This window comes from Camellia sinensis, chromosome 1 (assembly GCF_055761805.1).
Source record: "Camellia sinensis isolate YWXY chromosome 1, ASM5576180v1, whole genome shotgun sequence".
Lineage (NCBI taxonomy): Eukaryota > Viridiplantae > Streptophyta > Magnoliopsida > Ericales > Theaceae > Camellia > Camellia sinensis.
Genome location: NC_138961.1, coordinates 222,925,428 through 222,997,516, shown reverse-complemented (window position 1 = coordinate 222,997,516; position 72,089 = coordinate 222,925,428). Strand labels below are relative to the sequence as shown.

Genomic DNA, 72,089 nt, shown 5'->3' with positions numbered 1-72,089 from the left:
AATTTTCTGATTTTTAAAATAAAATTGGATTTTATTTTAGTGAACTTTCTAAAATTTTGATTCATTTAAAAGAAATTAGGCTTTGTAATAATAATAATAATAACAATAATAATAATAATAATAATAATATCAGCTTGCTTGTTTTCATTTTTCAGAAAACACTTTTCAGAAAATTCTACTTTCTTATTTTTCATTTTTTTTTGTTTTTATTGAATTTTTTAAATATTTTAAGCAATTTTTTTACTTTTTAGACACACCTAACATAAATACACCTAAAAAATAAAAAAATTGTAAAAAAAATCTTTTAAAAATTCACTAAATACCAAAAATACAAAAAAAAAATACAAGAATTAAGTACATTTTTTGTATTTTTATGTATTTATTAATTTTTTAAAATATTTTTTCACAAATTTTTTACTTTTTAGATACATCTAACTAAGGTGCATCTAAAAAAGTAAAAAAAATGTTTAAAATTTTAAAAATATTCACTATAAATAAAAGAATACGAAAACTAAAAAACTCAATTTTTAAAAAACTTAATCCAAAAAACGCAAACCAAACACACTGGCTGAGTTAACCCAAAAAAACCAAACTTAAAAAATGACTTTAACCAAAAAAAAAAAAAAGGATGATGTTTGGATGACAAACTGGCTGAGTTATTTGACAAGTAATATTGTGATAATCAAATTTTATATTAAGTTACTTGTTAAATGGTAGGTCATGATTGCATTAGTGGGATAATTTCACTTTTTTTATACAAAAATGCTAAGAAAAATGTTAGGAATATCAACAAAATTATTAAAAAATTTATCAAATTACTCACATGGGTGCATGCCCTTCTCAATCAATGCTTGAGCATTCCTGCACCTTGTGTAGTGTCTCCCAATCCCACATGTGGGTCCCACACTCATGTGAGTGATTTGGTAGATTTCTTGTTAAAATATTTAGTATCTCTAGCATTGTTTAAATGTTAAAGGTCACAAATGTTTTATCAAAATTTCTATTAAATCATTCGCATGGGTGTGGGTCCCACGCTCAAGTGAGCCACACACTCGTGTAAGTGTTTTGTAAAAATTTTGATAACGCATTTGAGGTCCTAAAGGCATTCAAATCAGCCAAAACAAATTTTGAGTTAAATTATAACTAAAAAAATTAGTTTTCTATTTTAGTTAATATTTTTTGTATGTACACTACATCAGACTCTCTATTTTAAAATTAATTTTATAAAATATTCATTTTGTATTGTTAAAAAGCAGCCAAAATAGGAGAAGTTAATTTTGTGTTATTATATTCAAAAAAAAAAAAAAAAATTTGTGCCCAACGATGTCAGGTCACTCTTAAAAATAAATGATAAAATATTATCTAACTTGTTAGTAGTGTATCGCTACATGCAACGACGTACTGTAGCAAAATTAACCAAAAGCTAGATTAGAAATAATTTGTTGAGGTTGATTAAGCAATAATTTTATAATTTGTTAGTTATATTTAACTAAAATTTACATTAGTGGAATATACAAAAATGCTAAGAAAATTGTTAGAAATATCAACAAAATTACTAAAAAATTTATCAAATATATCACTCACATAGGTGTGGGGCATTTAATCAATGCTCGAGCATTCCATACATCACCATTGAACTGGCATTCCTGCACCTTGCGTGGCGTCTCCCAACCCCACATGTAGGCCTCACACCTATGCGAGTGATTTGATAAAAAATTTGATATCCAGCAGTGTTGAAATGCTAAAGGCTTCAAATATTTTATCAAAATTTCTATCAAATTACTCACATGATCCCACACCCAAGTGGGCCCCTCATTTATATGAGTATTTTATAGAAATTTTGATAAAACATTTAAGGTCCTAACATTACTCTTTTCTATATTGTCTCAATAAGTGATTTTGTTTGGTATGACTTATTGAAAATTTTATTTTATTTTATTTTTTTGGAAATTTGTGTCAAAGTGTTGTATATAAGTTTTAACTTTCGTTTGTTTATGAAACAAAATCAACTTAAATACATTTAAAAAAAATTATCTAAACCAAACCAAGCCTTATGTCCCATCAAATGGGGTCGGCTACATGAATCCTTATTCTCCATGCGGCCTTATCAAAGGCCATTTCGTTAGTTAAATTAAGTAGATTCATATCTCTATTTACAATGCTAATCAACGTTAATCTAAGCCTATCCCGTCCCCTAACACTTCCATCTTCCTTTACAGCATTGCATTTCTTCACTACTGCCTCTGTTGGTCTCCGTTGAATATGACCAAACAATCTCAATTGATTCTCTCTCTGTCATGACCCGAACCCGTCCCCAAGGGTTAAGGACATAACCGTCCAGTAATCATGAGATTACCTACGGCCTCAAACCAAACCAAGCATACCTCATCAGAGTAAAGGGGGGCTAAAGAGAAGCAAAATTTAAATCTTTGTCTATAGAGCTGTGCTTACATGGCACATCATAACAAACCATACATAGACATATTAATATCTCACAACAGAAAACACAGTAACATAAAGTTCTGTACAAACAGGATCATTTAAGTCTAAGTCAACCCATGAAACTATGTACAACAGATTCAAAGTCTTCGCCAACATGACAAAATATAAATACATAACAAAAGAGCGAAGACGAGTCTCGTGCGTGAGACGCAAGGGCTGACTCTTCAAAACCTTGGTTGTTCCACACAGACTTCACTGAGGCTGGGTCTGGACCTCTCTTAGCTCACCTACAAACACATGAATGAGCGTGAGCGAAAGCTCAGTGAATAATATCAATTAAAGAAGATGCATTGGAACAATATACATCGGACGGCCTTAGGCCCAATTCATATTTCTATCTAGTACACAAATAGATATGGATAAAGTAATTTCGGTTCCAAACGCTTCGGACGGCCTCGGGCCCAATCCATTCATGTCAAACTAGCCTTTGGCCCATTTGTCTTTCATTCATGTTAAACTGGCCTCTGGTCCATTCATTCTTTCATTCAAATCATACTAGCCTCTGGCCCATTCATTCATTTATTCATGTCAAACTGGCCTTTGGCCCATTCATTCTTTCATGTCAAACTGGCCTTTGGCCCATTCATACTTTCATTCAAATCATACTGGCCTTTGGCTCATTTATTTGGCACAGCAAACATTGTCCACAAATCAATTTAACAAACTTACAAACTTATATAGAAGTAAGCAATTGGACAACAACATATTTCAGATATCTTTGTCAAGATATTACTCACAGTGATCGGTTGGTTGGCTTGCCCCAGAGCTTGACCCTACACATCACATAATACATACGGGTCACAAATGATTCAATCTGTTCTTTAATTCACATATTCCTCTTTAGGCTTTATTCTTATCCCTTTAATTCAATTACAATGCTCAATGTATGCCTAAGAGTACTTAGAAGTGAAAGAGAACAGAAAACGAAACACGGAACGCCTTTTTAAAATTTTCAGAAATAGGGTCCCTGCTCGAGCGGACCCATGAGGTTTGCAAAAGTACTGGAAGCATCAAAATTACGCTCAAGCGTGAAGTCGGGCGCTCGAGCTGAAGGTCTGTCTACATACTTCCCCGCTCGAGCGGACACCTTGTCTGCAAAAAAATATACTGGGAGCACGAATTTCACGCTCGAGCGGAGGTTCTCCCGCTCGAGCGGACATCAAATTTTTTGAAAAATCCAAAACATGTTCTTGAGCTTTAACTTGATATTCAAAAGCTCTAATTGCATGCTTTTGGCTCAAACTTCACATATACATGTACTAACATGGTACAAACACCAAATTACAACATTATGAAGCTTAATTCCTTAAATTAGTTACATGCATGACTCAAATTATCCCAAGCTCATCATCAACATGCTAAATTCAAACATTCAAGACTCATACCTCCATGAATTGTACTTGCATGTGGGATATACTCATTATTTTCAACTTAGTTGGTGAAGAGATGATTAAATACATGGACTTCAACCAAAATTCAACATGGATTACACACTTTATGCTCAAACATGGAAATTCATAGCAATATCCTACATGCATGCATCTATTGACTTCCAATCCAACAAAACTAACTCAGTTTCATCATAATCAATTTAATTCATGCTCTTGATCATTATTCAACCTTGAATTCACAAAATTACAAGTTAACATCCATGAATTTACTTACCTAGAGGTTCAATTCTTCACAAATTCTAGTTGAATCTCCAAGTTATTCAAGTTCCTTGCTCAAATCTCCAATTGCTTCCCTCTCTCTCTCTCTAGCCAACCATCTCTCTCTTCTTAGAGTTGAAATCAACCAAATATTGAACGAAAGAGAAGGATTGAACATATAATGGCCTTTATCAAGCTCCCTTTCAAATACATTATTTTTATGTTAAATAATTGAGCACTTACCCATTAATTTAATCTGATTAATTTGATCCGAATCAATTTTCAATTAAATTTCACCGTAGGCTCTAAAAATTAAGCCAATCACAATGGCGTAATCAATTTCGGGTTTCATGGCCGATAAGGCCTTCAATTTAAATTCCAAGGCAGATAATCAAACAGATATTCCTACGGTGAATAGATAGAAATTCAAAACCACATATTTTCATATAATGGCACGCAAAATCATATCAAACACATAATCATATTCATATTAAGGACCAATTAGCATACTACGGAACAGGGATATCACAATCTTCCCCCCTTTAGGAAGTTTGGTCCTCCAAACTTAATTTACCTTCGTCGAGAAATAAATGTGGGTAACGTAGTCACATTTCATCCTCTTTTTCTCACGTGGCATCCGTCCCATAGTGTTCTTTCCATTCCACTTTCACCATTGGGATGGACTTGCTTCTCAATTGTTTCACTTGCCGGTCAACGATTCGTTCCGGCAATTCGGCGTATTCCATATTTTCATCAATAGCTACCCGGTGATAATCAATCACATGAAACGGGTCTCGGTGGTAACTCCTCAACATTGACACATGAAACACATTATGGATTTGTTCAAATCCCGGTGGCAAAGCAACTTTATAGGCAACTGGGCCAAGCCTTTCCAGAATCTGAAATGGCCCAATGTAACGGGGCGACAGCTTGCCCTTCTTTCCAAACCTAACTTGGCCCTTCATCGGACACACATGGATGAACACATGGTCACCAACCTCATACTCAAGAGGTCTTCTCCGAACATCTGCATAATTCTTTTGTCGGTCCTGAGTCGTTTTGAGCCTTTGCCGAATAGTTTTGATTTTTTCAGAAGTGTCTTGCACAATTTCAGGCCTAAATAAAGCTCTATCCCCGACTTCTGTCTAATAAATCGGTGATCCACACCTTCTACCATACAAAGCCTCGTATGGTGCCATACCAATGCTGGAGTGGAAGCTGTTATTGTATGCAAATTCTACAAGTGATAGATAGTCTTCCCAACTCCCCTGAAAATCCAAAGCACACATCCGAAGCATATCTTCCAAAGTCTGTATTGTTCATTCTGATTGCCCATCTGTCTGTGGGTGGAATGCAGTACTGAACCTTAGTTCTATTCCCATAGCTTCCTGCAAACTCTTCCACAATCTAAATACAAATTTCGGATCTCTATCCGACACAATAGATACTGGAACTCCGTGTAAACGAACAATCTCATCAACATATATGGTAGCCAGTCTATAAGCATTAAATGTAGTTTTAACCGGTAGAAAATGTGCAGACTTAGTCAATCTATCAACTACAACCCAAATAGAATTCATACCTCGAGAAGTCCGAGGTAGGCCAACAACGAAATCCATAGTCACATGCTCCCACTTCCATTCAAGAATAGGGAGAGGTTGAAGTAGACCGCTTGGTTTCTAATGTTCAGCTTTAACTTGCTAACATTGAAGACACTTGGACACATATTCTGCAATTTGTTTCTTCATTTTAGGATACCAATAGCTTTGTTTCAAGTCCCGATACATTTTATTGTTACTTGGATGCATAACAAACACTGATTTATGGGCTTCATCTAAAACCCTCTTCTTTAATTCCGGAATATCTGGGATACTGTCGCGACCCAAACCCGCCCCTATAGGTTTAGCACTGTAACCGGCCAGTAATCCGTGGATTACCAAAGGCCTCTGAACAGATTAGCAAATAATAAGGGGCTAAGGAAGCAATAATACAAAATAGACAAGGTCCAATGAGCTGTGATAACGTACATGGGACAGAACATTTCAAAACTTATTTATATAAACACAAACATGCCAGTCCAGATACACAATATTTACAAGGTATTTACAAAATGTACTTCCCAAGACGTAACTTTACAAAGCATACACAAGACTAGCATGAATACAAAAAAAACAGCCATGGCATAAGGCTTCGTTCGGAACCTCCTCGGGAGGCACAACAGTTGGCTGACAAAAACAGGACAGAAGGCCGTCAACTCTGGCCCTAGTCATGTGCCGGCTCACCTACATACATAATATAAACTGTGAGCGAAAGCCCAGTGAATAATAATAGAGTAAAGAGTTTCAATGAATGAGTTCGTACATATTCAAAAATCATAATTCAGTTTCATATCAAAATCATAGTTTATCCAGATCATATACAGACAGAAATCATAAGTCATGATTAAGTTTACGAGATATATCCATTAGCATTAACAAAACAGAACAGAACATAACGTATACACATGGGGTTATGAATAACCAGTTCCATAAAGGAACCTCTAGATCTGGGTAACAAAATAGAACAGAAGCTGAGCCCCCGTGATAGGTCCTCCGGTATGGGTAACAGAGTGCAGACGGAAATAATTTCCATAAAGGAACCTCCGATACCGGGTAACAGCTAACAGATATCACATGATGCTAAGGATGTCACAAATACATATCAGAAATTGAACAATCAATCATTGTACAGAACATATCGTTTCGGAAAACAATCTTGTTTTATCACACAGAAAATAGATACAGTTGAACATAACTTTACTAAATTATTACTCACAGTTGGCCTTGAAATAGACAAATGGAGCAGATTGATCACACGACACACGGCACGTGACCTACATAACACATAACGGACACACACTTGAAACACACATTCTAATTGCACAAAACTTACGCCGTTGGTTCTTAGTGTGTTTCTAACCTTAAATCCTCACTATAGAGTCTTAAACATGACCTAGGAATGCCTATGATGGAATGAGGATGCAAAGATGTCTTGGAAAACATTTTTCAAAACTTGCTGAAAACAAGGGTCTCGCTCGAGCGTGACTTTCTTCGCTCGAGCGAGCTTGTCAAAACAGAGGGGTCGCTCAAGCGTAGACTCCTTCGCTCGAGCGGTCTGTAAAAATGCAAAAGTATTGGTTGTTGAAATTTTACGCTCGATACCCGCTCAATGCTCGCTCGAGCGTGAGACATAGCCCTTCGCTCGAACGTAGGTCTTGTCACTCGAGCGTGCGTCTGCGTGCACCAAAAACCTGAGAGCTTGCAATTTACGCTCGAGCCACCATTCCTTCGCTCGAGCGGAGCTCTGAACAAACGATGGTCGCTCAAGCGTGGAATCCTTCGCTCAAGCGAGGAAGCCAAATTCTGGAATTTCCAGATTTGCCTCCCAAGCTCAAACCAAGCATTCAACACCTCAAAAATCGACCTCTTGGCCCATTTTCTGGAAAACACTTGTAAAATCATAGTATAAGATGTTTCAAAGATCAATTTGTAAAATCAAAGCCCAAGAGTGAGTCAATTGAACACAATTTCAAATAAAACTTCAAGAATAAAATAAGAGCTTAACATGTAAGTGTTCATTTTAAATCCAATGCTCTAAAACATGACCAAATGTAAGATTGAGCTCAAAATCATGATGAATTCATGGACTAAGGCTAGAATATGGACTTGCATGCAAGAACTACCATGAAAACACTTCAAAATGCTAAGATATGAACATGCATGCATGATGTAAGCCTCAATTCAACATTTTCAACCAATTCTTGACTTTAATCTCTAATCTTCCATGAACCATGCAAGAATTAATCTTAAATTCACAATTGAAAGGGAAATCTCCTACCTTAAACCTTGAATTCCAAGTCTAGGAGCTCAAATTTGCAAAGCCTCTTCAATTCTCCTAAGCTCCAAGCCAAATCTCTGGATGAATCATATTTCTCCTAGCTCTCTCTCTCTAGTCGGTTTTGACAAGAAAAATGGCTGAGGAGATATGTTTCTAAGTGTAATAAGGTTGGTCTCAAATTAAGCCACTAAGTGGCATAATGGTAAATAAGTCCAACTAATGTAATTTAGCTTATTTAATCCAATTTAATCATACCAAATCAAATTTCAACTAAATTTACCATAAAATCACATTAATTCTAATTAGTCTAAAACACTAGTCAATTTCGGATTCGCCGCCGATAAGGCCTTCAATTTGCAGTTTAAAACATAAAACATGAACAGATCGTTTTAGGGCAAACAGATAAAAACACTAAGATAATGCAACACATATGCAATTTAATTCCGGATTCCTTCTAAATTACTGTTAGGCATAAATGATCATGGTTGCATTAATCGGAGGTCGCGGTTATTACAGATACACATTCGGTTTCAGAATCTCAATATTTCGCCTTCAATGCTGAACTCTGCTTTCGGACTCGTCTCAAATTCATCAATCACTTTCTTGAGGAATTCATCCTCTTTCTGTTTCTGTTTAATTTCATCAATAATTGCTGGTTCAGCTGAAATAGCGGCTATCAATCCGCCCTGTTCACACAACACCACTTCAATTTCAGACTTCTCAAAATCTAGCAAGATTTTTTTTCTGTTCAGTGAGCAGGTAAGCCATACTCCCCGTCGATTTTCTGCTCAAGGCATCAACAACTGTATTAGCTTTCCCGGGGTGATACTGAATCTCAAGATCATAGTCTTTTATCAGTTCCAGCCATCTCCTCTGTCGCATATTCAACTCCTTCTGTGTAAAGAAGTATTTCAAACTTTTGTGATCCGTGTAGACTTCACACTTTGCCCCATACAGATAGTGCCGCCAGATTTTCAAAGAAAAAACAACTGCGATTAACTCTAAATCATGTGTTGGGTAGTTCTTCTCGTGTGGTCTCAATTGTCGGGAGGCGTAAGCAATAACCTTTCCGTTTTGCATTAATACACAACCCAAACCTTTATAAGATGCATCACTGAAAATTACAAAATTTTTCGTACCTGTGGGCAATGTTAGTACTGGTGCAGTGGTCAGCCTTGTTTTCAATTCATGAAAGGCAGATTCTCTTTCGTCATTCCATTCAAATGATTGCCCCTTGCGTGTCAGTTGGGTAAGAGGTACAGCTATTTTTGAGAAATCCTTCACAAATCTCCTGTAGTACCCAGCTAAGCCCATGAAGCTGCGGACTTTTGTCACATTAGTCGGTGTAGGCCAATTCACAATTGCCTCTATTTTCTGTGGGTCCATTGAAATTCCTTCCTTGTTGATCACATGCCCTAAGAAAATAACTTCATCCAACCAAAACTCACATTTCTTTAGTTTAGAAAATAATTTCCTTTCCCGAAGTATTTGTAGGACAGTTCTCAAATGATGTTCATGTTCAAGTCTATTCTTAGAGTATATCAGAATGTCATCAATAAAAACCACAACAAATTCATCAAGGTAGGTTTTAAAAATTTAGTTCATTAAGTCCATATATACTGCCGGAGCATTAGTCACCCCAAATGGCATAACAAGAAATTCAAAATGACCATACCTCGTTTTGAATGCGATTTTCTCAACATCTTCTGCCTTTACATTTAGCTGATGATACCCGGATCTCAAATTAATCTTGGAAAACACTTGCGAGCTTTGCAACTGGTCAAACAGGTCATCAATACGAGGTAAGAGATATTTATTCTTTATTGTTACCTTGTTCAATTCTCGATAGTCGATACACAAACGTAGGGTTCTATCCTTCTTCTTCACAAACATACAGGTGCACCCCATGGCAAAGTGCTAGGTCGGATAAACCCTTTGTTAAGCATGTCTTGCAATTGTTCTTTCAATTCTTTCATTTCAGTAGCAACCATTCAGTATGGAGTTTTAGAAATAGGTTGGGTGCCTGGTATAGTCTCAATTGTAAACTCTATCTCCCTGTCCACCAATTCCCCTGGTAGTTCATTTGGAAACACATCTGGGAATTCCCTAACAATAGGGATATTATTCATTTCAACATCTACAGATTGTTCAGACAACACATAACACAAGTAACCTGGCACCCTTTCCTGATCAGTTTACATGCTTTCATTGCAGATATCAAATAAGGTGGAGGCACTATCCTGTTACCCACAAACACGATTTCTTCCTGTTCTGGTAGACTAAACACAACTCGTTTTGTCACATAATCAATGGTGGGACAATATTTAGTTAACCAATCCATGCCCAAAATTACATCAAAGTGCCTAAAGTTCAAGGGTAACAAATCTACATACAAAATAGCATTCCCAACACGCATGTCATAAAAACGATATACAAATTCGCATAATACAGATTCCCCAGATGGAGCAGATACACATGGAAGATATGACAATAATTCTAGAGGTCTACTTAGTCTAGACGCAAATGCACATGTCACAAAAGAGTGTGTTGATCCGGAGTCAATTAACACAAAGGCGTCCTGATTACATATAGAAGTAGTACCTGAGACAACCGTGTTGGCATTCCGCGTATCTCCCGGAACAAGCGCAAAAACTCTTCCTTGCCTCACGGTATCTCCGGTGGTAGTAGATCTCATGGTATTTCCCGGCTTCGGGATCGATGCAGTGGAATTAGCAGCTATCTTCCCACTGTTCTGATTACAATCTCGGGCCATGTGCCCTTGTTTACCACATTTGAAACAGGCTCCTGATACACGGTAACAAATCCTACGGTGCCTTTTACTACAAATGTTGCACATAGGAGATGTGTCTCGGGAAGAATTCGAAGTATCTGAGGAGCCCGTGTTTTGCTTTTTCGAAAATTTTCTCTTTGAGAAGAAGCCTTGCCTTTTCTTGCCTTTCCAGTCAGTTGTTGGTTTAGTTTTTCTAGCTATATTGGCTTCTAATATTATGGCTCGGTCTAGGACCCCAATGTAGGTTTCTAGCTTCAAGACATTCACCCTTTCTAATATGTCGCTTCGAAACCCACCTTCAAAATGCCTTGCCTTCTTATAATCAGTATCAATCACATGTGGTGCAAACCTGGCCAATTCAGTAAATTTGACCTCATACTCGGCTATAATCATACTGTCTTGCCTAAGCTCCATGAACTCTGACACTTTCCTATCCCGAACACACTGTGGGAAGTACTTGTCATCGAAAATCTCCAAAAATTTTACCCAGTCAACATCTTTGTGATTCTCACGCATCAACATCGACCACCTTCTTGTTTCGTCCTCTAGCATAAAAGTGGCTAGAAGTACTTTATGTGTCTCCGAACACGGGAACACTTCAAATAGTTTCTCGATGCCGAGGACCCACGCTTCGGCTTTCAATGGATCTAATCCACCATGGAACTGTGGTGGTTTCATTTTCTTGAACTCTTTGGTGAGAGCTATTATCCGATCATCATTCTGATTGTTTGGCACAGGAGGTGCCGGAGGTGGAGGTGGAGGTGGAGGATGTGGTTGCTACCACTGTTGTTGCCATTCCTGTTGTTGCCTCAATGTTTCTGCCATTTCCTGAATCAATCTCTTCATTCTATATATTCTGGCAGTAGAGGACTCTTCTATCTCATCACCTCTTGTTCTCACCATCTGATTAAACTTACATTGTTCTTTGTACAAAAGATTCACAGGTATGCATATATTAAAGAGCATACATATTCAAATAATTTGCAATGCAAGCAAATCACAAACTCATAACACATACTTGTCCACATTAAAACATTTAGGTGCATTCTCGATGCTATCAAATTCATACTTATCATATGAATGCATCCTAGATCTTTTCTAGACGCTTATTGCTCTTTTGGACAAGTGTGTGAGTTATTAACTCGTGCTCTGATACCACTCTGTCATGACCCGAACCCGCCCCTAAGGGTTAAGGACATAACCAGCCAGTAATCATGAGAATGCCTACGACCTCAAATCAAACCAGACATAACTCATCTGAGTAAAGGGGGGCCAAAGGGAAGCAAAATTTAAATCTTTGTCCATAGAGCTGTGCTTACATGGCACATCATAACAAACCATACATAGACATATTAATAACTCACAACATAAAACACAGTAACATAAAGTTCTGTACAAACAGAATCATTTAAGTCTAAGTCAACCCATGAAACTATGTACAACAGATTCAAAGTCTTCGCCAACATGACAAAATATAAATACATAACAAAAGGGCGAAGACGAGTCTCGTGCGTGAGACGCAAGGGCTGACTCTTCAAAACCTTGGTTGTTCCACACAGATTTCACTGAGGTTGGGTCTGGACCTCTCTTGGCTCACCTACAAACACATAAATGAGCGTGGGCGAAAGCCCAGTGAATAATATCAATTAAAGAAGATGCATTAGAACAATATACATCGGACGGCCTTAGGCCCAATTCATATTTCTATCTAATACATAAATAGATTTGGATCAAGTAACTTCGGTTCCAAACGCTTCGGATGGCCTTGGGCCCAATCCATTCATGTCAAACTGGCCTTTGGCCCATTTGTCTTTCATTCATATCAGACTGGCCTCTGGCTCATTCATTTTACCATTCAAATCATACTGGCCTCTGGCCTATTCATTCATTTATTCATGTCAAACTGGCCTTTGGCCCATTCATTCTTTCATGTCAAATTGGCCTTTGGCCTGTTCATTCTTTCATGCCAAACTAGCCTTTGGCCCATTCATACTTTCATTCAAATCATACTGGCCTCTGGCCCATTCATTTTACCATTCAAATCATACTGGTGTAGACGTCCCCGAACGTCCCGGGAGGAAATTCCCCCCATTTTGTTCATTGGGCTCACTACAGTCTAGGACTCAATTTGTGTCATGGTCCTGTATCTAATCTCGCAGAGTGCAATGCAAGACAGATGAAATCATCAAAGAGTCCAAATCCGGCAAATCGTTTTTGAAAACAGATTTTTTTGAAAGAAGTGCCAAACATAGACTGCTTTGCCAGATACAGAGTCGCCACCTAAATATTTTATTTTTGGAAATTTAGGAAACCCTGACTCGTTGCCTAAGGCCACGTGTCCGTCATCACCAAAGTTGCCTCGGCTTGGGAACTTGGGTACGATTAGGGAAGGTCACTTTGTGAGAACCCCCGCTCGCCCGATCAAAGATCGGCCTCTACTAACCATGATATCGGGTTTTGAAAACACTATGCATTCTTATTTCGGTTATTAGCCTAGGTTTACTATGTGATGCGCACAGCATACAAGTATAGACTGGATCGCCTGAATTGGAATAAAACATTTCATGTTTATTTATTTTGAAAATGGTTTGATGGTGCTACCTGCAAGTAGGCTAAAATGTGGATTTGCCACCCTCGGGTGGGCTTAGGAAACATGGTTTTACCACTCTCTAGTGGACTTAAAACTCGCATTTAATGAATTGTTCCAATCCAAATAACCCAACCTTCACCCACAGGCATTCAGGCAGGTATATCATATAAGCAAATAGCCTCATGGTAAGCATGCTATCATGGCAGTCACTCACACGCATGCAAGGATGCTAAAGCATAAAACTTACCGAGTACTCCAAGCCAAAACAGAAGCTCTGTTAGAAATCCATGCATGATCCTAACTATACAGAAATGCCTAATGCAACACATGCAAAATGCAACTAAGATAGGCTCGGCTATTCTAAAGATGGCATATGAAATGCTACAACTAACAAGTATTCAATTTGGAATTGAAATACAAATACAGTTAGTATGGTGCGCCGAGCCCGGTGCATGTAAGATAGATGAATGATGCAAACATGCAAGCATACTGTATGCTAATTGAAACATGCCCTAATCTAACCATCATAAGCTGGTAAATAAAAGGGAGAAAAACGTGGGGTTAGAAGACATACATCACACTCACGCACACTTATTACAACATTGCCCTCGCTCGGAGGGTCCAAAAGAATAATACAGTCCGAATGAATAATATAGTCCGAATAAACAGTACAGTTTGAATAAATACAAAACCCTAATTAATTAACAAATTAATCTAGGAAAGCAGGTAAATTGGCACGCAAATCCATGGACCGCCTCAGCTCTGTTCCAAATGATGAATGATGTATACTCGAGTTGCCTTGCGTAGAAATCCATTACGATGCCCCATTTTGCCTCTGTTTGCAATTGTTCTTGGAATATTGCGCAACGCTCCAGAAGGCCGCTGATTTCTGATCTACTGCAACAGAGAGCAACAAAGGGGCATGGCAAAGTATTTTCACACATGTATGCATGACTACTCTTCAGGAAGTGTAGTCATCGATTCTCGTGCCACCAATCACGCATATCGATGCGTGATGGCCGAGGAGCCGAATTGCACGACTCAATATGAGATGAATGCACATGAAAACACAACAAGACCTAAACTCCATCATGGGTAATCCAGAGTGTCGGCGACAGGGAATTGAGACACGTTCCGTCACTTGGAGTACGAAACGTCCCTCGTTTCCCGTGCTCGGGCTAACTCCTATCCCAAACACAATACAAATGAGATGGCATACGCAATGCGACTAACATACAACCTAGCATACGCAATGCTATGAAATGGCATACACAATGCTCGATGCAACATGGCATACACAAAGCTCTAACAGGCAACCTGGCATACGCAATGCTATGAATTGAAAAGGCATACACAATGCATAATGGACTTACACCAACATGAGTGGACCTCAGCCACACTCACATCAATGGCCATTAGATGAAAATGAGACAACCGAAATGCGTGCACACATGCACACATACCGAGAACCGAACCTAAGGCATCAAATGCCACTCTACCAAAGCATGGCAAGGGTTGAAAGATGGCCTATGAACATGTAATTTTCAGCACTAAAATATGATGCTAAATGATCCCGAAATATGGAAATATGGCACCCGATGCATGGAATAAGCCTCGAAACTCAAAACTAGGCACATGTATTGAACCACAAGTATACAAAGCAAGCATTATTTGATCATGAAGTCAAAAGACAGAGCCAAGACAGTCCCAAAACATGCACATTTCTAGTTTAAAGCATAGCCAAAAGATGCTAACTAAAATAGCATGCAACATTGGCTAGCAAGCATGGTTTACATGGCATGTATATGAAGCAAATAAGAACTCATCAAACCAGCCAAAAACAGTGAATAAAACATGCCAAAATATGCCCAAATAATCACTGAAATGCAGCCAATGCATGCAAAAATGAGGGGCTTCTTTGGAAGATCATTCAAGGGCTTGTTAAGCACATATAAGATAGACACTTAGCATGACCAAAACAACTCTAGAAATGAGTTATGACAGCCTTAAAACTCACAAAATTAGCCCTGAAATCAGTCGAGGAAGCATACAATGAAAGGCCCCTTCAAAAGGCCTTGAATGGAATTGTTCTACACATGCACTATAGACATAAAATATAATCAAAAGGGCCCCGGACAGACCTAAGGCAGACCTTAAAACCCACAAAATTGGGCCCAAAAAGTGACTTCAATGCATGCAAAATAGAGCCCCTTTGGAAAGCCAATGATGCTAGTAAAGAAAATGAGGGGTGAGAGGGTCACCCCTCTATGATTTCAAAGCTCAAAACCTTATCAAAGCCACTGAAAATCCCTTGAATTTCAGTGGCTAAGAGGCCAAAACAAGTCCAATGCAAATGCTCTAATGCATAGCCCTAAATATGAAGGAATGAAGCATGCAAGGAAGGAGATGACTCCAAACAGAAAAGTGACCTCAAGAAATCTTAAAGAGGAGGTCAAAACAAGGCCTTTTCCAATTTATGAAAAATCTCGAAAATGTTCACAAGTAAAGCAAAAGTATGATGCAAAAATAGCCCTAAAAGAGAGATAGAGGGTAAGGGAAAGTATATGACCTCAAACAGAAAAGTGCCCTTAAACAAAGTTGAAGAGGAGCTCAAAATATGACACTTTCTAGTTTATGACAAAGCCCAGAAATACTTGCAAGTGAAGCTAATTAATGTAGCAAAAAAATGCAAGTTTAAGGGAAATAAACACTTACCTTTGAAGAGCCGACCTCCATCAACTTTTGGACCAAGTTGGTGAGCTTTCAACCTCTGCAAATGAATTCCAAGGTGTTGGAATGGATGATGGAGCTGTGGTGCTAAGGGTTGTAGTGCAAATGGACCAAGAAAATTAGGGTTTTGGAGCTTGGAATAGTGACAATGGAGGAGGGAGGTTATATGCCTTAGTAAATTTTGTTCAACCCTATGATATGAAGCCAAGCCTCTCCTTTATAGAGGAGAGGTTCCAAAATATCCAAAAAGGTCCCCAATTATCCTCCATACACGTGTATGGAGGGTACACCAAATGGTCTCTAGCTGACACAGCTGGACTACACTCAGAAAAAGCAAGAAGCAGGCCGGCCAGTTCAAGTAGCTGGCCAGCCACCCCCCCTGGTCGGCCGACCAGGGGTCAAAAGGGTCAACAAAATTTTCTGGCCGGCCACCCCAGAAAGGTGGCCTCCCAAATGAGTGCAATACAGCTATGTAGAGAAAAATCAGAAATGTGACCCAAGAGAGAGAAAAGCTAGCTTTTAAAGGGGGTCAAAAGGGGCAAGAAGAGAAAACTGGTCGGCCTACCATATTGGTGGCCTCCCAGATGAGTAGATCACAATGGTGTGGTGGGAGGCCAGAAATTGTGGCTCAAAAGTGGGAAAAACCAGCTTTCGGTCAGAAAAATCGGCTTTTGGAGAGAGAAAATGAGAAAATTGGTTTTTTAGGAGAAAAGGTGGCCTCCCGCCATCCTACCACCTTCCTAACAATGAAAAAAGGGTCCTTACAAAAAATGGACCAAAACGGATGCAAAACGAAGGTTCGGAGGCCAAAACGCGCGGTTCGGGGCCCCGAAAATAGGCTGTTAGGCACCGGAAGTGGCGTATGACCACGAAGGTGGTCTCCCGGGCCACAGTGTCCCTCTAAAGGGAGGAAATAAGGTGTGTGCCAAAAATTGGAGCAAACGGAGGTAGTCAACCGGTTCCGAACCGAGGCGCACGGTCGACGGCTCCGAAAACCGGAAACTGGGTTCCAAATGGGAAAAAATGGCCTACGACCACGAAACATAGCCTACGGCCACTGAGAGATGGTCTACGAGATCTCTCCCTCCCTTTGGGAATAGAAAACGGAGAAAATAGGACCCGATTCGCAAACCGAGGCAAGGCACAAAAAGAGCCCCGAAGTCTGGAGGCAAGGCTTGCAGCCGAGACTCTGAAACCTCAGAACGAGCACAATATGCAACATCACCGAGCGCTCAACTGGTGACGTCTGAGTCTAAAGGTCGGTCAAAAATGGGGTGTCTACAACTGGCCTCTGGCCCATTCATTTGGCATAGCAAACATTGTCCACCAATCAATTTAACAAACTTACAAACTTACATAGAAGTAAGCAATTGGACAACAACATATTTCAGATATCTTTGTCAAGATATTACTCACAGTGATCGGTTGGTTGGTTTGCCCTGGAGCTTGACCCTACACATCACATAACACATACGGGTCACAAATGATTCAATCTGTTCTTTAATTCACATATTTCTCTTTAGGCTTTATTCTTATCCCTTTAATTCAATTACAATGCTCAATGTATGCCTAAGAGTACTTAGAAGTGAAAGAGAACATAAAATGAAACACAAAATGCCTTTTTAAAATTTTCAGAAATAGGGTCCCCGCTCGAGCCCCGCTCGAGCGTGGACTTCCTCGCTCGAGCGGACCCATGAGGTCTGCAAAAGTACTGGATGCATCAAAATTACACTCGAGCGTGAAGTCGGGCGCTCGAGCTGAAGGTCTGTCTACATAGCTCCCCGCTCGAGCGCGAACTTCCCCGCTCAAGTGGACACCTTGTCTGCAAAAAAATATACTGGGAGCACGAATTTCACGCTCGAGCGGAGGTTCTCACGTTCAAGCGGACATCAAATTTTCTGGAAAATCCAAAACATGTTCTTGAGCTTCAACTTGATATTCAAAGGCTCTAATTGCATGTTTTTGGCTCAAACTTCACATACACATGTACTAACATGGTACAAACACCAAATTACAACATTATGAAGCTCAATTCCTTAAATTAATTACATGCATGACTCAAATTATCCCAAACTCATCACTAACATGCTAAATTCAAACATTCAAGACTCACACCTCCATGAATTGTACTTGCATATGGGATATACTCATTATTCTCAACTTAGTTTGTGAAGAGATGATTAAATACATGGACTTCAACCAAAATTCAACATGGATTACACACTTTATGCTCAAACATGGAAATTCATGGCAATTTCCTACATGCATGCATCTATTGACTTCCAATCCAACAAAACCAACTCAATTTCATCATAATCAATTTAATTCATGCTCTTGATCATTATTCAACCTTGAATTCACAAAATTACAAGTTAACATCCATGAATTTACTTACCTAGAGGTTCAATTCTTCACAAATTCTAGTTGAATCTCCAAGTTATTCAAGTTCTTTGCTCAAATCTCCAATTGCTTCCTTCTCTCTAGCCGACCCTCTCTCTCTTCTTAGAGTTGAAATCAGCCAAATATTGAACAAAAGAGAAGGATTGAACATATAATGGCCTTTATAAAGCTCCCTTTCAAATACATTATTTTAATGTTAAATAATTGAGCACTTACCCATTAATTTAATCTGATTAATTTGATCCGAATCAATTTTCAATTAAATTTCACCGTAGGCTCTAAAAATTAAGCCAATCATAATGGCGTAATCAATTTCGTATTTCATGGCCGATAAGGCCTTCAATTTAAATTCCAAGACAGATAATCAAACAGATATTTCTACGGTGAACAGATAGAAATTCAAAACCACATATTTTCACATAATGGCACACAAAATCATAACAAACACATAACCATATTCATATTAAGGACCAATTAGTATACTACGGAACAGGGATATCACACTCTCAACTTATCTTCTATTGGTGCTTCTCCTACCCATTCTCGAATGCACTCTTTCCTAATTCTGTCTTATCTAGTCTTGCCATACATCCACCTTAGCATTCTCATTTCAGCCACACTTATCTTATCTATATGTTGTTTCTTGGTTGCCCAACACGCTGTCCCATACAACATCGCTGGTCTAACAGCCGTTCTATAGAACTTACCTTTAAGTCTAGTGGGTATTCATTTATCGCACAGTACTCCAGACGCACTTCTTCATTTACCCCATCCCGCCTTAATACTATGGGTCACATCCGCATCAATCTCCCATGTTGTTGTGATAATCGACCCTAAATAACGAAAATGTTCACTCTTGGGTAGTTCTTGGTTCTTCTCCACTGCTTTCATTGTTACTGTTACTAAATTTACACTCGGTGTACTCTGTCTTAGTTCTGCTTACCCGGAATCCTTTAGATTCAAGAGTTTTTCTCCAAATTTCTAACTTTGTATTAAGCCCTTCTCTAGTCTCATCCACTAGCACTATATCCTCTGCAAAAAGCATACATCATGGCACGTCATGTTGAATATTTCTTGTCAACTTATCCATAACTAAAGCAAAAGAGATAAGGACTTAAGGTAGATCCTTGGTGTAACTCTACAGTGATAGAAAATTTATTTGTCTCTCAAGCAGGTGATCTAATAGTGGTCGCCACCCCTTCATACATGTCCCTAATCACATCAATGTAACCTTTCTCTTTTCGCTAACACCCACCATATTATATCGCGAGGCACTCTATCATATGTTTTCTCAAGGTCAATAAAAACATATGAATGTCTCTTTTCTTTTCTCTATACTTTTCTATTACTTTCCTCAAAAGATAGATCGTTTCCATTGTTGACCTGCCAGGCATAAACCCAAATTGATTATCTGACACCTCTGTTATATCTTGCAATCAGTATTCTATCACCCTCTCCCACACTTTTCATTATATGACACATAGCTTGATTCCTCTATAGTTGTTGCAATTCTGGACATCTCCTTTATTCTTATAGATTGCCACTAAAATACTCTTCCTCCACTTATCTGGTATGTTCCTAGCCAACAAAATTTTGCTAAACAACCTAGTTAACCAAGCAACCCCCTTTTTACCCAAACACTTCCAAGCTTCAATAGGGATATCATCTGGTCCTAAAACTTTATTTAATTTCATCTTCTTAAATGTAATCTCCACTTTAAAGTTCCTAATCCTGTGATAGAACCTATAGTCTTGGTTTATCGTATTACTGGCTATTTCTTCCCCTATTGTTGTACCTTCATGTTCCTTATTTAATAGTTCTTCCATCTTTCCTTAATCTCTTCACCCATCACCAATACCTTAGAATCCTCACTCTTAATGCACTTAACTTAATTAAAATCTCTTGTTTTCCTCTCTTGTATCTTAGCAAGTTTGTTTGCCATCTTCTCTCTCTCCTTACTATCTAGTCTAGTGTATAGGTCATCATAAGCTTTTAACTTAGACTCTCTCACTACTTTCTTGACCTCCTTATTAGCCAATCCATAGCTCTTAAGGTTTTATTTAATTCTATCTTTTTGCCACTTTTTAAAGCACTCTTTTTTTACCTTTACTACCGCTTAAACCTCTTCCCTCCACCACCAAGTTTCCCTAGAGTTGGGTGTCGTTCCTTTCGACTCTTCAAGCACTTCCCTCAAGATTCTCCTCATACAATTGGCCATCAAGTTCCACGTAGTGTTAGCATCATTTTCCAAGTTCCAAGTATCTTCCTTATCCATTCTATTCTTAAATATTTCTGATTTATCCCCTTTTAAGTCCCACCATCTCGTCCTATGACGCCCACCATCCTTCCTAGCGTGGTATTGCCCTCTAAAACATAAATCTAGTACCAAAATCCTATGTTGAGAGGTCAGGTTCTCTCCAGGAATCACCTTACAATCATTGTATTTTAGGCAGTCCACCTTTCTTACTAAGAAGTAATCTATTTGGCTCTTAACTGACTCATTCTTAAGGTTATCAAATGCTCTTCCCTCTTCTTATACATAGTATTGGCCACCACCAGATCAGAAGCCAACGCAAAATCTAAGATACTCTCTCCAGCCTCATTTCTGTCACCAAAATCGTATCCATCATGTACTCTTTCATAGCCTAGTTTATCTATGCCTATATGGCCATTAAATCTCAACCTATAATTAGGTTCTCTCCTACGGGTATCTCCTGTAAGATCTTATCCATTTGCTCTCAAAAATCCTTATTAGTCTGATCATCTAGTCCTACTTGAAGGATGTATACACTAATAACGTTCATTATATTCCCTCCAATAACTAGTTTAACTAACATAATCATATCCCATTTCCTAACGACAGCCACTACATTCTCCACAAAACCCTTGACAATTAAGATTCATACCCCATTCCTACATCTATCCTTACCACTATAATATAGTTTAAAACTGATATCTTCAATTTCCCTAACTTTTTCACCCGTCAATTTAGTTTCTTATACGCAAGCTATACTGACTCTCCCCCGAATCATAACATCTACCAACTCCATCGTCTTACCAGTTAAGGTTCCTATATTCCAAGTGGCTACCCTAAACCGATAGTCTTGGACTAGTTTCTTTACCTGCACTCGTCCAGAAAAACGTGGGAACCTTTGCCCATTTTTCATCACACCCAGGCATCGATGCGGCGCCCCTTGTTCACTTCTCAAAACACTCGGAGGCAGGCGCAACGCGTTACTTAAGGGAATCAACCTAGCATTTAAACGATTCATTTTAAAAAAATAATCTAAACGCAAAATATATATATATATATATAATTTTGATTTTTAGTTTTTAATTATATTGATTTACAAGTTGAAAAAAATGACACGAAACATGATATGAATAATGTCACCTCAATAGTAAATTTGGGGAAAAAAAATTAACATTAGTCTCTTTTTTTTTTAAACAATATATCATACCACAATCAACAGTAACATTCACAATCAAAATTAATGCAAATAAATTCTCAAAATGAGATATATATATATATATATATATATATATGAAAAAAAATACAAAAGGAACCAAAATCACACACGGATGTAGAAAAATTCAAATCATTGACATCTGCAACGTTTAAAAAGGCTTCTTAAGAATGGTCATATGAAGAAGTTAATTGTTGGTACTGGGTCACACCATGTGGTGTCCTATGTGTATTTTGATCGGTGAAAATAATAAAATTTATAATTTTGTATTGAATGATTAAAAAATATGTGTGTGTAGAGAGATTTTTAATTGGCCATGAGTATAGTCACGTGATGCCTTTAAGCTAATCAATAATTTTTCCGTCCCATGTGAGTTTCACATGTGTGGGTCCATCTTATTTTCATTTGATAATTTTTTGTACATTTTATGAATGTAACATTGTTGTTAGTCATTATTAAACTCATTTTTTAAAATCATATATTTAAGTGTATAGAGGTCAAACACAAAATTAAATACAAATGTTTAATAAGAAATGGGATCTATATATAACAAATCTTAAATAATCCCTAATTCTTTGTGAAATATTTGTCTCATTCTAATTTTTATACGTAACTTACTATTTTTAGACTGGTGTAGGCAATTTAGAACATAGAACTTTTCCACCAATGCAATTATACGGAAGCATTTTTTAAAATAAAATTTTTGTTTATGCATTTTTAATTATTTTAGTATATATTATTCTTAAAAAAATTTATTAAAATTTTAACCCACACTAAAATTACTTTTTAGACAAATTTCTAAACCCTAATCTCTCATTTCACACCATCATCATCATCATCATCACCACCAGCCACTCCACCAAGTTCTACTATCTCTGGCTGCCATCTCAAACCACCATAATCACGACATCCTCTCCTACTACCATCACAGTCTGGTCTCTACTGCCGGTTATCACTATCACTAAAATCTCCACTGCCATCACCAACAGAGAAAGTGAGATCTGAAAAACCCAGATCTAGAAAATAAGAATAAGAATAAGAATAAGGAGTTAGGTTATGATGGATGTGGTGGCTGTGGAGGTCGATTCCACTAACTTCTCACCTCCGCTTGTTGTCCCTGGGCTATCACAATGACGATGACTTTCCTCTTCGGCCACCATCGTAGCCCTCCATTGTCATCACAACACACATCGTGCGACGAGAGAGAGAGAGGGAGAGAGAGAGAGAGAGAAATTTGAGACGGGGTTGATAGAAGAGATGAGGATGACGACGACGACAGAAGAGAGAGAACCTGAAGGGTGTTAAATATAATAATTATATATTCTATCTGTAATTTGTATGGTATATAATCATACTCACCATGATATAAGTATAATAAAGGGGAAGGCGGCGAGACGACTGGGACAGGGGTGGCGGCATCTAGTAGATATGATATGAGAGTGTTGGAGAAGATGAAGATATTTTGATGTTTTCCAAAAATTGATGGTGTGAAATAAGACAAAAAATTAAATAATTAAAATAATATGTGGTGTGAAAAGGTTTCGTTTGAGAACATGGTATTTTAATAATTTTTTAACGTTTTATAAAAAGATGTGTAGAAAAATTAAAAAAACAACATGATAACTTATAATAATTTTTAATTTTTTAATTGAAACTAAAAATTATCAAACGAAACCTAAGTGATTAATGTGTAGTAAGAGTTGGCGTGGTGTGGATTTAGAATCACCCTTTTAAAAAGTCGAAACTATTTTAATGCTTTATTCAATTTATGCATGAATTATGAATTATTTATTTAATAAAAATTAAATTAAATTAATAATTTTTATTTTTATTTTTATTCATTTTTTCCTTAAAAAAATGCGCATTATTATTACAATCGAACTAATCCATTTTTATGAATATAAAAACAAATAAAATTATATTATTATTAATTATTAATTTTTTTTAAAAAAAATTACAATCAAGTTTAAGTTCTTAAAAAAAAATTTAAATTAATAATAAATTCTATTAATATTAATAATTAAAATCTTAAACCTTTTAATAAATTTATAATTATTTTATAAAAATACTACTAAATTATTTTTTTTTTTTATTTTCTATATAACGCAACAATATTAAAAATAAACCAAATGGTTCATCTGGCCAAGCATTCGACTGGATCATTTCATGAATTACAGGCCTAGTTTGCTGCTGTTCCCCCCCCCCCCCCCCCCAAATAGATATAAGAATAATTATATTATAAGAAATAGTTACATCATTAAACAGATTACTAACTCACATAATTAAAAAAAATTAGCAAATTCATTATGTCAAGTTTAATAATCACTACTAATCCTATACAATTTTCATAATGGTAGTGAAATAAATCAATCTATATATATATATTTATTTATAAGATTGGATATGATTAGATTATTGATAGGATTGTAAAAAATAAATTATGTTATAAAATTAGATGAGAAGAATATCGTGAGATAATAGATGAAAAGATAATTAAATATAATTATTTTTAACAATTGAATACTTTTTTTTGTAAAGTAGTCAAATCATCTTATTTTTGTAATCTTTTTATATTATGATTAAAATTATTTAAAATTTTAGTACCATATAAAGCAAGCAATGGATTAATAATTTTCCATCATTCTCTTATCCTGCAATAAGAAAACAATAATGATGGAGAGTTTTAATTTTAGAACTATAAAGAGAGCTCTACTGATGTGATATGAGAAAAAAATAAAAATATAAATACATACATCACATCACATCACATATAAACACCACTCCTTATCACATTATTAAAAATCTCTTTATAACTTCAAAATTAAAACTCTCGATCTTTATTCATAAGAAAAATATTTGCAACCATTAAAATGTCTTTATAATTTTGTTCATAATAATACGATAGAATATGTGTCAGTGTTATCGACTCAATGATTGTCCATCTATATGTAGCACTGCTTCTTATATATATACATACAAGATAGGGAACATCCATCCACATCGCAGACGCACGATCACCAACAAACAAAAAGATGGAAGCAACCAAACAACAAACACAGACCCATTTCGTCCTGGTACACGGGGCTTGCCATGGAGCTTGGTGTTGGTACAAGCTCAAACCACTGCTGGAATCTCATGGCCACAAGGTCACCGCCCTCGACCTCTCGGCCTCCGGTATCAACATGAAGAAGATAGAAGAGCTTCGCACTCTTTATGACTATACGGAGCCGTTGATGGAGGTCATGGAATCGCTTCCTCCGGGCGAAAAGGTGGTTCTCGTTGGGCACAGTCTTGGTGGCTTGAACTTGGCTCTTGCTATGGACAAGTTCCCCCAAAAAATCTCCGCTGCTGTTTTCCTCACTGCTTTCATGCCCGATACTGTGCACAAACCCTCGTTTGTTATCGAACAGGTACAAGAGTATATAGAAATTCATCGCAGAATCAGATATAAAAATAGTCATACAGTTACAAGGCCCAGCCACTAATGCTAGAGATGCCTAAATCACTCATACACTATACACGTATTTGTGATCTTTTGTTTTCTACTTCCCACTTCAGTTATTGGGTTATTTATTTGGTACAGTTTTTCCTAAGTTAATAATAATTACTATCCCATGTTTGTTTTGACATTTTATTTTAGGATCATCAATCTAATGGATAATTAATCCAACAAATTTGTAGGATTATTAATAATGGAGTAGGGATAGGATTGTGAATACCACACTAATTTGATTAGATTATTAATACCTCACTATTAATCTTGTAAAATCAAACATGACCTTAATACTTAAATAATATTTAATATAAGTGAAAGGACTAAGATTTGACAACCTTGTATTTGGTTAAAAATTTAGTAATAAATTTGGTAAAAAAAAGTGAAAATGTGTATAAAACTAAATAAAATGTGACTATATTTTTTTCACATTTCATTTAAATTTTAAATTTTCAAACCAAACATAGTGTAAGGATCAACTTTTGACTTGTTTTTTATTCACATTTTGCATACTCCTATTAAACGAAAAACTTTTTTTTTCTCAGGAATAAGAAACTTTCCTAGATTAAAGTTCACAAACTTTTTGAGTAGTCTTTTTAAGTTGTCTGTGTCTTGGTTAATTTTCTTTTTGCTACAGTACTTTAAGGGAACAACCCCAGAATCATGGTTGGATACAAAGTTTGAATCCTATGGTACTCCTGAATTGCCCCTAACATCAATGTTCTTTGGCCCCAAATTTCTGGCATCCAAACTCTACCAACTATGCCCCATCCAAGTAAGCCATACTCTCTCATTTTCTCACTCTCTCAAAATTAAACACAGAATCGGGAAAAAAATATTATCATATGATTTCAATATTCAAATCCGTATTTAATTTTTGTGTTTCTAGACATACTACAAGTTAATGTGCTATTTTTACAGGATTTTACACTGGCAACAATATTAGTGAGAACGGGGTCACTATTTTTAGAAGATTTGGCACTGGCAAATAACTTCTCAAATGAAAGTTATGGATCAGTGACGCGGGTTTATGTTGTGTGCAACGAAGATTACGCAATACCAGAGGAATTCCAACAGTGGATGATCGAAAACAACGGGGGAATGAAAGAGGTGAAGGAGATCAAGGGTGCAGATCATATGGCAATGCTTTCAAAGCCTCAAGAACTCTGCTGCTGTCTCTTAGAGATTGCTAATAAGCACACTTAAAAATATGAGATGACAAATAAAACAACCTTAAAAAGACTTCTATGTGCTATGTTTTGATTGTACCATGATATTTTTTTCCCTTTAATTTGTGATAATAAAATTGCTGAGTGATAATAAAATTGTCGTTGTTGCGTTGGTTGTGATCGTTTTCAAACTTTCCACCGAAATGTATCTTTTTTTGCTTTTTATTTCTCTCTTTTTTTTTTTCTTTTTTTAAATTTATCACTTAGGTCGTGTTTAAATTATGCATTTGAGTAAGAATTTAAACAGACAATGATAAAAATAATTAAAATGACAAAATTTATTTTACCCACTCATAGTTTTGGTTCAAAATATTTTATCCCTTTATAGTTCAAATATAGAAAAAGAACCTTATGGTTTTGGATTAATCACTACAAGAAATAACATCTTTGTCGATCAAAAAATTGGTCGCTAAAAGCCCATATTTAGTCGGTGAAAGTTATTCGCGACCAATTTTTTTTGTCGCTACTTTGGTCGCCAATTGAGGGTCGACAAAAGTAATTCGCGACCAAAATTTTTGTTGGTCGGGAAAAGCTGGATTTGCCGACTAAATTTTTGGTCACTAAATATATCATTACTGCAACTAATCTATTTTGTCGCTAAAACAGTTTGGTCGCGAAAAGTGATATTTTCCCGACCAAATATCTTAGTCGCCAATTGTCACATTCCACGACCAAACAGATTAGTCGCCAAAAGTCGAGGAATCGCCGACTGACAATTTAGTCGCCAAAAGGTAAAGAATTGCCGACCAACGATTTTAGTCACAAAAGTATAGAATTTGCCGACCAATTTTTTAGTCGCCAAATCTCTTTCTTTTTTTTTTTTTTTTTTTGTTGTTGTTGAGAACAATCAATTTTTGTTTATAAACATTCAATCCAATATCGAACAAAATTTATTCAACCCAACCACAATTAAGGAACAATAACATTTAAAAAGGAAAAAGCTTAGGAACAATAATTAACAAATTTCCTTTCTTATAACTTCACTAAATCATCAAATAATAATTGAATTCTATTTAAAATAAAGATGAAAATATGTAACCGTAATGCAGCACAGGGCATATTCAAGTCAAATTTAATTTAGTAAGCATGTCTTCTCAAAAGCTATATCCTCTTTGAAGTCCAACATGACACAAAACTTGAAGCCTTTCACCTTCTTTAATGATTTAACATATCAACTTGCTTGGCAGCTAATCCAAACTAACATATCAACTTTATGGATAATTGATCCTCCATCCTTGCATGGCCGAATGAAATAGCCACTTGGAAGCATTTCAGCTCTCACAAACTGAGCAGCAGCAGTTGCATTTGGGCTAGCACCAGAACCTAACAGAGATCTCTCATAGACCTTGAAAGATTGATGACAAAAAAGAACAAAGATCAAATTTTTGCATCACCAACTGTCCCAAAAGCATAAGTTTTAGAAAATAGGCAGAACAATGTATTCAATTGAGTCCAAAAAAATTTAAATAAACAAGGCCACATGACTCACATCATCAAAAAGAGTTAATAGGTCTATCAACACATATATTATCTCCATTTGGAAAGAAGTTTAAATGAATTGTAAAATTCATTCAGAAGAAGTACAAGGAATTTAAAGGAAGTAAATGAGTCCTATATATATATATATATATATACGTGCACACTCGAATTTAAAATATACTCATGAGAAAGATTATGTCTCTTCATCGAGTTTCCTAGTGTTCAAAGTAGTGCTGCTCGAGGCAGCTTTGTTTCAGCCCGCGTTTGTTGTTTTAGCTTTGTTTCACGATATGCATCAATTCATAGCTCGATACACAAATAATTTATATGAATATATATATATATCTGCAACAGTTTTTTGTTGAGAGTAAATTCAATCTCCATTTGGTTTGACAAGCAAAAAATAAATAAATAAATTGATCTCAACTGGACAACTGGAAGGATAGCAACTAAAACAAAAAAAGATACATGATGGAAGCCCAAAGAATAACAAGAAGCAGCACAAGTTTTCCTAAGGATACATGATGTAATGTCCATGTACACACAAAATTATACCTTTCCAGTCTTTCCAATTGTCAGAATGAGTTCAAGTTGTTTTTGCTACTACTCCTACACAAAAGACTCCAATTAACAAATAACAAGTCAGATTGATAATAGCATTTTAGCATCCATCCAGTTCTTCTATGGCTAAAAACCAATCCATGAGTCTAAAAGATATGATATACATGATTCACACTACTAAACTTTTGGACAATTTTTGGTAATATTTCAGACCAACCTCCAAACAATGATATAATATAGATAGTATTTGGCACAGACAGAACTTGACAATAGGGTGAGATTCAAGAAACAATTGTGTTAAGTGCATATGGAGGACAAACTTTTATTTGTTCAAGTTTTGCTTGAGAAAACATGGTCGTCTGATCTAGGCATCCCTAAATGAAGCCTGAGGCAGTTTACTATGGTGCACATATACATCCCAAAAGAAAAACAATAAATCAAGCTTCTATTGCTTGGTACACATGCAAGACTCATATCCTTGATACCAAAAGTGTACACACATGCATGTGCACAAGCACACCAAACCACCAAAGAGAAAAAAGCATAAATAATACAAGATATGAGAGGATGACGACAAATCACACTCTAATTGTTTCGTGTGTGTGCATGAGCCCATATCCTTGTCCAACTTTTGGCTAAAAATGGGAAGTGTTTCTGAGAAACATCAACTAATCCATCTATAGGACCTATAAAAGATACCTGAAAAATAATCATTGACATACTTTTTTCTTAACTCACTGTAATAACCCCGATCCGTAATTAGCTACTAATCCGTAATTAATGATGCTGATGAGAGAATTAAAATTAATTATGGTTTATTATGTAAATTGTACGATAGTTGGCTTTCTACCTGTTACTTGTTGAAATATCTGTTTGGAATTCCGCTTTAATATGTAAATTGAAAGCCTCATCGGCATCCGAAAATCGAAATTGATTACATCAATAGGTTATTTGGAATTTTTAGAATCATATGGCAAGTTTTTTTAAAAATTGATTCGGAACGATTCATTAAGTTGCATTTGGCGAGCCTTATGTTTTAATTAATGTATTTTAGCACCATAGCTATATATTTGAGCCCTAAGCTCATTTTTTAGCTCAATTCTTTTACCTCTTAGTGCCAAAATCTGAGATTCATTTTAGAAAGAGAGAGAGTGCAATTCTAGAGAGAAAGAGAGGAAGGGGTTGAAGAAGAATTGAAGGTTTTGTGTTGAATTCATCAAGATTGTGCTAGAACAAGAGTGATTCAAGACTCTAGGTAAGATTGCAACCTCTAGATTGTGCATCTAAGTCATTTAACATGAGTTTTCTTCAAGATTATGTGTTTAAATTGTGTTCATGAGCTTAGGATGAAGGAATTGTTGCTAAGTTACACATGCATGTATAAATTTGTCAAGAGCTCCCATGTTTGAGCATCATTCATGCCATTAGAGATGAAATTACAAGCTAGAGGTCACATGCATGTTTGAATTATCATGTTTTGAACCTTGTTTCCTGTTTTGGAAAATAATTTCTTACATGCATGGAGTTTATGAGCTCAAATTTGCCAACTTCATGAGTTTTGGAGAAAAGAGTTGTATGTTCTACATGCATGGAAGTTTTGGTTCTAATTTTGGTAAATTCATGGGTTTTGACTAAAAAAGAATTGGTGAAAATCATATATTCATGTTTGTGAATAAGTTTTCTAAGTTTATGAACAAGCTTTGCACGAATTTGCCATTGAAACTGCATTTTGAAGCTCAAAAACTCTGTTTTTGGAAACCCAGAATTTCACAATCCACTTGAGCGAGGAAACCTGCGCTCGAGCGGAGAATACGAGCTCTCAGTATTTTTTTTTTCAGACATGAGCTCTCCGCTCGAGCGACCACTTTGACGCTCGAGCGAACCCTTTGCATGTTGTTGATCCGCTCGAGCGTGGGAGTTGTAGCTCGAGCGTGGATTGTGACCAACCAGTACTTTTCCCAAGTTTACAGGTCGCTTGAGCGAAGGAAGTCACGCTCGAGCGACCCCTCTTATTTTGCAAGTCCGCTCGAGCGAGAAAGTCTACGCTCGAGCGGGGACTTTATTTTCAGAAAATTTGCCTACGTGTTCCAACTCATGTTTTGGCATCCTCATTGCATCCTAGGCATTCCTAAGCCTTAATTAAGCCATAGTAATGAGGTTATAGATTAGAAACACACTAAGAAAAGAATGTACTAAGTTCCGAGACTGCAAGTGTGTGTGTTTCAGGCAATGTGATAAGAATGAATAAGAATCAATGTAGTGAAAGCTAAGCCTTAATGGCCACTTGAATGTGTAATGATAAGACATACTTGTGTTATGTATTTTGTGATTGTAGGTCAAGACTCGAGGATTGATTGACCGCTTACTGGAACCACTGTGAATAACGTTATTGTAAAGATACGTTCATATGAATTATGTTCCAAATGAAATATGATAAGTTCTGATTTCTGAATTGATAGCTGTTTTCGTGAACAAATATTCCAAGTTTAAAATATATTATGGCATCTCTAGATAGTCCCAAGTCATGGGAAACGACATGAAAATGCGGGTCCATGATATACAAGTAATTACAAGATCTCGTTAGCCACTTCATTGTGGTGATATGTGTTTAATCGGTATCCGGAACCGATTACTCTAGTCGGAAGATATTCTGTGATGTGTTCTATGGGATGTACCATTATTATGTTATGATATGAGGATGATTATGCTATGATCTGTTTTCTGCTTATGATATGTTCGGATTTCGTTCACTAACTCCTTTATCTTAATGTTATTCACTGGGTTTTAGCTCACTGTTTGTATATATATCATGGAAACACTTCAAATAACGATGTTGTTTTCCTGATAGCTAACAGTACTTTATTTGCTTCTGAACATGGGAACACTTCAAATAGTTTTTCTGTTTCCAGAACCCAAGCTTCAGCTTTTAACGGTTCAAGGCCTCCCTGAAAGGATGGCGGTTTCATTTTGCTGAACTTATGGGTGAGAGCAATAATATCCCCATCATCCACGTTCACATTAGGTTCCGGCTGTACCGGAGGAGGAGGAGGCGGTTGGTTCTGTTGTTGCTCCAGTCTAGCAGTTATCAGTTCTATCATTCTTTCCATTCTTTCCATTCTTGCCTCAGTAGATGAGGACTCAGGTTCATTTGCATTGTCCATTTCACTATAAGTAGTTATAACAGTTTTAAACATAGGCAGTCATTTGTTTAACGGTTTAACACATTAGCAGATAGTCAGTCATAACATAACCACACACTTAACATGCTCATGAGATGCCCTAATAACTTTTCTAGGACACCCTATAGCTCATTTGGACACGTGTGTGCGGTATAACTCGTGGTAAGTATCGCTCTGATACCACTCTGTCACGACCCAAACCCGGCCCTATGGGTTTAGCACCGTAACCGGCCAGTAATCCGAGATTACCGAAGGCCTGCAGAATAGTAATACAGTAAAACAGAGTACAGGGCCTGGCGGAAGCCAATACAGTAAGTAAATAGTGTCCATTGAGCTGTGACAGTCTGTATGCAAAAAGGCTTTTCATACATTCACACATAAACAATACAGAACAGTATGTACAATATTCACATCCATTCAACTAGGGACTCAACCCTACAGAACAGTACAGAAAACATTCCGTCTGTACAAAACAGTAAAACAGTACAGAAGGGGGAAAAACAAACAAAACACCCCCAAGCCATAGCATGGCAACTCGGAACCTCGCAGTGAGGCACAAAGGCTGGCTTGACAAAACTGGAGTAACCCTGACGCCTCTAGCTGCGGTCTGGTGCCTGAACACCTACATATATATATGAGCAGTGAGCTAAAGCCCAGTGAATAACACAATATGTAAAGGGGTTAAGAATGAATGTCCTTACAGTATGAAAACAGTTCATTTCAATCAGTCATTCAGTTGTTCAGTACAGTAAACAGTCATATGTGGTACATCCATTAGCATAACAGTAACAGTAGGTCTTGAAAGACCGAACAGTAATGATGGCCATCAATCAGTAAACAGTAGTGGTTCCAACAAGGGAACCGACAGAGATCTCTGTAACAGTAACAGTAACAGTAAACCGTAGGTACTAAGGATGCCACAGTACAGTTCAGAAATAAAGGACATACATTCATTCAGTAATACCAGTTCAGTAAACAGTTCAGTTCAGTATTCAAAAGATATCAGTTGAACATATCTTTACACAATTGTTACTCACAGAGTTTGGGCTACAGTATGCTAGAGCGTGTCCCCCAGTCGCCAACCCTACACAGTTCACAGGTTGAACACACACTAAGTTACACAGTTGGGAAATATCATAACTTAATCCCTAATTTGCCTTGGTGTGTTCTACAACGATATCCTCATCTAAATGTCTTAAACTAGGCCTAAGAATGCCTAGGATGGGATGAGGATGCGAAAATGCACATTTAAAAGCATTTTCAGAAAAAAACAGAGTCCCGCTCGAGCGCACGTTTCCCCGCTCGAGCGGTCATGCAACAAAGGTACACGCTCGAGCGTAAACTTCCCCGCTCGAGCGTACTGTAAAAGTACTGGATGGGTGAAATCTCCGCTCGACGCCCGCTCGAGCTTGAGACAAGACTCCGCTCGAGCGCCCAATCCTCAGCTCGAGCGGACTGTAAAACAGTGCAGAGAGATGCTGGATGCTCGGATTCCACGCTCGAGCGCCAAGTTCCCCGCTCGAGCGGGAGTGCGAAATCTGGGAATTCCAGATTGCACCTCCAAGCTCAAACTCAAGCTAAAATGCATCAAAACCGATCCTCTTGGGCTCATTTTCTGGAAAACATTTATAAACACATAGCACAACATGTTTTGAAGCTCAATTTGAGAAATCAAAGCCCAAGGGTGTTTAATTCAAACTCAATTTCAAACCATTTTCAAGAACATGAAGAACATGCAAACATGCATGAATTCAAATCAATTCAAAGCTCCAACTTGATGCTCTAAGGAGCCAATTCTTTTCAAAACATGGTGAAATCATGGATTTAACATAAACATGAACATGCATGCACCAATTACCATGAATTCAACTCCAAACTCATTAATTCCAACATGCATGCATGAGTTACACTCTATAACAACATGTATGCACCAAAACGTGGCCTTGCTCTACAATTGAAGCATGAATTGTGCAAGAATGAGTTCTAAGACAACAACAAGGAGATGGATGTCCTACCTTAGTCTTGTGCTTAAGGTCTAGGAGCTCAAAGTAGCAATCAACACTTCAATCCTCAAGCAATTCCAAGCAATTCAAGATGAAAACCAACTCCTCAAGTCTCTCTCTCTAGGGTCGGTTGAGGCTCAAAATGTGAGAAGAAATGTGGGTTTAATCAATACGTGGAGTGTTTACAAGGCTCATGTGTGTGTGTGTGTGTGTGGCCCACTTGTGTGTGAATGGCCCACTTAGTGGCAAGGTTGTAATTAAATCCAACTCTTTAATTAGCTTATTTAATCTAATTTAATCATACCTAATCAATTTCAGATAATTGTACAATAAAATCACGTAAATTACGAGGGTCACAGAACACTAATCGGTTTCAGATTCGGCCGCCGATAAGGCCTTCAATTAGCAGTTTAAACATACGAACATGAACAGATAATCATACAATCAAACAGATAGAATGAAATTAACTAACATATACTCAGTCAATTCAGTTCCAGTTTCAGTCAGTCAGTTCAGCACTTTTAATCAGTTCAATTATCGGTCAGTTATCAGTCATTATCAGTTCCGTTTAACAGTAACTGGTGATCAATCAGTCATTAATCAGTAAACAGTATGAGGGTTGTTACAATAATCAATACATTCTTTTTCTCACAAAAAAATCAAAAAAACCAAACAAGCCAAAAATTCTTCCAAAACCAGGCTTTTTAACCCCAGGCTAAAATAGTCAAAAAAGCCAAAAAGTCAACCCACTTCCCAAACGAAGCCTAAAAATTGAATATTGAATTTTTTAAATTAAAAATTTGTTTTGATAAAAATTGAAGTATTGAATTAAAGACAAGTTGTTGATATGTATAAGAGTCAATTTAAAATTTACTATTTTCAAATTATTTATTTTAATTTTTATATTGTCATGGTGGTGGTAGTAGTGGTGGCGCTGGTAACGGTAGAGTTGATTGTAACGGTAGTAGCCGTAGTGATGATAGTGATAATAAAATAACGGAGGTACTTATGAAAACAATGGTGATGAATGTGGTGATATAGTGGTGGTGGTGGTAGGGCGGTGACTATGGTGATAGCAACCATCATAGTGGTAATTGATGTGGTGATGGTGAGAGTGACGGTGATAATATGGTGACATTAGAAAAATTTTAATTTGAAAAAAGTTTTTCTCCTTTTGAAAGTAGAAAACATTTGTTATCCATATAGACATTTTTTTTGTCAATTTTGAAAAATATTTTTCCTTATTTTACATTTTTTGTTATATCAAACCCCAAAAAATATATATATAAAAAATATTTTTCACATAACCAAAGGAGCGTTATACGTTTCACCAAAGTATTTTGAAAGAGGATGACAAGACTACACTTTTAAAAGCGTCTTATCGTGCCAAATAATCTTAAGGAGTACTTGAGCTCTTTTGCGAAATCGTTCCATTAATTAATTGACTTTTGAAAGTTTTGTACTGTAAGTCTATCACAGGATTTATTTGCAGGGGGAACATAAACGACTTCGAGTGCATTAGAATGGGCAATGGCAGAGCTATTACGCAATCTAGAGACTAAAAAATGCCAAAATCGAACTTAAACAAATAGTTGGCAAAGGCAAACCAATATCAGAATCTGATATTCCACACCTACCTTACTTGACTGCAATTGTGAAGGAAACCTTGAGAATGCATCCAGCAGTTCCCTTCTTAATTCCTCGTAAAGTTGACTCAGAAGAGCAAGTTTGCGGCTACACAATCCCAAAGGGGACACAAATGCTAGTAAACGCTTGGGCTATTGGCCGACACCAAAGCATATGGCCGAACCCCGCCTCATTCATGCCAGAGAGGTTCATGGACTCGAAGATTGATGTTCGAGGCTGCGATTTCGAGCTAATTCCATTTGGTGCAGGTCGAAGAATATGTCCTGAGCTGCCATTGGCGATAAGGATAATTCCAATGATGTTGGGTTCGCTCATAAACTTGTTTGATTGGAAGCTTCAAGGTGGAATTGAACCAAAGGACTTGGACATGGAGGAAAAGTTTGGCATCACATTACAGAAGGCTAAACCTCTTCTCGCTGTTCCAATCAGTGGTTGACAACGTCTTTTTCTCCTTTTTAATAATAATAATATTAGCATATCACGCGTGCAATGCACGGATTATATTTACAATTATTTATATATATAAATTGTGATTTTTAAATATTTTTTTATTATTTTAAATGCCTTTTTTTTTTCTTTTTTTATATTATATTAAAGTTTAATATTTTGATAATAATCATATGTGTTGGATTTTTCAAGGAATTAATATCTTTTTTTTTATATTATATTATATTAAAGTTTAATATTTTGATAATAATCATATGTGTTAGACCTTTCAAGAAATTTTTCTTATGCTTGTTCTTAATGCATTAAAGTGTTATTATGAGGGATAATAATCATATGTGTTGAGACTTTTCAAGGAATTCATATGTGTTAGATTTCAAAGAATTTTTTTTTTTATGTTTGTTCTTAATGCATTAAAGTGTTATTATGAGGGTAAGACTTGAGAGTTGGGAGAAGTTAATAAATGCTAAGATTTTTTTTTTAAATCAAAAAATCAAGAAATTTAGATTGGAAGACTAGAAGTCCCACAAGAATTGGAGTTAAAAATCTCATTTTACTTAATATATAGTATAAATTATGGTGATTACATATTATCTTTCGTTTACCATCTTAAGTGTCATTATTATATTAGTTTAATAAATTTTATGACTTCATGTCTTATTAATACAATGATTACATATCATGTAATAAATAAAAGAAATAAAATATGATAAAAAATTGGTGTTACTGTAGCATTATTGTTTTGGTACTTCAATTCGGGTGTGGCCAAGTGATTTTCTTTTGTGCTTGGGTAAATGCCAGAACACCTTTGTGACAAGAAGTCTAGCCCTAAATAAAAGCTTTGCTCATTTATGTATAAACTAGATTTAAAGGCCTTCCCACACAACTTTTATTTCAACTTCATTTGATTTGTTATGGGACTTGGATGTATCCATTTTTGTAAGGATGAGCTATAAAAGAAAAAAATATAAAAAGGAGAAAGAATATGGGATATATATATATTATCAATTTTAAAACACTTTAAATTAATTTTACATTTTTTTAAACACTTTTTTTTTTTTTTGAGGACCCGCCTAGTCCAAAATCTAAACTAGAGAGCGTTGTTTGGACCCGTGGAGTTTACCACAGGCCCCATTTCGATTATCTAAACCGTTATTTTGTCAGACATTTTGTGTTTTTCATTCACACAAAAAACTAAGTTAATCTAATAATTGTAACTTGTCTAATTTATTGTATTTATTATCAAAAAAATATATGATCTATTTTTAAAAATATAATTGTCGTCTATTGTTTTGATGAAAAATATTACAAATTAAATAAATTACAGTTATCCGATTGACCTAATTTTTTTATGTAGATAAAATATATGAAGTTTTCAACACAATAAATTATTCAAATTATCAAAATAGGCACCCCAATCCAAATTGTGGATTGGAGGGCATCTGTCTATTTTTTTTTATACCTCTTTTCAAAATATTTGCCATTCATATCCAAATTTTAACTTGTTAGGATATTTAGATAAAGGACATTAAAAACGTGAGGACTGTCAAATGTTTTTGAAATGAACCCAGCCCGTCTCCAGTGACGGTTGGATGGTGTTCGGCACTACTCGTCGCTGATTGAGATTTCGATAATCAAAATTATTTAATGTATAGAATTTATCGAGTATATTATTTCTCTAAAAATTTATCTTAATTAGATATTAATAATTACTTAATCAAATCACATTTTAAAATAATTTTCAAAATAAATTGTGATAAAAATGTAATCTGATTAATTAGTTATTGAAATCCAATCAACATGATTTTTTACAAGAATTATATATTCGACAAATTTTATATATTGAACAGTTTGGAACATTGACATTGTCCCGGATCAAGGCCTAGTAGCAATGCAAAACAACCCTCTCCAATTATTAGTGAGGAGCTGGTCGTTTGAAATATAAATGGCATGTCTATGAAAAAATTATTTGGTGGTTCAGGGAGTATCATGTGGCTATGTCGGTAACCGATCATAAATCATTATGTCTCTTATTATTCTCTAATCACCTAATACAATATCATTGGCTCCACCCTCTCTACAAATCACAACACACTTGAGACATCACATGATCGTGTCCCAGAATCACCAAATAACACTACCAAAAATTAAAGTTTCAGAGACCAAAATTTATAGACTAATAATTTTTTAGAAACCAAATATTTTGTTACCAAAATTATCTTTATTATATTTTTAGTAACACAAATTGGACATTAGTGATAAATTATTAGAGGTGTGATGGAGACTCCCTCCAATCACCACCCCCACCACCCCCCACACACATGTGGCAGGTAGTGATTGGAGGACAAGGAAAACACAAAAAAAGAAAAAGAAAATCCAACCAATGAAAGAGAGAGGGGGTCAAAGAGGGTGGGAAAAAAATGGAGTCTTAGACATTTTTGAAATTATTATCCTTTTGGACCAAATTTTTTGTCTAAAAAAATAAACCATTTTGAGATCAAATTATTTTATATATATTTATTAGTGACATTTTCAAATTTTTGTGGCTAAAAGTCTTATTTTTGACTTTTGGGGATAACTTTTTAACGACTATTCTCACGATGATAGAAATTAGTTCCTAAATGTCTTTTGTAACAAATTTTTAACTTTCAGATATCAAAAAATTTAATATCGAAAACTCTTATATGTTATAGTGCGACTTCTCGTGGCCATGTTCTTTTTGAATATATTAATGTTAAAATAATTATATTTTTCTACTATTCAAATAATTTTTAATTTGTATAATTTTTGCACTACTCAAGTTTGGCTCAGGCACTCGTATGATTGAAAGTATGATTCAAACTTTGCTAGATGGCCCTCTTTATATCAAATTCAATCAGAAAAAACTTTAAAAATTCATAAATTGTTTTTCTTTATTGTAAAACCCCCGAAACCTTGAAACAGAAGCGAAATAAAAGACTTATATTACTCCATAATGCAGATAGATCACTGGGCATGTGCGTGAACCATCATTGTGTGTTTATATTGCGTTTGCGTAGCTCACAGTGAACATAAATAATTTTATTATTATTATTATCATAATCTCATTTCTGAATAATAAATTATTGTAATTTTATTAAAAATATATATAATATTTATTACAAAAATCATAACATACATTACAAAAACATGTAACAATCATGCATATAGTACATACTTATTATTATAATTTTGACGTTGGGATTATTTGGATGCGATGACAAATATATTTTATTTTATTTTTTACATAAATAACGATCAACTTAGTATTTAAAACAAAAGTGGATGACATCTTGATCATTCTTTCCGGGTTTTTTTTTTTTTTTTTTTTTTTTTTTCTTTGGGGGGGGGGGGCATCGGAAACTTTTTCGGTTGTTAAAGGTTGAAAAAATCTTGTTTCCGTTGTATCCAAAAAAAAAAAAATGTTGAAAAAATCTATAATAAAAAACAACAGTGGACTACGTCATCACTTCCATTGTAAAAAAAATTAAGGATTTGGGTTAATGGGAGGTGAGACACAAAGAATTTACTATTTTAGAGAATGTAATATCGAATCTTATGTTGATCAAAAAAACAAAAAAAAGAAGTCCAATTCTGCGGAGTCGCTGGAAGTTTCCCCCTCGTTAGCTTGAGGGTCTTGGATTAGTCGAGATATCTGTAAATTGATCCGGACATCTAATTATAAAAATAAAAAAATATATAAAAAAAAATCAATTATATTATAAAGAAAAACGAAAAATGAATGATCTATTTTTAAAAACACACTTATCATTTTTATTTTTTTTTTCTGGTACAAGAAAATTCTCACACCCTCCTGCAAGTTTAAGACAACGCCTAAGTTTAGATCATCAAGGTGTTCTATTATTCTTTCTGAATTAGAGACTATAATCTAGAAGCTTGCTCCGATCCCTCAACACAAACTTCACGCCAAGTGCTATGTTAGTAGCAACTTGAGACCCCACCTAACCAACTGTGGTGCGGTTGTTAGAGAGAGGAGCCTGTTTTTGTTGGGATCACCTGGCCCAATCTTTTATTTCATTATGAATAATATCTGAGATGTTAAAAGTTTTATCAAATTTTCTATTAAATATCTCACATAAGTGTGAGACCCACATGAGACTCACATGATGTAGACCTCACACTCATGTGAGACATCTGATAAAAAATTTGATTAAAGTTTTGAAGTCTCTAACATTTTTATTCCATTATTTAAATGCTGCCATGTCAACTTGTGCAAGATTGAATTTACACTTAGATCACAGGAATATTACTTCTGGTTTAGTCTTTGAAAAATTTAACTAGGTCATATTTTCATAAATTTTTACCGGTAAGAGTATTCTGTTTAATGACTCTTACCAACCAAATATCACAACTGTTTAGTGGAGTTCAACTTTCAACTGGAAACAAGTTAAATTATTTTCCTTTAAGGAGGAGGATCTTCTCTAATCCAGATTTTGGACTGCGGGCGCTGTTTGGGCCCGTGGGGCCCACCATGGGCCATGTTTCGATAATCCAAACAATTTATTTTGTTGAACATTTCGTGTATTTCATCTAAAAAAAAAAAGATTGATTCGATAACTGTAACTTGTTTATTTTTATTTTTCATTAAACAAATAGAGAATAATTTAAAAAAAAAAAACCATCCATTTTTTCAATGATAAACACAATTAATTGAACAAGTTACAGTTATCGGATCGATCTAATTTTTTTTTATAAATGAAATACACAAAGTGTCTAACAAATAAATGGTTCAAATTATCGAAACAGGACCCATAATGAGTCCCAGGAATTCAAATAATACTCTCCAATCCAAACTTTGGATAGGAGGAAATCATCCTCCTCCCTCTAAACCATTCATTTCTTTGAGTCGGGCGAAATTTCTGTTCAAAAAAATTTCGCTGTGAAAATTGAAATTTCTCTGTCATAAGGGGGTAAAATAAATTTTGCTCTTGTAATTATTTTTATCTTTGTCTTTTTAAATTTTTACTCAAATGCATCATTTAAACATGACTTAAATGTTAAATTAAAAAAAAAAAGAAGATAATTTTTAGAAAGTTTGAAAACAATCACAACCAACGCAACAACAACAATTTTGAAAAATCTAGAAATTCCCTAGATGTTGATTTGTGATTATGTATCAATTTTAAGCAGTAAACAATAATCCCAATCAAACAATTAAGACAAATCGACACAACGATTTTACGTAGAAAAACCACTATTGGACACCTCCAATTGTAATAAAAAACTACGGGTAACAGCCACAAAACAATCCACTAAGAAGATATAAAGGAATTACACAGGTATACTCTCAATTACCTAGCGAATCCACGACCGAATTGAACCAACCTCTATGTGCCTCTTCCAACCCCGTCTTCACCTTGGAATTGTCTTGACGATGAGCCACTCCGGAATCCACCAAAGCTTCAGGCTCGAATTCTTCAGAATCCACCGAAGAATAACTCTCTCTTTTGTGTAGAATAAACAAACAAACCTTTGATGTATGATTCTTAAACCATGAGTTGAATACGCAATGAAAACATCAAAGAAAACTAGCAAAAAATCCCCAGATATAAATCTTAGAATTCAAAAAGAAGATCTAGAGAAGTTATCCAAGTTTTGGGAGAAAACAAACTACTTATAGAAATCCAAAGTAATCCTAGTTTTGGAAGAAAACCAATTCTTTATAGAAATCCAAGAATCTGTGTTCACACGGTCCGCTCGAGTGTGAGACTTCCCGCTCAAGCGGAGGCTTCAAAATTGTGTGATTCATATAGGCTTCACGCTCGAGCGGAAGTTTCCACGCTCGAGCGTCGAATCACACCATCCAGTACTTTTTCAAGCGAAGCAGAGATGCTGTGAGCTTGCAATCCCCGCTTGAGCGTCACTTTCCCGCTCAAGCGGGACGACCAAATTTGGAAAATCTGGAAAACTTGATCCTATTACAACCTCAGTTTTGATCCATGGAATTAACAAAGGCACGATTCGGGTTGGATTAGCATCTAATAAACTCATAGCCTCACTGAAATAAAAATGCGATAACAAATACAACTGAAAAGAGTTTTGTCAAACGGGGTTGCCAAGAATAAAACCTAACAATCTCCCCCTTTGGCAATGTCGTGACAAAACACACCTGACAAATAAAATCCTAATCACCTCAACCCATTACAGCCAACAAAAGCCAACTTTTTTCTCAAGGTCATGATCTGCAAAACAGTTATTAGTGCCACAATCTCCAAAACAACTATTAGTCCCACAAGAGTATATGAAAAAACAATAGACATACGACACGATTATCTTGAAACATGAGATGGAAAACATGAATAGATGAAATCTAAGACTTATGAAAAACAGCTCTCAAACAACAAAAGCAAGATCATAAACCAACCCAAGTCAAGATGAACCAAACTCTCCCTCACTAAAAGCAACCACAAACACTGAAAACAGTGAAAAGAAGAAAACAACAAAAATAATATGGTGGAGCAAGCAAGAAATTTCAGATTAGTACTTTAAAACACACAAAACTATTCAAGAAGCACAATTACTAGTAAACACAATGTGCACAGTCTGTAGAAGATTCCTCATGAAAGAAAGTGATGCACTATGTGAAAAGCATAGATCCCATGATAAAAGTGTGTGTGTGACTCTTGAAGTTCAACAAACACTAGATTCAATTCTAGTAGTGATATGAAAGCTGGACCTCCGACAAGAGAATCTAAGCACGACAAAGGAAAGTCAAACCACTAGGAATCAATGGGTATTTGGTGAGTAAAGGCGGAGGCTCCCCTTCAATCATTGAATCTTTTTTTTTTTCTTCTTCTCTTTCTTTTTCTTTTTCTTTTTCTTTTGCACAATCATTGGTGGCTGACACGCTCAAGAGTATGGAAACCGAACCAGAGAAGCATGGATATAATAAGGATGGCCTGGTTGGTGACTCTGAGGTAGCCTTTTCCTCATGACTGGATTGCAAAGAATTAAGGAGAAAGCCATGGAGATGCAAAAAGATGGTAGATGGTTAAGAGACTCAACATCACCCATGATATGCTAGTATAGGTCAATTCCTCTAGAAAAGCAAAAGATACAATGCCAGAAGTCTATAGAGAAAAAATAATCACTAAGGCGGAAGACTCCAAAATTTGCTAATCCAAGAGTGTGTACAGAATGAGACATACTAATCAAAAAACACGCACTCCAAAATGAGTAATGACCACAGAAAGCACACATATATTAACATGTAATGGATATTCTTATTAATTCCAATATGCACCAAAGACCACTCAAAAATTTCAAGCTTGCAAAACCATACTAAGAAAATCTTTTTGGGTTTTTTTTATTTATTTTTATTTTTTTTCTTAACCAAAGCAAAACAAAAAACAAACAAGCACACATGTAATGACAAAAAAAACAAAACACACAGAAACCCAAAAACTAAAATGACAAAACAAATTAACACAAGTCAAGTTTTCTCACCCAAACTGCTTTAGTACGAACAAAGTTGTGAGAATTGCAGTTCTTGGGTGGTGTCTTGATGTTGTGGTTCTTTTCCCCTGCAATCGGAACCCGTCTCGACTTGGCTTCCAACTTCCAATTTTTAGGTATAGGCAAAGACACTCTCCCATGCAACTTATAACAATAAGGTGAATATGACCATGCATACCACAATGATGACAAATAAAAACAGGGTGTACCTTCTTTTCTTTTACCTTACCAACTCTAGGAAGTTTGAGAAGTCCATCCTTATGTTAAATTTTTTGTTCTCCCTTTCCTTGAGTTCTTGTATCATGAGATCTGTTTTTGCTCTTTATTACCACCAAAGCCAATGCCACTCTTGTCAGGACAGATTTGTTGAGACCCAATGATATTGTCCAAAGTCTTTGATCCTTTGTTCCAAAGACCAATGGTAACCAGGGCACACTTGAGTTCTTCCTCTTTCTTGATTATTAGTTCTTTCAAAGCAACTTGAGACATCTCAAGAGTTTCAATTTTTCTTCATATGTTGCATAGATTTGTTGTACCTCGTTCCTCTCTGTCTCACAAGTCAAGAGTTTTGCACAGAGAGCTTGTTGATCATTAGCTATCTTGATGGCATTAAGCCTAGCCTCAGAAATCTCTTCCTTTAGTTTGACATTCTCACTTTCACATGCTGTGAGTTTCATAGTGAGTTTGTCATTCAATTTGGATAACTGAAGAGATTCCTTATACAACTTTTCATAAGCTTGCTCAAGCTCTTCATCATCACTTCCCGAGTATTCATCATCAATGGTATTCTCAACCAGGCTCTTCGGATACTCTGTTCATTCTTCAGTTTCAGAAGCCACCATGAAAGCAAGGAATTGTTTATGTCCCTCTTCACCGTCATCTTCATTGTCACTTTCATCTTTATCAGATTCTGATTCATCAATCCAAGTGATAGCAAGGGCTTTCTTCTTCCTTAAAGGAGTAGGGCATTCTGAAGCAAAGTGGCCAAATCCTTGGCATTCATAGCATTGGACTGTTTCAGAGTTCCCTTGTATCTTTCCTTTTTCCTTCTTGGCTATAGAATTAATTTTGAGTTTATCTTTGCCTTTAGATTTATGAGTATGAGTAGATTCCAAAAGATTATGATTCTTTTTCAAAAAAGATTTTTTAAATTGTTTAACAAAAGCAGCTGTAATCTTGGAATCTATCTCATAATCCTCATCAGAATCCTCTCCAACTCTATGAGCACTACTAAAAGCAATATCTTTTTGTTTCTTTTTGAAATTCCTATGTGCCTCATAAGTTTGGAGATTTCCAACCAACTGATCTAGCTTGAGGTTGTCAACATCTTGAGCCTCCTCAATAGCCGTAACTTTTGGTTGGAACCGATCGGGCAAGGATCTCAAATTTTTCCCACAACTTTGGATTCTGGTATTTTTTCACCTAAATTGAAGCTGGAATTTACAATGTCACTCAACTTCGCATAAAATTCATCAAAGGTCTCACTATCTTTCATTGAAAGGTTTTCGAAACTAGATGTGAGCCTTTGAAGTTTTGAGCGTTTCACAGAAGGAGTGCCCTCTGAACAGTTTGTAAGATATCCCAAGTCTCTTTTGCGACTTCACAATTACAAATACGACTAAACTCTTCAGGTGTGACAGCGCAAAAGAGAGAATTGATAGCTTTGCTATTTCAGCTACTATTTTGGTAATCAATTGTGTCCCACTTTTCAATTGGTTTGGGAAAAGTTACTCCATCAACAGTAATTGTTGGTTCGGTCCACCCATTCATGACAAATTGCCAAACTTTTTCATCTATAGATTTCAAAAACGACCTCATCCGAGCTTTCCAAAAAGAATAACTGGATCCGTCAAGTAGGGGTGGTCGAACCATAGAATTTCCCTCACGAATTGAATCCATTATCACAAATCAAACAAGATCTCGTTCTAAAAGAAATTTAAAAAAAAAAAAAAAATAGAACGACCTGCTCTGATACCAATTGAAAAATCTAAAAATCCCCTAGATGTTGATTTGTGATTATGTATCAACTTTAAGTAGTAAACAACAATCCCAATCAAACAATCAAGACAAATTGACACAACGATTTTACGTGAAAAAACCACGATTGGACACCTCTAATTGTGATAAAAAATCACGGGCAATAACCACAAAACAATCAACTAAGAAGATATAAAGGAATTACACAGGTATACTCTCAATTATCTAGCGAATCCACGCCCAAATTGAAACAACCTCTATGTGCCTCTTCTAACCCCGTCTTCATTTCAGAATTATCTTAACGATGAGCCACTCCGGAATCCACCAAAGCTTCAGGCTAGAATTCTTCAGAATCCACTGAAGAACAACTCTCTCTTTTGTGTAGAATAAACAAACAAACCTTTGATGTATGCTTCTTAAACCGTGAGTTGAATACTCAATGAAAACATCAAAGAAAACTAGCAAAAAATATCTAGATATAAACCTTAGAATCCAAAAAGAAGATCTAGAGAAGCTATCCAAGTTTTGGGAGAAAACCAACTACTTATAGAAATCCAAAGTAATCCTAGTTTTGGAAGAAAACCAATTCTTTATAGAACTCCAAAAATCTGTATTCGCGCTGTCCGCTCGAGCGGAGGCTTCAAAATTGTGTGATTCATATAGGCTTCACGCTCGAGCGGAAGTTTCCACACTCGAGCGTCGAATCACACCATCCAGTGCTTTTTCAGGCGAAGCAGAGATGCTGTGAGCTTGCAATCCCCACTCAAGCGTCACTTTCCCGCTTGAGTGGGACGACCAAATTTCGAAAATCTGGAAAACTTGATCCTATTACAACCTCGGTTTTGATCCATGGAATTAATAAAGGCACGATTCGAGTTGGATTCGCATCTAATAAACTCATAGCCTCACTGAAATAAAAATGCGAAAACAAATACAACTAAAAGGAGTTTTGTCAAACGGGGTTGCCAAGAATAGCATATTAACTTATAGTATGTTTAGAAATACAAAAATTAAATTTGGATTCGAACATTAAAATCATATGATAATATTTTTTTTCCTATTCTGTGTTTAATTTTCAGAGAGATAGAGAGAGAGAGAGAGAGAGGAGGAGGAGGAGGAGGATGATGATGATGATGATGATGATGGCTTACTTGGATGAGGCATAGTTGGTAGAGTTTGGATGCCATAAATTTGGGCCAATTAGCATTGATGCTAGGGGCACTTCTGAAGGAGTACCATAGGATTCAAACTTTGTGTCCAACCAGGATTCTGGGGTTGTCCCCTTAATAAAGCTCTGTAGCAAGAAGAAAATTCACCAAGAAACAGACAACTCAAAAGTTTGTGAACTTTAATCTATGAAAGTTTCTTATTCCTCCCAAAAAAATAAATAAATAAATAAAATACAAAACAAAACAAAAACAAAACAAAACAACTCAAAGAGTTTTTCGTTTGAGAGGGGTAGTTTTTCGGGAAACTACCTAACAGTAGTTTGTAGTGTCAGATGAAAAAATATTACTCTCTCCGTCTCAAAATTTAATAGTCTTTTTTGAAAAATTTAACTTTTTTTAATAGTACAATTATTACACTTTAAAAAATTGATTTTTCATAATTACTCTTTGATAATATATTTTTTTGAAGAATATCAATATCGTAATTATATTTTTTACGTTGTTAATGAATTTAAAAGAAGGGTAAAATAAGAAATTTATATTATTTTTGTACTTGATTATTGAAAAGAGATTAATGTTTTGGGACAATGAAAAATAGAATAAGGGACTAATATTTTGGGACAGAGGGAATATAAATTAATAAAAAAAAATTATAATATTTATAATTAGTGTATTTGGTTTGAGTTTTCTGAATTAAATTTTTTGAAAATTGAGTTTTTTTATTTTTCATTTTCTTTTATTTTTAGTGAATATTTTAAAAAATTTATTTATTTTTTTTACTTAGATGTTTCTAAAAAGTAAAATATTTGTAAAACAATATTATAAAAAATTAATAAATATACAAAAATACGAAAAATATACTGAATTTTCATTTTTTTATATTTTTGATATTTAGTGAATTTTTTAAAGATTTTTTTTCACAAAAATTATACTTTTTAAGTGTATTTATGTTAGGTGTGTCTAAAAATTTTAAAAATTGTTTAAAATATTAAAAATTTAAGTAAAGACAAAAAAATACGAAAAATAAGAAAGTAAAATTTTCTAACAAGTGTTTTTAGAAAATTCAAACCAGGCAAAGTGTATCTTTTATTTGTTTGTAAATAATTTTTCATGACGTCGGTATAATTTCTCCTTTTTTTTAGTAGGAAAAAAATAATTATATAGAAATAAGTGACCAATGACATTACGGCTAGACATAAATGGTAGGACTTATTATATTAATAATGTGCTGATGCAAAAAATGATATATTAATGTTTGGTTTGGGATGTTTTAAATAAGTTTATTTTTTAATTTTGTATAAAAATATATATAAAAAAGTAGAGATAAGATGTTAATGGATGAGACTCAAATAAATATATTTATGCAAAAAAAGTACACCTACATAGTTTAACTGAAACAAGGCTTAAATGTTGTATAAAAGTATTTTAAGTATAACATTATTCTTGTGAATGTGCCCTAACTCGTATCTCATACAAAATTAGATTAATAAAATTTACGATAAATGTAGAATTTAATACATGACACAAGATTCTCTAACTAGAAATTTTTTTTTTCGAAGTATTTACAATTATTAGATTATACTTTACCATTTTGTATCTTAAAATTTTCAAATTATTGGGATTGTTTTGGGACACAGTATTTTCTAAAATGAACTATTTTAATTTTGAGTAGGGAAAATCTCTTAATTTTGAGTAATGCTTGTTTCAAGAAAAATTATCATGAAAAGTTTTATAAAGATTCTTTGGTCCCGTTTGGTAGAGTTGTGGGAAAGTGATTATAACTTATAACCTAACAACTTATAGCTGTGAACATAAGCTGATTTTTGACTTATAAATTAAGCTTCTCCTCCCTCAATCAAAGAATAAGTTGATTTTTGACTTACAAAAAGTTATAAACTGTATTGTTAAGCTGAACCAAACACATCAAAATAGTTTAAATTAAGTTAAAAGTTAAAATAAACTGGAAATAAACCCTACCTATCCTTAAATTAGTTTGTGGTGTTATGTTATGCAATCACATACATACAGTTACAATCTATCGATCATACTACAAGACAAAACTAAGTCTATACTATTTATAAAGTAAGACTTCAAAATTAAAAAACATTTACATTAAGGTAAATCGCCCTTTTTACACTACAGGAAAATAGGGATTTAACGGCGTTTAATTAACGGCGTTTTAGTAAACGTCACCATTTTAAATAATTAACGGCGTTTTTTAAACGCCGCATTTGTTATTAGTTAAAACGGTACCGTTTTGTCAATCAAGACGTTTGAAAACCGCCTCCAAATCCCGTCTCTCTTCACACCCTCTTCTGTCTCTCCAAACCTTTATTTTGAAAACCCTATTTTGAGCACAGCCGTCACTCACTCACTCTCTTGCTCACTCTCTCACTCTCTTGCTCTCTCTTTCTATCAGAGGTTCGATTGTTCTTCAGTCTCTTACTCAGTTATTCTTCTTCGATTCTTCTTCAGTTCAGTGATTCTTCTTCGATTTTGAAGTTCGATTTTGAGCACAGCTCCGTGATTTATCTCCATGGATTTGGAACTATTCGTCTTCTTCGATCAGAGGTTAGTTGTTCCGTTTGTGATTTATCTCTGTTTCGGATCAATGTTTTTCTTAGTGAATACTTTTGTTTAGGGCTCTATATAGGTCTTAAGCCCGGGCTCTCGATTCTTCTTCACTCTCTTACTCGGTGATTTTTCTTCGATTCTTCTTCTGGTTGGTGATTCATCTCGGGATTGCGATTTCGAAGTTCGCTTTTGAGCATAGCTCCGTGATTTATCTCCGTGGATTTGGAACTCTTTGGCTTCTTCGATCAGAGGTTAGTTGTTCTGTTTGTTTGTGATTTATACAATATGATTTACAATATGATATACAATATGATTTGGATCAGTGTTTTGAAAAATTGGTCTAAGTGATTTCATCTCTATTTCAGTAATTGTTTTTCACTGATGTGTTGCTCTGCACTATGAGATCTAGATTGTGCTTTCAGTAATTGCTCTCAGTGATTTCATCTATGTTTAAATTATGTTCGATCTGTCATCGATGTGGTTTTGAAGAACAGCCAACTATTGATGAAGGACTACATCACAACTGCTATTTGGTTTTCTAATTCTTTCGGAAGCAGTGTCATGATATTAATTGGATGTTGTGCCTTGTCTATTGTTTTTCTTTCTTGGAACTGTTATGTGGGTTGAATGTTTAGATAGGTTAAAATCTGCAAGATCATAAGATTGTGTTTAATTCATCTCATGGTGATGATGGCAAATTGAACAGTTAATTCACTTCTTTCATAAATTTTAGCAATTTATTCATTTTATAGCAATCATGCAACAAAAAAGGCACATAATAATATTGTTAAATACAATTTTAAGAATTTGGGTGATGGAAACTCCAGAAGTTGGTGTTAAGAATTTGGGTGATGGAAACTCCAGAGTTCCTACTTGGAAAGGATTGCATGCAGTAATTGGTGTTTACTCTTTGTTCTTTGAAATCTGCTGTTATGTTAATTTTTTATTTATTTATTTTTGTTTCAATCTCTCTAGAGGATTATGAGGCTTTCATTTCTTAGTTTTTATGAATTTCTCAAGATTTCTTCGGTTTTTGAGATCTGATCTATACTTGTGTGTGAATGATGGGTTGTTGTGGTGTTTAATTTTTTGTTGAAATGACCTGGTTTGAGGCTATGCCTTTATCTGATGATTTGATTATGTGATTCAAGGGTTTGGATTCTGTAGAGGATTATGAGGCTATGCCAATCCTACTACTCTTTTTCCTGTATTAGTCATAGTGGCATAATGTTTATTATATGCCATTTTGGCCCATTACAGAATGTTAATTTGATGCTACCTCAAATTCTTCCAGACCTCATTTTTTGTGCCTGCTTTTTCAATAAAAAAAAGACTGGGAAACTTGGGGAGTGGATTGGAAAATTTTCTCTCTTAGAAATTGGATCTGAAGCTGGAGGGTCAACTAAATATTTTGTAGTAATCATTTCCTGCTGGGACATGTGTTTTCTGTAGGTTTCAGTGCTGTTTGCTAGTTTTTCCCTGTAAATTGCTAGTTTAGATGAATTCAAATTTCTTTTTTGCTTGGAATAACAGCCATCAAGCTGAGGTATTTGATTCAAAAGCAGGGGCAGAACTTCTTGACATAATTCTCAAGAAGGTATTAGTTCATATTATGTTTTATGAACTACTTGCCTTTAACAAAATCTTGTATTTTAAATTTTAATACCGTTCAGGTTTAGCACCTTTCAGTACCGTGCTATGTACTCTTGCAAAATCATCTCTTCATTGTTTGTGCTATTTTTTGTTTTTTTTTTTAAATAATTTTTATTTTAAATGAATGGGGTGGGACTACTGTAACCCATGCAGATTATGGGGGGTTTAAATCTATAATTGTTGGCATCTTTTGCTCAAGACCAGAGAGGAAGGTTATCATTTAGGGAGGAGAGTTGAGCTGTTATTTCTTCTTTTTCTTATTTATTTATTTGCCTTTGTGCAACACTTGTAAAATAATGAAAATTTGCAGGTAGTTGCAGTACCCGAGGATGTTGGCACAACTGGTGCTCTTCGGGCCATTGGTCACCACCTGACTACACATGATATCTTGGTTGGAGTTCTCAACTTTTGTGCATTATGGTTCTGTTGGAATTTATGGCTATTAATTCTTTATGCTTTTGCAGGTTATGAGTGGCGATCTTGTTTGTGATGTTCCCCCAGGGGCAGTGGCTGCTGCTCATAGGCGACATGATGCCGTATTGACCGCAATGCTTTGCTCTGCTCGTGTCAGTGGACCATCAGATTCTGGTTCTGCTGGTGGAAAGGACAAATGCAAGAAACCAGGACGCTATAATATTATAGGGCTGGATCCCACACAACAATTTCTTTTGTTCATAGCAGCTGGTTAGATCTCTATACATATTTATACATCCATATTGTGATCTTAATTAAAAAACAAACATTTATGTATCATGTAATGTGAATCCTAGGAGCTGAAGTTGAGAAAGATATTAGAGTTCAGAAGAGCATTCTCCGTGCAGTGGGGCAGGTCTATAAATCTCCTTTGTTAGAAAAATATTCTTCAGTGCTTAGTGCGATGACTGAGATGAGTTTCTTCATTTATTTATTGGTTGTTGTCCCTTGTTATTTGTTTATTTTCTAAATTAATTCCTTGCTGTCTATGCCCATGGGGCCACCTTAATAAACAAATTCCTTGCCATCTATGCTCATGGGGCCACCTTTTTTTTGGGGAGGGGGGGACGCACTGCAGAGGAATGTTTGCAGTCAAAGATGTTACCGGTGACCTTCATATTAATCTTCTCTGGTTGTCTTTGTACCCAAGAAAAAGGAAAAAAAGAATTTAATTGTTGTCACATGCTGAGTGCATTCTTCTCTTTTCCCTAAATTTTCATGCCTGCTCATTTTCATCTCCTTCATTAAAACAGCTATTTCTTATCTTTCTCTGTTGGCATAGAAAATAATTTTATTCTGTACCAGAAAAGAATAAAGAAAGAAAAAAGAAAATCATTTGTCAATTTGATCTATTGCTCTTGTGGGCCTGCGTAACTGATTAGAAATTTCAGTCACCAGTTTGATTTATTGCTCATGGGGAAGCACACATGATATCTAATAATGTGTAATAACTCTTTGTTCCTTGTTTTGTTGCCTTTTTTAAGACCATTTCGACTGGGTAGTTGGTTCTTACTGGGGGCTCTGTTTTATCATTAATGTACCTTTGTTTGGTTGTTTTTCTGTTGATACAGTTTCTGATTAGAAGTTTATTCACTTGAGCAGGAATGGTGATGATGATTCAGTAGCTAAAATGAAGGCCGCTGAAGATGCCCTGCAAGAAAAGGAGAAGGTAATATTTTTTTGGGTCTGCTACCTGCTATAAGTTGTAGCATTATTTGATTATTTGAATAATTTTTTTGTCCATAAGATAGGACATCTGCAGGGGCAAAGATTAGCCTTAAATTTTTTTATTTTTTATTTCATTTCTCTGAGTTTTCAACTTTATCATATTGCATGTATTTGTTTCACTACAGGAAATATGAGTTTTGACGACGTTCATTTAATGGCGTTTTATTAAACGCCATATTTTATAACATTCGACGGCGTTTTTTAAACGTCACTTTTTAAATATATTAAAACGGTACCGTTTCAATAACGGAAGGCGTCTTAAAGCGCCTTCAAATGTCCTCTCTCTTTCTCCCTTAAATGCGCGAGCCTCTGAAGCCCTAATCTCTCACTCACTCATTTTGTATCCCTAATCTTTTACTCAATCACTCTCTCGTTCGCTCTCTCTCTCAACCCTCTCAATGGATCAATTCATCTCAGAATGATACAATCTCGGTGATTCATCTTGGCTATTTTGATTTTGATTTCGAAGTTCATCTTATTTGGAATCCTCACGGCTTCAAATCTCGCCTCTCTCAACCCTCTCTGAGCCCTTGTCATTCTCACAGATTCATCTTTGAGATTCAGAGCGATTTCGATTTCGAATCTCCACCGTCTGCACCGGCTCGATTTCTCTGATTTCGATTTCATCTGAATCTCTGATTTCGAAGCTCCACGGCCACCATCATCTGCACCAGCGAGGTATCGATTCTCTGTCTCTCACAAGCTCTTCCTTCCGTCTCTCTGGATTTGGTTATTGAAATTGAAATTGTAACCAAGAACTATGAAATTGAAATTGATCGATCTGTGATTCCAGTTAAAAGAAAAAATCGATACGTGACTCAAGATTATAATTTTTATTTATTTATTTATTTTTTCAATTGTTGTTTCTTCTTTTGTTTTCTTTCTCGTTTCTTTTTTGGGGGGTTGGCGTTTTGATATTTTTGTGGATTTTGTTCTTTAGGGTTTTCAATCTCTGTAAGAAGATAAGCATCATAATTTTGAATAAAGAGGTACCCTCTCTCTCTCTCTCTCTCTCTCTCTCTCTCTCTCTCCCCCTCTCTCTCGTCCATGATCATCAGTGTTTTGTATGTATTTTGTTTGTGCATGTGAAATTTGTGTGTATATGTCAAGGATTGGATACATTTTTTTCTGTTGTATGTTTGATTTAGTGAACATTCAATATTTGAAGACGTCAATATTATTCATCAAAAATGAGTTCTTTATTTATGTGGTATTTTGTTTTATTTGTTGTTCTGGCTTTATAGTTCGTAAGTTAGTTTATTCAAGGGTTTTAACATTGGCTAATCAACTTGCTTTGGTGTAATGATTCTGAATGAATTACTATAACTGAGTGAGTTTATCTTTAGTTTGTTCTTTGGAAGCTTCTTCAGTTTTAGTGTGACACTTGTGGGAAAAGCTCATTCATTGTTTGCTTGACGTATCAATTTGCTTGAGTATACATGAGTAGTTGCTATACATGAAGACATTGTTGTAATGCTTGATTATTTATCAGGTTCAACTGTTATTAATAGAATTGGTCTATGATATCTAATGAGAAAAACAGAAGAAACTGTTCTAGGATATTGATTAATGTGGTAGATGTTCATTTTACATGTAGATGTTCAATTTGAATTTTGTTACACTAACTTTGATTTATTATTTATTTATTTGGGTTTAAACAATGAAAAGGGATGTGATGCATCAATCCTCCTAGATGGGAGCAACAGTGAGAAAACTGCATTTCCTAATCTAAGTGTAAGGGGCTTTCACATTATTGATGCAGCAAAAGCTGCTGTTGAGGCAGTGTGTCCTGGAGTAGTTTCATTTGCTGATATCATTGTTATGGCTGCCAGAGATGTAGTGTCTTTGGTGAGTAATGTGTCCCCTCTCTCTCTCTCTCACTCTCTGCTACTAATCAACATATGATGATGTGATAACTTACAATGGTGGTTTATATTGGGTTGGGTACATGTAGGCTGGAGGAAATAGATACGCGGTGCAAACAGGGTGAAGAGACGGTCTTGTATCTCTAGCTCAAAATGTGGATCTCCCAGCTCCTTTTATATCCGTGTCTGATTCCATCAATGTATTTGCCAATAAAGGACTTGATGTCATCGACATGGTTTATCTTCTTGGTAATTTACCTTCGCCGCCTTTATTTCTCATCTAGTAATGCTAAACAGTAAAATTTCACAGCAAAATGCTTCGAATATAGTGCTGTCATCATTGCTTTCTCAAGTGATTTATTTGATATATGCACGACAAATCAATTGTTTGTTAATGACTAAGTGACTATTTTATATAGGTGGTCACACTGTTGGAGTTGCACATTGTTCACTCTTTGAAGATCGTCTCTATAATTTTCAAAACAGTGGAAAGCCTGACCCGATCATGAATCTCGTGCTGTTAGAGATTTTGAAATCTCGGTGTCCTCAAAATGCAACAGTTGATAACACTGCTGATCTTGATGAGAACCCTGTGAGTGCCTATGCTGTGGATAATTCTTATTACCAGCAAATACTACTAGGAAAAGGTATTCTTCAAATTGATCAAGAGTTGGCGTTGGATCCACGAACCACTGACACAGTGAAATACGCAGCAGATAACAAGTTTGATCACTAACTGCATAAATAAGGACTTGCCAGCTATGGTGGAGAAAACAGTGAAGAAGGAATTGGCTGCAGTTTGACCAGCTGTAGCTCGTGCAATTTCTCCGGCCATTGAAAAAACAATATCTACGGCTATTACAGAGGCTTTTCAGGTTGATATTCTAAAAGATCCAAGTCTTATACTAGGGATGTAGTCTTGTTGAGAACTAATTGATGCCCATGTGGTGCAGAGAGGAGTTGGTGATAAGGCAGTGAATCAACTGGAGAAATCAGTTAATTCAAAACTTGAAGCTACTGTTGCTAGGCAGATCCAAGCACAATTTCAAACTTCTGGCAAGCAAGCTCTTCAGGTATGCATAAGTTTATAGTGCTAGGATTTTACTGATTGAGTGTGGATGTATTTTAGATGACATTATGGAGCAGTATGGAGAGCATTATTGACGCTGAAGTGATTCTTTCTATTATGTTATTATGACCTTACAAATTCTGGATTTCATTTTTATGCTGAATGATCTGTTATTCACTTCTTGCTATATCATTAACTATCTTAAAGGTTATTGAGGGATTTTGGTTCGTTTGAGACTTTGTTGATTCTCAGAGCCCTTTTTCTTGTAATCTTTAGATATTAAGGTCTCTCTCTCTGTCTCTCTCTCTTAATGTGATGTGCATGAGACACTTGGTGAATGTCATATTTTAAATTATCATTTTTATTTTGACAAAGCAGCATTCCTGCAGAGACATAAACTCATCTTGGGTGGACAGTCCATTATCTCTCAACTTTTCAAATGTAGTGTCTGGCTCTAGTTCTTCTTGAGTATGTTATGCATGTATATGGGATTAATTGATGTTTTGTAATTGTTGTTCAATAACTTCAAAATTTTTATGGGTCTCTCTCTCTCTCTAGCAGTATCTGACCTGAGGAGATTGTATGCCTTACTAAATGAATCTGGAAATCTTGATCTGACTGTTTGAGTGATTCAATATGCAGGATGCATTGAAGTCTAGTTTGGAAGCTTCCGTTATTCCTGCCTTTGAGATGTCATGCAAAGCCATGTTTGAGCAAGTTGATGCTACCTTCCAGAAAGGAATGATTGAACATGCAACTGTAGCTCAGCAGCAGTTTGAGACAAGATTTGAGTTTGGTGGGTTATGTTTTATGACAAGATGGATGGATTTTTCATTTTAGCAGATCTGGAATCAAAATTTTACAAATTGTAGTCTCTTACTTAAACACGGTTTGTTAGTTTTTTTTTGAATGAGAAATTGAATTAATGCTTCATTTGTTATTTGAATGAGAGTTATTATTTTAAATGTTAGTTTTTTTTTAATGTGAAATTGAATTAATGCTTCATTTGTTATTTGAATGGGAGTTATTATTTTAAATGTTAGTTTTATTACAGATATTTGAATAGGAGTTAATATTTTGTATGTTAGTTTTATTATAGGTATTTTTTTATTAATTGAATGAGAAACTAAATTCAATATTTTTTACAGGTATTCTTTTTAATTTAATCAAATAAAATTAGCATAATATCCCCAAAAAAAAAAAAAAAAAAAGGAAGATATGACGGCGTTTCTACAAACGCCTCCTAATCCCTCAACAGTAACGGTAATATTTTTAAAACAGATACGACGGCGTTTCAAAAACGTCGCTAAATATTGTTGGTGACGTCAGCGTGTGTGTGGTGGGACATTTGGCGGCGTTTTAAAAAACGCCGCCTGTACTAATATCACGACGTTTTTAAAACGTCGCAAAGCTACAGCGACGGCCGCAGCTTCGACGTTTGGTACTAAACGCCACAAAAGGAATTAGGGGCGTTTTTGATACATATGGCGGCGTTTTTTAAACGCCGCTAAAAGTGCGATTTCCAGCAGTGTTATTTACCTACCACACTAAATTATTTCTTAAAAGTTTATAATTTTTTTTCATGAAATATAACCTTGCCCCTTAATTTTTCTTACATTGCTTTCCTCCATCAAAGGCCAACCAATAATTAACAAATTAGCAAGACGTGCCAAAATAATAATAATAATTAAAGACGGAAGACAAACAGTATTTGAATATCTATAATTATTTAAAATTATTAGATAATACTACACTACTTTGGGCTACGAGCTTAAAGCCCTCGAATTGGGAGATAATACAACACAGCATCTGTATTAGTCTTAATAAATTTTGAATTAAATTATAACTTAAAATATTTTTTTATTACTTATTGTATTAAACTCTCTATTTTAATTCAATTTTATTAAAATATTATTTTATTATTTTATTTGTTATTCTTTCTTTTTTTATTAAATTGATAATATGTCACCCAAATAATTCTTGAAAAAAAAAAAAAAATACCGTTGACTGGTTGACTGGCCGGTAAACCGGTTAGGTTAATTTTGGAGATTTTTCTTCTTCTGCTACAGGCACTCATGAGACATCTGGGTGGACGACTGGTTTAAAAATTTTGACCCAATTTTACTCCAAAAAATATAATAAAAAATAAAATAGCCAATAAACAGTGGCTCAACAACGTTGTTGAGTTACTGGAGCAAATATAAATAATGGCTAGCCATAGAATTAGTTTGTTGAGTCTGATAGAGCACATATTTTTGACTTTTGCTCTTTACAATAGCTTCAAAGCTATTGGAGAGAGGTTGATACTAATACTCTTACCAAATATATCCGCATTAATCTTACTATTTAAATTAATAACAATCAAATTAAAGCACTAGATATATTTCTTCCAACAGCAATACAGAGAATATATTATTTCAATGAAAGTGAGAGAAAATATTTATATATTGATGATAAGTTTTATTACATTAAAAGTCAAATTTATAAAAGTTTCAATAGAATTGATATTTATTTTTTAGATAAATTACAAATACATCAATTGAAATTTGTTTAAAATACAAATTATCTCCTATAGTTTTAGAAATTACATCCCGCCTCTTGAAATTTCTAATTTCGTAATAAATGATAATTTTTATTAATAAATTATCAAGTTAATTAATAATTTTTAATAATATCAGAAACATATTTCAATTAGAATTTTATTTTTTAATTAATTTTGTGAAATAATTTTTTTTATAATAATATATTTATAATTTTTTAAATTATAAAAAATAATTCATATTTTAAATGTACCTTTCCCTTTTGTTTTTTTACACCCCACTCATTGGCTATTTATTCAACTAACGATTGCCTCGTTTTTATCATGATTTGTATTGTAGTTTGAATTTGCAAGCGGGCCATTGATTTTTTTTTTTGTTATAGGAAAATCTTCTTCCTCTTCTGCAGGTCTAAGCAGTGCCCTTTACAAAGATTATTAAGGTGTCTTATTGTTTGTTTTGAGTCAGAGACTATAATCTAAAAACTTACATGACCTCCTAAGATAAGTTCCGCTTAAATCAGGACTCGCACAACGGGAAATATTGAACCCATTCCAAATACTGCGATAGCAACAACTTGAGATTAATGAGTGTTTTAAGAAGATAGTTAAAAGTTGACTTTTTAACTTTTTTTGACTTTTTAACTTTTTTTTTTTTTTTATGAGAGATAAAACGAATTAAAAGTTAAGAAGTGACTTTTAACTCATTTTTCAAAATATCTCTAACCTCCTGACCAAGTATCTTATGCCTAAAAAATTGACCTAAAAAATTTTGAACCTGACACCTGAATCCTTTAACTCCAAGTATTTACCAAGTGCACTAGAAGCTTTGGGTTAAGCCATTGATTTGTTAGTCCAAACAAACCTCTTGCATTGGAGTCAGTAACCATTTTCTCTGCTTTCTTATCTATTGTGTAAACCCTTATGAGGCTCCGTTTGACAAGGCGATTTGAGGCTATTTTAGTTACAAAAGATAAAATAGGTTATTTTAGTTATAACAAATAAAATATCACATCCAACTCATAATCATTATACTCTTCTCTCACAAAAAAAATTCAAAAAAGTCAAAAAGTCAAAAAGCTCTTCCCAAACTAAGCTTTTTAGCCCAGGCTAAAACAACTAAAAAAACTAAAAAGTCAAAAAGCCAACCAACTTCTCAAACGGAGGCTAAGTAAATTTGACTATTTTTTCACTTTGTCTTTAATTTTCTTTTTCCTGTTTTGGACTTTTATATATTTTTATTTTTTTTAAAATTTACTCACAATGTTAAATTTTATTTTAAATTAGACAGAAAATATTATATTATAAAAAAATATTATATTATATTAAGAATAATGCTAGGCATATCATAAAATGTTTCATAAAAATTCTTTATCCTTAAATTATACACACAATAAAACACCGCACATTAAGATGATATTTTTTTCATAATACCTAAAATTACTCTTATATTAGAGTTTGAGTTTGGTCAGAATGTGAATTATATATAATAAAATATTTGTATATTAAGTGGCTGTCAATATGTCATTTTCTATTTAATTTTGAATATAACTTACCTTTTGAAATAAATTAAAAAAATACTTGAAACATAAAAAGCTAGAATAAGAGAAAAAAATTACCTTTACGCTATGTTTGTTTGAGGAATTTGGAAAGAAAAAATAGAAAGGTAAGTAAAATGTGAATAAAATATACTTATATTTTATTTAATTTTACACACATTTTCTCTTTTCCTTTCCAAATCCAATATCAAATCCCTCAACCAAAGGCAGCGTTATCGAATCTTAGTTGCTTCATTAATATTAATTATTATTCCAGCACTAACAATACTATGATCAATTAATAATATGAACTTATCAGTATTTCAAATTAAAAAAAAAAAAAAATCATTACTCACTCATGTGAATTTTTCTCAATCTAAAAACAACTTATTATTAGAAAACATGAGAATGAGAAATTTTAATTTTTGCATTTTGATTATTAATTATTAATTCAAAAAAAACTGTACCAAATAAATAATGAATTGCGAAATAGAAAACAAAAGATGACAAAATCATTACTCACTAATGTGAATTTTTCTCAATCTAAAAACAACTTATTATTAGAAAACATGAGAATGAGAAATTTTAATCTTTACATTTTGATTATTAATTATTATTAACTTAGAAAAAAATTGTACCAAATAACTCAATAAATGAAGTGCGAACGAAGTAGAAAACAAAATACCACAAATACGCATATCGTGTATTGAGTGATTTAGGTGTTTCTAGCATTAGGGGTTGGGCCTCGTAACTATATGACTGTTTTTATATCTGATCCTGCGATCAATTTCTATATAATCTGCGCCTGTTCAATAACAAACGAGAGTTTGTGCACAGTATTGGGCATGAAAGCAATGAGGAAGATAGCAGTGGAGATTTTCTGGAGGAACTTGTCTATGGAAAGAGCCAAGTTCATATTGGAAAATAGCTTTGGAATAGTTTTGGAAAAAAAACCTTATTTTTTGCTAACTCTGCGCATTAATTAAGGTGGGACTCAAGCGTTATTTTTAACATTTTTAAGTGGGTTCATGTTTAATGCCGCGTAGTGAATGAATTCATGTATTTGGTTGCTCAAAACTATTTCCGGATGAATGAGAATTCAATGCGCATTTTCGGGTTCGTGGAACTAATTTTTTGGTGGGTTTCCTACACATTTGTGAAATGTGCTTGTCCCACATTGGAAAGGCTTGAGGAATTGTTTGGGTTTATAAACCTTAGCATTGGATACTTGGGATACCTATGTTTGTGGAAGGGTGAGGTTATGGGTGTAGTGGACTAGGCCCATTGGACCCAAAATTAAAACCCCGCGCATCGCCATCCGTTCAGGCGGGTGGGCTAAGTTTGTGTGTGTGGTGTGAGGTTGGGTTGGGCTTATGTGGCCTAATACTTATCTTTTTGGACCAAAAACATTTGTATTTATTTATTTAATTTTGAATTTCAGTTTCAAAAAATTAAATTAATTATGGTCCAAATTTTTTCTCACCCAAATAGGTCCGAACAGGTTTCATACCTGTTGGTTTCCACCCGAACAGGTTGGAACCTATTGAACCCTTTCTCAAACAGATCTGGAACTGTCTAAACAGTTCAAACAAATTTTCTATCTGTTCAAATCTGTTTGAATAGTTTCCTATCTGTTGGCACCTGTTCAGAATAGCCACCTTTCTGTCTATATAAAGCATGCTTCCGGCAATTCATAATACACAATTTTTCCGATCAGAATTTCGTCATTCTCGTACTATTCTTCTTCTGTCTTTCTGTATCGTTTCTGCATTTATTATTAGGAAGAAAATGAGAGTGTTACAACAGAGTTTTGATTCGCCAGACTTAAATTTGTACTACTGCAAATTTAAGGATTAGTCGTTGCATTCTGGGAAATAGACGCCGGTAAAACTCGAAGCGCCGGAGCGAGGGTAAAATCTACTTTAAGGATGTTAGATTTTATTCTTGGCAATCCCGTTTGACAAAACTCCTTTCAGTTGTATTTATTTTCACACTTTTATTTCAGTGAGGCTATGAGTGTTTAGATGCGAATCCAACCCGAATTGTACATTTCAGAGAAGTTTGTGATGCTAATGCTTTCAAGATTGCCACTTCGCTGATTATGACGGGGATCAAGCAAAATGCAAAAATACATTCCAAGTTGCCTGTCTGCTCGAGCGGACATTCCCCCGCTCGAGTGGAGAATCCCTGGTTCCAGCAGTTTTGGTCGCCTGTAAAAGTGCTGAGCTGTGTGATTTCGCGCTCGAGTGGGTTCTCTAGCGCTCGAGCGGGTTCTCTAGCGCTCGAGCGGACCTCTGTTATATCACACGCATATTTTGCTGAAGCCGCTCGAGCGGGCTGTTGGGCGCTCGAGCGGAGATCGCGGGACAGATTCTATAAATTCGCGTGTTGGGTCAAATCCAGGATTACTTTGGATTTCTATAAAGAATTGGTTTTCCAAGATTACTTTGGATTTCTATAAGGAATTGGTTTTCTTCCAAATCTAGGATTACTTTTGGTTTTCTATAAGTAGTTGGTTTTCTCCCAAAACTAGACGACTCCTGAATTCCTCCAGATCTTCTTTTTGGTTCTTAAGGTTTATATCTGGGGATATTTTATTAGTTTTCTTTGATATTTTATTGAGTATTCAACTCATGGTTTAAAGAGAGTACATCAAAGGTTTTGTTTGTTATACACAAGAGAGAGAGAGAGAGAGAGAGAGAGAGAGAGTTGTTCTTCGGTGGATTCTGAAGAATTTGAGCCTAAAGCTTCGGTGGATTTTGAAGTGGCTCATCGTAAAGACAATTCCGAGGTGAAGACGGGGTTGGAAGAGGCACATACAGGTTGGTTCAATTAGGCGTGGATTCGCTAGGTAATTGAGAGTATACCTGTGTAATTCCTTTAAATCTTCTCAGTGGATTGTTTTGTGGCTGTTGCCTGTGGTTTTTTAATCACAGTTCGAGGTGTCCAATTATGGTTTTTCCACCTTAAAATCGTTGTGTTGATTTGTCTTGATTGTTTGATTGGGATTGTTATATACTGCTTAAAATTGTTACATAATCACAAATCAATATCTAGGGGATTTCTAGATTTTTCAAAGGAGATTGTGTCTAACACAAGTCTCGACATTGTTTTCTGTAAGCATTTAATTCGGAAAATAATTTATATAATTATTTTCTAAATTATTTTATTTTATTGTTTGTTTATTTTATACATTTAATTTACACACATACACCTTTGTGGGTTCTAACAATCTTAAAGTAGATTTCTTATTTTTATTTATTTTTGCGATAGATAAAAAAATATTTTGTTTCGGGAAATTAAATAGTACTAATATACTGTTTAATTTCTTAAATAGTAGTAATATACTGTTTAATGATTTCTTTGATAATATACTAGTAATATAATGTTTATCATTAGAATTTTGTTACAAAATATTATTCTATTTATTTTGTGTGTGAATTCATTTTTTATATAAATTTGTGATTGGTGTATTGTTTTTATTTCGTCAGAATTATGACAACTAAAATTAACAGTATTGAGACTATTATTACTCAAACCCCACACCTATTGTGCCAGTGATGACTCTGGCAGTACCGGTAAATCATGGGGAGAAGCCAAAAAAATTCAATGGTAAAGATTTTAAAAGATGGTAACAAAAGATGATGTTTTATCTTACCACATTGAATTTGGCTCGCTTCACTCATGAAAAGGCACCAGCACTGAACGAGGAAGAAACTGACCGGCAAGTGGTTGCCGCAGTCGATCCATGGAAACATGGTGATTTTCTGTGTCGAAACTATATCCTCAATGGGTTGTCTACATTGTATAATGTGTATAGTGTGAAAAGCACAGCTAAAGAACTATGGGAATCTCTAGACCATAAGTATAAAACAGCGGACCGCGGTACAAAGAAATTTGTTGTCGGTCGTTTTCTGGATTTTAAAATGATGTATTCCAAAACGGTTATTAGCCAAGTTCAAGATCTCCAATTTAATTCTCCATGGCATACATGCGGAAGTGATGGTTCTTAGTGAATCTTTCCAAGTAGCGGCAATCATTGAAAAATTGCCACCATCTTGAAAAGAATTCAAGAATTATCTGAAGCATAAGCTTAAGGAGATGAAATTGGAGGAACTGATAGTGCGGCTCCGAATTGAGGAAGACAACCGTGGTTCCGACAAGAAGTCAGGAAACCCTGTCATGTAGACTAAAGCAAATGTTGTGGAACATGAACAAGGGTCAAAGTTCAATAACAAGAAGCGGAAGCATGATAGCAATGGTCCCAAACAAGGATCCACTAGTAAGATCAACAAAGGGATCAACAATGGGTTCAACAAGAGGTTCAAAGGCAAATGTTTTGTGCGCAGCAAAGATGGACATCGCGTTAAGGATTATCACGTTGGCAAGAATGGAGGGAGTTCAAACAAAAAGCCAACATAGCCATGGATTTTTATCTTTCCAATGGAGTGGCAGACATCAATCTTGCTGCAGTAGTCTCTAAAGAAAATTTGGTGGGCAATCCCAAGGAATGGTGGGTGGATACTGGAGCAACTTGCCATATCTGTGCATATAAGAAGATGTTCACAACCTACAAAGTGGTGGAAAGTGGGAAACAACTTTTTATGGGAAACTCCTCTACTTCAACTATAGAAGGACAAGGAAAGATTGTGCTGAAAATGACATCCGGGAAAGAACTCACTCTTAACAATGTACTCCATGTGCCAGAGATTCACAATAATTTGATTTTTGGGTCATTGTTGATCAAAAAGGGGTTTAAATTAGTCTTTGAATTTGATAAAGTTGTACTCTCCAAGAGTGGAATGTATGTGGGGCGAGGTTACATGAGTGATGGGCTTTTTAAGCTCAATGTAAATGCTGTTGTACCTAATTTGGCTTGTAATAATAAGAACACATCTTCTGTTTATATTACTGAGTCTTCTTTCTTATGACATGGTAGATTAGGACATGTTAATTTTAATTCTTTGCGTAGACTTGTTGCTTTAGAATGTTTACCTAACTTAGAATTTGATCCTAATAAAAAATGTGAGATTTGTATTGAGGCAAAACTCACTAAGGCATCATTTAATAAAGTTGAAAGAAGTACTAAATCTTTAAGTTTAATTTACACAAATATTTGTGATTTAAAATTTGTTTAAACTAAAGGAAGTAAGAAGTACTTTAGTACTTTTATTGATGATTGCATTCGATATTACTATGTTTACTTATTGAGAAGTAAAGATAAAGTCGTAGAAGCTTTTAGGCAATATAAACTTGAGGTTGAAAATCAACTTGGCAAAACTATTAAGATAGTGAGAAGTGACATAGGTGGTGAGTATGATGCACCATTTGAAGAATTTGTTCTGAACATGGTATCATTCACCAAACCACTGCACCTTATTCTCCTTAATCAAATGGTGTTGCTGAGAGAAAGAATCGAACTCTTAAAGAGATTATGAATGCCATGTTGATTAGTTTAGGGTTACTTCAGAACTTGTGGGGGGAGGCGATTTTGTCTACTAACTTTATCCTTAACAAGGTACCCCACAAGAAACTCAATCAAACACCTTATGAATTATGGAAAGGTCGACGACCTACCTACAATAACTTTAAAGTGTAGGTGTGTTTGGCCAAGGTGGCAGTCCCTAGTCCCAAAACGACTAAGATAGGACCAAAGACCGTTGATTGTGTGTTCATTGGATATGCCAATAATAGTAGTGCATATAGATTTTTAGTTCATAGATCTAAAAATCCGGATATGCATGTAAACACTATTATTGAGTCAAGAAATGCATCATTTTTTGAACACATTTTCCTAGCAAGGAAATTGAAAAGAAAAGTTCAAATAAAAGAACTTTTGATACTGCTATGAGTAGCAGTGAAGACCAAAATGATAATGAAGTAGATGAACCCAGATGTAGCAAGAGGGCTAGGATCTCTAAATCATTTGGTCTTGATTTTCTGACATACTTGTTAGAAAATGAGCCTCAAAACTTCAAGGAAGCAATGCAAGTTCTGAAGCTCCATTGTGGAGAGAGGCTGTGAATAGTGAAATTGAATCGATACTGCAAAATCATACTTGGGAACTGGTGGATCTTCCACCAGGATGTGAACCTCTTGGATGTAAGTGGATATTCAGGAGAAAAATGAAAGCAAATGGTTCAATAGATAAATATAAGGCTAGGCTTGTTGTTAAAGGATACAGGCAGAGGGAAGACCTTGATTATTTTGACACCTATTCACCAGTAACAAGAATAACATCTATTCGCATGTTTATTGCGATTGCAACTTTGTATAATCTGGAAATACATCAAATGGATGTTAAAACAGTTTTTTTGAATGGCGAGTTAGATGATGAAATGTATATGGAACAACCAGAATGGTTTCAAGTTCCTGGCCAAGAGAAAAAGGTTTGTGAACTTGTCGAATCCCTTTATGGATTAAAACAAGCTACAAAACAATGGCATGAAAAATTTGATCATGCTATACTTTCGGATGGTTTTAAGATAAACGAATGTGACAAATGCGTCTATGTTAAAAGCACAGACAAAGGCTATGTCATAGTTTGTCTTTATGTGGATAACATGCTCATTATTGGAAGTAATAATGACATGATTAAATCCACAAAGAAAATGTTAAACAAAAAGTTTGACATGAAAGATCTGGGAGTAACAGTTATAATTTTAGGAATAAAAATTACTAGAACATCTGAAGAATATGTTTTATCTTAGTCTCACTATGTTGAGAAGATTCTGGAGAAATTTGGAAAGCATGACAACCGTCCTGCTAAAACACCTGTTGACATTAGTCTTCATTTGTCAAAAAATACAGGTGTAGGCCTATCACAGTTAGAGTACTCTTGTATAATCGGAAGCTTGATGTACTTAATGAATTGCACTAGGCCCGATTTAGCCTATGCTATAAGCAAATTGAGTAGGTATACAAGTAATCCAGGATCCGATCATTGGAAAGCTATAATTAGGGTACTTAGGTATCTAAGACATACCCAGAATTATGGCTTACATTATACCAAATATCCAGCAGTACTCGAGGGGTACAACGATGCAAATTGGATATCGGATACTAAAGACTCAAAATCCACTAGTGGATATGTCTTTACCATAGGAGGTGCTGCAGTCTCTTGGAAATCTTCTAAGCAGACATTTATAGCTAGGTCGACAATGGAATCTGAGTTTATCGCATTAGATAAAACAAGAGAAGAAGCAGAATGGCTTCGTAATTTCTTAGAAGACATTCCAATGTGGCCTAAACTTGTGCCAGCTATATGCATACACTGTGATAGTGAAGCAGCAATAGGACGAGCACAGAATCATATGTATAATGGTAAGTCTCGACACATTCGTCGAAGACATAATACCGTTAGGCATTTTCTCTCACATGAAATAATTTCCATAGAATATATAAAGTCAAAGGAGAATATTGCAGATCCATTGACTAAAGGGCCAGCCAGAGAGCAAGTGTACCATTTATCGAGGGGAATGGGATTAAAACCTATTACTTAAAAGTCGCCATAATGGCAACCAAACCTAGTTGACTGGAGATCCCAAGATCTAGGTTCAAAGGGACAACCGAATTATGGATGACTTCACATATCACTAAAGAGGTTTACTTCTACCCATTTCTATGATAAGAAGAGTGATACCTGCAGCGTTAGTAGGATAAGCTTTGTTTTTAATGATTCTTATAGCTTGGACATCCAAGTGGGGTATAGTAGGATACTCTTAATTAGAAATCACCTATATGAGTGTGAACTGGGCCGGTTCTATGAGAATTGAGAAAGCTAAATTCTCTAGAGCGCTTACGAATTACCAGGCGTTGTTTAGGGCCAAAATGAACACAACTGTAAGAACCAAACTGTGTCTGAGGATACACTATGTGTAGTCTATTGTCTTGGCTTACATAAACAGCTGAACAATTGAAGGCATCGCATCCACTGGTTAGCCAGTAAGTTCGATAGGCTTTCACTAGAGGAGGTTCAAAGCCAAAAGCTGCCTATCTCGATGTGATGTATCTTCTTAATATACTCTTTCTTTGTCCGCATATTGTTGCATGTCCGTTATCGTGAATTTCATTCATGTGGGGGATTGTTGGAAAATGGCTTTGGAATAGTTTTGGAAAAAACCTTATTTTTTGCTAACTTTGAGCATTAATTAAGGTAGGACCCAAGCGTTATTTTTAATATTTCTAAGTGGGTTCATGTTTAATGCCGCGTAGTGAATAAATTCATGTATGTGGTTGTTCAAAACCATTTTCGGATGAATGAGAATTCAATGCATGTTTTCGGGTTCGTAGAACTAGTTTTTTAGTGGGTTTCCTACACATTTGTGAAATGTGCTTGTCTCACATTAAAAAGGCTTGAGGAATTGTTTGGGTTTATAAACCTTAGCATTGGATACTTGGGATAGGCCTCAAGGGGTACCCATGTTTGTGGAAGGGTGAGGTTATAGTTGTAGTGGGTTAGACCCATTGGACCCAAAATTAAAACCACACACGTGCGGTGACGTAGTCCTGTCGGTCGGTCGAGCTGGGCTTGGGTGCGATTGCGTGGTGTGAGATTGGGCTTCTCCGACCCAATACTTATTTTTTTGGGCTAAAAACATTTGTATTTATTTATTTAATTTTGAATTTTAGTTTCGAAAAATTAAATTAATTCTGGTCTAAATTTTTTCTCACCCAAACAGGTTCGAACAGGTTTCATACTTGTTGGTTTCCACCCGAATAGGTTTGAACCTGTTGAACCCTTTCCCAAACAGATCTGGAACTGTCCAAACAATTCAAACAGATTTTCTATCTGTTCAAATTTGTCCTAACAGTTGCCTATCTATTGGCACCTGTTCGGAATAGCCACATTTCTATCTATATAAAGCATGCTTCCAACAATTCATAATACACAATTTTTTCGATCAGAATTTCGTTCTTCTCCTGCTATTCTTCTTTTGTCTTTGTGCATCGTTTCTGCATTTATTTTTAGGAAGAAAAAGAGAGAGTTACAACAGAGTTTTGGTTCGCCAGACTTAAATTTGTAGTGTTGCAAATTTAAGGATTAGTTGATGCATCCTGGGAAGTAGATGCCGATAAAACTCGAAGCACCGGAGCGAGGGCGAAATCTACATTAAGGAGATTGTGTCCAACACAAGCCTTGACAATATTTTCTGTAAGCATTTAATTCGGAAAATAATTTATATAATTATTTTCTGAATTATTTTATTTTATTGTTTATTTATTTTATACATTTAATTTACACACATACACCTTTGTGGGTTCTAATAGTTCAAGCCACCAAGCTTGTGCCCAACGAGAACTACATTTTCACCTGGAGGAAGCGATTTCATGACCTCCATCAATGGCTCCGTATAGTCATAAAGAATGTGAAGCTTTTCTATCTTCTTCATGTTGATACCCGAGGTTGAGGGCGGTGACCTTGTGGCCATGAGACTCTAGCAGTGGTTTGAGCTTGTACCAATACCAAGCTCCATGGCAAGCACCATGTACCAGGACAAAATGGGTATGCGTTTGTTGTTTGCCTTCTTTTATCTTTTTGTTTGTAGTGAATAGACAAGGAGCAGTGCTACATAGAGACAAACACATTTATATTTATAAAGGGCAATGATACACCTTTTAATTTTAGAGTTCTAATAATGTGAAAATTCAAAACCAAAAAAAAAAAAAAAAAAATCAAAGCCAAAACATCACAATAATGGGTGGGATCTACCTCTCAAAGCTCTTTTAGAACTCATATTTTAGAGTTTCCAAACATTTTTTTATTTATAAATTCATTCACAATTGTAATTTCCCCAAAATACGTGTCACATTTATCTTTATTTAATTATGTGTAATATGAATTAATTTGAGAATATCTGTCTGCATTGGAAAAATACTTAGATAGAGATAGATATATATGAGCCTTAGTGTTAGACTCAATACAAAATAAAAATCTGAGAGAGAGACTTCTAGAGACTAAGAAAAGAAAGGAAAATGAAGAAGAAGATCAAAAGGGTTTAAGCTATATCTTCATCAAATCAAGCATCCAAGGTCAACACTCAAAGACCGAACAACCGATTTTGAAAGCCCACCGTGAGTAACATTTCTGTAAAGATATATTGATATGAATTATGTTTTGACTGTTATTGATAAGTGATAATTTTTGAAATGCTATTTTGATCATGTGAACGAATGTCCTATTTGTGAATATATTATGGCATCCATAGATAGTCCTAAGTCTTGGGGGACGACATATAAATGTGGGTCCATGATATATAAGTGATACGAGATCTCGTTAGCCACTTCATTGTGGTGATTTGTGTTTAATCGGTATCCGGAACCGATTACTCTAGTCGAATGACGATATGATATGTTTTGTAGGATGTACCATTATTATGTTCTGTTATGAGACTGTACAGATATATGGCTGATATGATAGATATGTATAATCTGTTTTCTAATGAAGATATGTTGGGATTCGTTTACTAACCTCTTTACTTTAATGTTATTCATGGGACTTTAGCTCACTGTTTTTATATATTTAGGTATACGTGAGCGTTCTAGAGGACAAGTCTAGAAGGAGTCTGCAACCGAGTCACCGTTTGGAAGCCTACCGAGTTGTTTTGAGTGCCTCTGAGTTGGGGCTAGGCCTGGAAGGCTGTTGTCAAGATTTTGACCATGGTGTACACTTTTGACACATGCATATGTTTGTATAAGATATTATGTTATAAGTTATGTATTGTTATGTGGCTAAATTAACGTTTATATGTGTACATGTTTGTTCATATAGATACACAACTCATTGGACCATTAGTATTTTTATATATGACTTCTGCTAGCGCCGATTATTTTTGACTGTACAGGAAGGCCTTTGGTAATCTCGGATTACTGGCCAGTTATGACGCTAAACCTATAGGGGCGGGTTTGGGTTGAGACAGAATGGTATCAGAGCACGAGTTAATTTACCCACGCACGTGTCCAGTTGAGCTATAGATTGTCCTAGAAAAGAAATTAGGACATTGCATCAACATGTGTGAGGGTGTGTGGAATTATATGAACTTATCAGAACTAAAATCTAATGTAATACAATGACATGAAATGAAATTGAATACTATGAATATATTTGGAACTGACAATGAAAATGGAAGCTGTGAGAACTTTTCCCTATGTTTATTGGTACCTCGGGTTATGTATAGACCAATGGAGAATGCAAGACGCACAGATGAATCTGAATCTTCTAATGCCAGAATAGAATGGTTAGAAAGAATGGTGGAGGTTTTAACTAAACTGGTGAGACAACAATAAGAGCAAAGGCAACGATTTCCACCTCCTCCTCCGCTGCCTCTGGACCAAATTGATAATGATGACATTATCGATCTTATACAGAAATATAAGAAAATGAAGCCGCTAGAATTTTTGGGAGGTATTGAATCATTAAAAGCCGAGGCTTGGGTACTTGAAACTGAAAAGATATTTGAAGTGTTTTCGTATACTGAATTACATAAAGTGTTGTTGGCAACCTTTACCTTGAAAGAAGAAGCAAGAATATGGTGAATGCTCGTTTGGGATGAGAATGACAGCTTGACATAGGATTAATTTAAGTAAATGTTCTATGAAAAATACTTCCCGCAATGCATCCAAGATAGGAAGGGATCTGAATTTGAATAACTAAAACAAGGTGACATGATTGTGGCAAAATATGAAGTAAAATTTATTGAATTAGCCCAATATGCACCTCGTATGGTTAACACTGACTACAAAAAGGCAAGGAAATTTGAAGGCGGAATAGATACCGAAGTGTTTGACTGGGTCAACATTTTGAAATTGGTAAAGTATGTGGACGTACTTGATAGAGCCTTGATGTATGAAGCTAATATTGCTGCCTTGAAAATGTCCAAGTCAATAGCAACAACGGAAGGAGAAAGTATGAAATTAAAGAAATAGAAAATGGAAATGGTTAGTGAATAAATGGCCTCCTTGAATGAGAAATCGAATTTAAGAGCCGGTGACAACACAAGATGGGAAAGCAGTGGAAACAATTGCATACCAACCTATAGAGAATGTAGGGCATTTGTTGCCACCTTTCTCAAGCTTGCTTTCGATGTGGACAGAAAGGACACTCAGCCAAATCTTGTCTATAAGCCCACCCAAGCAATGAAAGACCTGTTACCAGTGGGATTGGATCAACCATGACACCAAAAATAAGGGCAACCATTACTGCCAAAAGGAATAGTCTCCGACGAGGAAGGGTTTATACCCTAGTGTCAGAAAATACCCAGAATACTGAGACAGCTAATGCAGGTAGTATCTTAATTATATGCAAAATATTTATGTGAACATTAATGTGACATTGGGAACTCACTAACTGATTAGAACGATGACCTTACATAATATACCTTGACTTATTCAACGTATAGAACTTTCAAGATTGGGAACCTATGTTGATTATCGGAGAATGAATTTTTGTTATTGAATCCTACTACTTACGAATT

At 35.3% G+C, this 72,089-nt stretch overlaps 2 protein-coding genes, 2 long non-coding RNA genes and 2 pseudogenes across 4 annotated transcripts; 4 read left to right on the top strand and 2 right to left on the bottom strand.

Annotated features, from left to right (window-relative positions):
* Positions 1 to 24,642: 24,642 nt before the first annotated feature.
* Positions 24,643 to 26,872, top strand: LOC145803037 (salicylic acid-binding protein 2-like). The gene is made up of 3 exons (XM_082896237.1): positions 24,643 to 25,415; positions 26,136 to 26,273; positions 26,420 to 26,872. The coding sequence occupies exons 1-3, from the start codon at positions 25,038 to 25,040 to the stop codon at positions 26,702 to 26,704; spliced, it is 801 nt and encodes a 266-aa protein (XP_082752363.1). The 5' UTR covers positions 24,643 to 25,037; the 3' UTR covers positions 26,705 to 26,872.
* Positions 26,873 to 27,682: 810 nt separating this feature from the next.
* LOC145803039 (uncharacterized) lies at positions 27,683 to 28,873 on the bottom strand. Its single transcript, XR_014345107.1, has 2 exons — positions 28,762 to 28,873; positions 27,683 to 28,072 (listed from the first exon to the last, which is right to left on the bottom strand). It is a non-coding gene; the product is annotated as an uncharacterized LOC145803039 (long non-coding RNA).
* A 6,142-nt stretch (positions 28,874 to 35,015) lies between these two features.
* Positions 35,016 to 36,032, top strand: LOC145822585 (geraniol 8-hydroxylase pseudogene; annotated as a pseudogene).
* Positions 36,033 to 36,906: 874 nt separating this feature from the next.
* Positions 36,907 to 70,967, bottom strand: LOC145822584 (salicylic acid-binding protein 2-like; annotated as a pseudogene).
* Positions 48,015 to 55,183, top strand: LOC114286301 (uncharacterized). The gene is made up of 11 exons (XM_082869781.1): positions 48,015 to 48,052; positions 49,041 to 49,251; positions 49,437 to 49,505; positions 51,218 to 51,298; positions 51,372 to 51,591; positions 51,678 to 51,736; positions 52,483 to 52,549; positions 53,549 to 53,597; positions 54,277 to 54,456; positions 54,563 to 54,722; positions 54,893 to 55,183. The coding sequence occupies exons 1-7, from the start codon at positions 48,015 to 48,017 to the stop codon at positions 52,489 to 52,491; spliced, it is 687 nt and encodes a 228-aa protein (XP_082725907.1). The 3' UTR covers positions 52,492 to 52,549; positions 53,549 to 53,597; positions 54,277 to 54,456; positions 54,563 to 54,722; positions 54,893 to 55,183.
* Positions 55,197 to 56,482, top strand: LOC145803032 (uncharacterized). Its single transcript, XR_014345096.1, has 3 exons — positions 55,197 to 55,348; positions 55,427 to 55,546; positions 56,185 to 56,482. It is a non-coding gene; the product is annotated as an uncharacterized LOC145803032 (long non-coding RNA).
* Positions 70,968 to 72,089: the final 1,122 nt, after the last annotated feature.

What these genes read in the sequence shown, in the direction of transcription:
- LOC114286301 (XM_082869781.1), top strand. Translation starts at nt 48,015, where the DNA reads ATGGATGAGACTCAAATAAATATATTTATGCAAAAAAA. An exon ending in TGACTACACATGATATCTTG is followed by an intron (nt 51,299 to 51,371) that starts GTTGGAGTTCTC and finishes ATGCTTTTGCAG; the next exon opens with GTTATGAGTGGCGATCTTGT. An exon ending in TCTTTTGTTCATAGCAGCTG is followed by an intron (nt 51,592 to 51,677) that starts GTTAGATCTCTA and finishes TGTGAATCCTAG; the next exon opens with GAGCTGAAGTTGAGAAAGAT.
- LOC145803037 (XM_082896237.1), top strand. Translation starts at nt 25,038, where the DNA reads ATGGAAGCAACCAAACAACAAACACAGACCCATTTCGTCCTGGTACAC. An exon ending in CCTCGTTTGTTATCGAACAG is followed by an intron (nt 25,416 to 26,135) that starts GTACAAGAGTAT and finishes TTTTTGCTACAG; the next exon opens with TACTTTAAGGGAACAACCCC. An exon ending in ACCAACTATGCCCCATCCAA is followed by an intron (nt 26,274 to 26,419) that starts GTAAGCCATACT and finishes CTATTTTTACAG; the next exon opens with GATTTTACACTGGCAACAAT.